This window comes from Ixodes scapularis, unplaced genomic scaffold (genome assembly GCF_016920785.2).
Source record: "Ixodes scapularis isolate PalLabHiFi unplaced genomic scaffold, ASM1692078v2 PGA_scaffold4__175_contigs__length_147842914, whole genome shotgun sequence".
NCBI classification, from domain to species: Eukaryota; Metazoa; Arthropoda; class Arachnida; order Ixodida; family Ixodidae; genus Ixodes; species Ixodes scapularis.
The window spans coordinates 133993292-134054860 of NW_024609879.1; the positions used below are offsets into that span (position 1 = coordinate 133993292).

At 44.7% G+C, this 61569-nt stretch overlaps 1 protein-coding gene across 1 annotated transcript; it reads right to left on the reverse strand.

Moving 5' to 3' along the window:
• Window positions 1-20487: 20487 nt before the first annotated feature.
• LOC120847013 (sodium-dependent glucose transporter 1A-like) lies at window positions 20488-21567 on the reverse strand. The gene has a single exon (XM_040218955.1). It carries the CDS (start codon window positions 21565-21567, stop codon window positions 20488-20490), a length of 1080 nt encoding a protein of 359 aa, XP_040074889.1.
• Between the last annotated feature and the right edge of the window lie 40002 nt (window positions 21568-61569).

Consider the following 61569-nt stretch of genomic DNA (forward strand, 5'->3'; position numbering starts at 1 on the left):
CGTGAAGATAGTCGAAATATTTTTCCTGTATTACTTCCTCCACCGTACATTAGAGCCAGCGGTATGTACGTTATGAGCTTCGACAACGGCAGTCTCTTCTTGACTAGCGAGTTCGAAACGAAACTAATCGAGCACCAAACTTTTACAGGGGGTCTGTTAGAACGGCCACGGACGCTGAATGGGAGCTTCATACACCTCATATGTATAGACACTTACGCCTGCCAGCATTCAAGCGTCAACGTTACATTAATGCTGTTGATGCACCGCAACGCTTCGGTTAGTGTTGGCCGTAATTTACGCCTTTTTATGCTGTACACCAGCAGTGTTATAGACAGTTTAGTTTACCGTGGAGATAGAAGCAGGGGCCGCATATCTGACATTATTTATTATTTCGGATCGGCCGGTATTTCATTTTATGTACGCAAGCCTGAACCGGTTCCCAAGGAGAGAATATTTATCTTGCCATTTTTATGGGAAGTATGGGTAGCACTTGTCGCGTCCTGCCTCTTACTCGTCTTGACGTATGCTTTAATTATTAAGGTTGTGCTGAAGGAGAATGAGAATATTTACCTTTTGGTGTTTTACATGGTGGCGGCATTCTTTCAGCAGAGCACTCAGCTCCACACAAGCCTGCTGAGCAGCTCTCCGTCCAGGTTGCTGTACGCCATAATGGCCTTAACATTTGTCGTAATATCGACAGCATTCAAAGGCCGTCTGACTTCACTTTTGAACGACCTTCCGCTCGACGGAGAAACCGCCCAGTTCGTGTCGTTTGCGCATCTTGTTGGAAGAGGATATCGGCTATGCATCCTTGAAGACCCGGGAATTCTTGATATATTTGAATATCTTGACATCCTTAAGAGTCAGGGTTCAATACGATTCGAAGATGAATGCTACCAAGCTTCCAACTCGACTGTAGACACACCTCGCTCGATTAAAATTTCCGCTGACGGAAGGGACACCTTTTTCACCTGCAACTCGCGAACAGGTCCCAGCGAGGCATTGAGGCGAGAGCTTCTCGGAAGAGGCTACGTCGAGGCCGAAGACAGCGTCCGGTCGTACCCCATAGGTCCAGAAATGACACCATCTTCGGTATACCGACAGGACTTCGGTGCAACATTGAGTCGAGCGATTGAGGCGGGCCTATACGAAAGGGATGTTGCTCTTGCAGAGTACAAAAACAGATTCTTTCGCGAGAACAGTTTGGAGCAGGCCAAGGAACTGGTTCTGAGCTTCGGCGATCTCAGACCGTTTTTTCTGGCTTGGTTCCTGGGTATGTCTTTCTCCGTTCTTGTGTTTATTGGTGAGGCGATTTTATTTTATGCGAGATGCCGAATTCGCTCAGATAACTCAAAGGTCATTCTTAAGGAACCAGCACAACACGGGATTTGAACCACGCGCCCTAAGAAAAAAAGATCAACTTCGTGTTCTAAAAATAACTAAAAGAAAATTTCTAAGTACGTTGAATGAGAGTGTATTTATATTTTTTGACAAATTAAAGAAGCTCCATGCTAGAAACATTTCAATATTAGTAGTAGATCTTTGTTAGCATTTATCCGTTAGATCTTTGCAGGGCTATAAAATTTAATTACGTATCGATGCTTCTAATACATTATCTATTGTTTATGGAGATCTATATCGTACTTCCAAACGATTCTATAATTTTTATGGCTTTAATGTATCCAAATAATGCGGAACATGCATTATCGCCGTATAAAAATTCTGAACGTCGATTCGCTCTGCACTATTTTCTGATCGTGTGAGGGTTGCTCCAGAATATTTGTACAACAAATTTGTTTTTCTTTTCAAAGCTTAGGTTGATTTAGGTTATATTGTCAAACTTCCTTTCTTTTTCATTCAAACCTGAGTTTCACTAAGAGTGTACTGTAAACCTCCCTTCTTTGCATTCAAAGCTGGTGTTCTATTAGGGTAAACTGCCAACCATCCTTCATTCCAGCCAAATATGGTGTTTAACTAGACTGTATTCTGAAGTTTATTTAATGTTTAAAGCTGATGATCTGTTAGAGCATACTCACAGGCTTTTTTCTTCATTCAAAGTTGATGTTCATTTTGAGTATTCTGGAAAATTTTTATTTTGGCCTTCAATGCTGATATTCAATTAGATGATAATGTCAACCTTCCCTTTTTTCATACAAAGCTGATGTTCAATTAGGGTATACTGTAAACCTTTTTTTCATTCAAAATGTATCTTAAATTAGAGTATACTGTGTTCTGAGCTGAATGCTTCGAAAAAAAAATTCGTAAAGAAAGCTATGATTAAGAAATAAATGTAGGGTATGTTCGACGATGTTTAAATACGCGTTTTTCCCTTCACGACAGGAAAAGTTGAAATCCCAATAAGACTAAGTTAAATGGGTCCATATGCCTTACTATAAAATATCGTCTACGTCATGTCTACGTATATACCAGTCATTAATTATTTTTTTTTTTTGGAAATCGTTTTCCCTTCCCATTGTAATTGAAGTGTACTACGCGATGATAACCTTTTCAGGATTGTAGAAGTGTAGTAAACATATGAGTGTTAAACACATGCGATGTGATGGACATATTGTTTTTCGCGTGATGTTTTTCTCCATAGAATTTTTTTCACTAAGAATTGAAATGTTTTTTTTTCTATTGTAGATTTAAGGCTGTGAAGGAATGAACAAGAAATTCAAATAAAACAAATCTTTTGACGATGTTTCCCTAGCGATTGTGTGACGTTCAGGTTTGTTTTGCAACATTAATCTTACTACTTGCACATCTCTACCATATTTATGAAAACTGTTTTGGAGCAATTTGTGCAACACGCGTGTTGACTATGGAGCTCATGAATCAAGGAATCTTTCCGACACGCTCTATTAGAGTCCACGGCGCGTTTGTTCGCGAAGTTTGCCGGTTTATACCACGTTTTAGAATAAGGTTTATTTATGGAATGCCTTGAAGTTTGATGTGTCCTTGCTCTGTTAAAACTGATCACGGAACTTGTGTAAATTCTATGATCGTATCTGTGAAATTTAAAAATGTTTGTATACAAGAATTTTGATATCAATAAATGTAGTGTTTTTTTGTTGAACATATTTATTATGTTTCTCTTTTTGTCATTATTCTCTTACGCCAGTTACTGATACTGTTCACTTTTGCTAGCTCTCCTTCTCTGCGATTTTAATAGGGATATTATTTACCAGCTTATGCCAAACATGCCTCTTGCGTACTATGTATAGGAAAAAGCATTTAATCACCCCAGTGTTCACGACAGTGTGTGTGAATAGAGGAGTGGAAAAATTATCCTGAATCCATCCCCGAGTAATTGTATCTATGAGCATTAACAGAATCTGTCTGGCAGGATTCCAACTTTACCGTGATCACATGATGACTAACGAGACAGAAACCCCATGCAAAATTCTACACGTAAATATTCGAATCTCAAATATAAACTCTCCGCACCCCTGTAGTTGGCAGGACAAATTCTACTTACTTCGGATCAACAGCAGCGTACCCTTGGGAACCAGATGACGTTTGCGAACATGAAAAAAGAAAAAAAAAACTGGTGGATTTAAAATAATTTGCAAATCTCACGATCTATAGGGGGCGCACTGGCGCCTTTCAAAATGGCTGTCACATGGATGATCGTCGTAGAACAGCAATACGTGACTGGGTCTGCAAACTAACTCCAGTTTCTACCGTCAAGCCACTGTTGTGGTGCTTGTGTCGGCAGTGCGCATGAGCAGACGCTTCACACATCCCGAGTTTGGTTTCTGCGCACGCCCAGTGCACACACATGATGTTGGCAAAGCGGGCGTGTTTGTAAGCTGTGTGTTGAAGTATATTTTACAAGTGTTAGAGCCTTACTTTCTTTCTCACGTCAGGAAGGTGTAAGCAACCGCCTTTATTTTCAAGGGGATCATGCAGGACCTTTGGAGCAAGATTCTAAAACTGCGATACCATCATCACTGAAAGTTGCGAGACCGTCAAAGAGGCCCTCCCCATCTCTATCTGAACGATTGTATTAGCTCCTTACCTGTGTGCTTAAAACGACACTGCAACCAACTTCTTGCGCCTATTACATTGCCTAAATGTCAACCAAGTTATGGCCACACCACGGAGACATCAATTGTTTGTTTGGAAATACAGCAAAACATTATTTAGAAGGAATAAACCGAATATCGTTCCATTACTCTGAAATTAAAAGCACCGCTGCGGTGCTTTTAAGCTTGCCCCTCCCCTCTCCCGTGGGGAGCAGGGAAAAGCAAGCCCAGTGGTTTGCTCCTCCCCTTGGCTCCCCGCCCCTGGCGTTGACGACGCCAAGGGGCGGAGCTCATATTGCAGCTCCCAAGCAGCTTTGCCCGTGCTGGGCCAGTTGACGTTACGTTTCCCGGGATGCATCGGGCTCTCCGATGACTGATCTTCGAGTGCTCGCCTGAATCGGCCCTTTAGAACAAAAAATATAGGTATCCATTCAAAATATAAGTGTGTGATCGTCATTAGCACTTCGACTTGATCATGTCTAACTTATTTCTTAACGTGAGTGGCTTATTTTCAGTTTCGCAAGTCACTGAAAACGCAACATCCAACAACCAGGTCAACTAATGACCAGAACAAGCAGTGAAATGTTCCTTTGCTGACTCGTGCAGCCGGTGTTCATCACAATCATATTCCTGGGTTGGCAATGCATACTTTGACAAAGACCGCTAGCTGAGTGCCAAGAAATTTTGCAACAATTTGCTTTCGGCCGACGGTTCTGCGCACATTACTGAATGAATATCCATACATACATAAATCCTCCAATCACGCAGTCCGGAAATTCAACCAGTTAAGTAGAAAATACTGACGTCAAATGCCGTCAGTAATTTCTACTCAACTGGATGATTTTTTACAGTTTACATTGTGTTCATGCAACTGTCTGAACAAGCTCTTGTGCGGAATGTAAAATTATTACGAAAACCAACAAGAGACAACATAATGAATCAGGCACTACTTCTCTTTACTACAGAACTTTGCTTTAGAACTGAAGGCATAAAACAGAAGCGGGAACGTTACAAGGCAATCACCCCATCGCACAAAGATAATGACAGTAACTTCCGTAATTATGAAGAAAAAATGTTCTGCACGTGGAACATCCTAAACTTGCAGTTGCCACTGTTAAATATTTCTTGGGAAGGTAGATACATGATCTATGTATGAGAGTAGGCTATTCATGGAAGCTGTAATATCAGATGAGATGTCTCTAAGCTCAAGCGGGCTTGCCGGTGCCTATATGGAACTATAGCCAATGCTTAGTCGTTTTCTTCCTTTTGTTCGGCATTATTGTGCGCGCTGCTGCTGCCACAGCTTCCCGATGATTCTGAACTTGCCCTCTCGGTTGCCATCTGCAAGACCAAAAAAAAAAAAAATACTAAAAACGCTCGATATATAGTAACACAATAAATTGCATTGGCAAGTAGAACTGCCATAGACGAATATAATAATGATTCGACTTCCAGAGATCTTTCGTGGAAATAACAAAGGGTTGCAGCTCACCTTTTCTTTCGGTGAAGACCGAAGGGAAAGGTGAGCTGCAAGGTGTCCCTTCGATCTTCACCTTCGGGACACCTTGCAGTTCACTGCGATAGGTGTTCGTGTTCTCCGGTTTTCACGGAGGTTAAGATTCTGGCTCGTCACCGCAACAATGTGACTAGAGAAATTGATGAGGCGCTTTTTTATTTCTACCTACGGAGCGGACACGTGTGTTAGTGCCTCGTCCGTGGCTTCGGCGGATGACGAAGTGTCTTTCATAAAGAAATTCGATAGATTTGTTTAAGTGCTCGGGCGTGCCTCAAGGGGGTAGATTATGTTTGATCTATCTTGCATCTTTTATGTTTTCCTTCCTGTTCCTTGCAGGAATGAACTTCAGTTGCCAGTCATGTTGTGTTCGTTCACTTCTCGTTCTTGTCCCTTGTTTTTTCGCGCTGTTTCCAAGTTTGCATTATGAACCAACTAGCCCAACTTCACGCGTTGTTGCATTTATTTCAGAACTTGCCAGCTCTTCCTCTATTAAAATTCTTCATGTATGCTTAGCTAAATTAGTGGTTCGTGCAAGAACCATCGGAAATATGACTGAGAATAAGGGTCGCACCCCTTCTTATCCCTTTATTTTAACAGTTATTGTTATCACATGCTACTGTGTTGCAGTTTAAAATGCAGTTAAGTTGCTCCATATGCCTCTTTTAGACATTCTCATGACAGTATAAGATAGAACTCAAACCCTAGATACATGAGAACTTTCATGACATGTTACCGAACGATACATTTTCCTAGTAGTTTCGTTCTCTAGTGGTACTTCCATTTAAGCGCGAAGGACAGGCTTAGGAAGCTGTCGGATCAGGACTTCTTTCGGAGAAATAAGTGCACTTGGCAAATGATTGGTCTAAGAACCACCATAAAATGGGGGATCGGTGGTAGTACACGTGACAATGTTAGTTTTGGCGACAAAGCTAGAGAAAGCTGCGAAATCCAGCAGGACATCCACGAGCACTGCGCTGTGTGTCTGACCCCGCAAACATGTCTTTCTGGGTCAATTGGCCAGAAAGACATCTCGCAGGGGTTATGAACGTCTTGATCCCGAAGAACACTTTCGTTTGAATTACAACCAAGGAACCCCATCATTGCTGCAGCAAAGCAGGGCAGAAGCATATAGGATTTATTAAAAGTAATGCACATATTAAATGGATTTGGTTTATGCAATGGAACATACTTAATACGTTCCCAGCTTTTACGTTTTCCCGGCTTTTATGTTCAAAAACGACACTCGCGCCGATTTCTCATAGTAACACTTGTATTAATTTTCTTTACGGTGCATTTGCTTTTGCCAGTTCTCTCAGCAGTGGTCATGGATGGCCACAATGAAATTGTGGGTAAGGACATTGCAAAGCTAAGAACAGGACAGGAACTCGAAAGGTCTGTGAGGAAATGGGAAGGATTACATGGCGTGGCGCGCGGGACAATGAGAAGGCGGTGGACTGGGACCAGGCGGGCACATCGAGTAAAGAAAAACACGTCAGAGCACGTTGGTGGCAGAAGCGGGACTGCTGAATTTTCAACAATCGGGCTTTGAGCGAGCGTGCCACAATAGGATAAACACAACACTACACTTTTAGAGTGATGTCCAAGTCCAAAAATTAACACATTTTCCCTCCTTCCCTCTTCGAAAAGGGAGGGGAAAGAAGAAAAATACAAATGGACCTGTTAAGTAAATAATGAAAACATGCATGCATCCTGGATGACATGTTCAGAAGAATGATGCATCACTGATATTGTTCACTGTCTAATCGCACTGGGGATACCAGTCGTGGACTCTTCCCACTCAGATTCTGGACATGGTCTCTTTGGATCGTGCTGGCAGACGAGTCTTTCGCCGTGGAGGGTGTCGCGTCTTCTGATGATGATGACATAAAAGTAGCAGGGTGCTGCTCAGGGCCTCCAAAACGTGGTAGTGCGTCGTCATGATCGGGGTCCGCCGGACCTTCTCTTTCAGGATAAAAAAGAGTAATTGGAGCAGGCGTGACCATGCCTGGCTGCTGTAGTGGCGAACAAGTCACTGGAGGCTCGTGCTGAGATGCGATCTCTGGCGCCAGGGAGTTCAGGAACTCTTCTGAGACTGTTGCCGTTGGCGAACTAGAAGATGGCAGCTAGCTGCAATAGCTGAGCCCGGAGTGGGAGTTGCTTGTAGCGGTGCGTATTGCGGAACTGCCTGGCTCTGCGAAATTAGACGCGGCAGGAACAGTAGGTGCTTGATCCACTGCGGCGAGGGGAGGCTGCATCGGGAAGCACTGAAGCAGGAACAGCATCGGGGATCACAGTGGCAGGAGTGGCACCGGGGACTGGAGTGTCAAAAACGGCGCTAGGGACCGCATCACTATGTGTTGTATCTCCCTGGCCTTCAGGTGACAGGCGTCTCAGACCTCTAGCTGGAGCTACGTTTGCTGCTATTGGGAATACTTCTTCGTCCATAAGCCACGACGGCTTACGTTGGGGGGTTTGAATTTTGTATGTGTCATTTTTGCTGCATTCCGTGCTGTTCCATCATATAACCTAAATTTGGCTGGTCCTATTTGTTGATGTATGCGTCTTGGTGGAGCATACTTGTTCCGAATTTTTCCTGTGATGCTTGGCTTCAAAATATTCACTAGTTGTCCTGGAGCAAACGCAGAGTGCTGAACTGCGCGCCTGGCGTCAGAATAAGCTTTTATTTTGGGCTGATGATATTCTTTGACCCCATTAGGGAGTTCCTTATGAATGACATGTAGAGGGACTGCAGACTCTGGTTTCCCTCGTCTTTGGAGATGCAGTCGCGTTCGGTGAATGCGACCATGCCGAAGAAATGCTGGCGTTTCTCTTGTCCATGCGTGGTGAGTACATCGGTAAACGAGATATTCAGTGATGGCTTCAGAAAGCAAGCTGACAATTTTGGACGAGAGCCGACTGGATGATGGATTTGAAAACTTTATTGAGTTGCTCAACCTTGCCATTAGCTTTGGAGTAATAAATGAATGAATTTGCATGCTTGATTTCATGCATCTACAAGAAATTTGTGAATTCCTTAGAAATAAATTTTCGACCTTTGTCTGTAGTGATCTTTTGAAGCAGACGCTCGGGGGCTAAGACATACTTCAAGAAGTTTGACCGTGGCAGTCGTGACGTTGTGGGCTGGTGCGACTTCAGGCCACTTGATGTATTAATCTAACAAAGTGATAAAACATTTGTTTCATGAGCAAAAGCTCCTTTGAAAGGACCATCGATGTCCACGCAAAGTTTTGTCCATTGACAAGTGGGAAAGTCAACTGATTTGAAAGGTGCAGGGTATGCCCTTGCAGGCTTGTCTGTGGACTGACATACTGTACAGTTGTCGACTTTGGTTCTGACATGTTGGCTTATATGAGGCAAACAATACAGTTCCTTGATGAAACTGGTGGTTCGCGAAAAAGCCTTGGTGTGTTTCATCTGCTACGTCAACCACCTGCTCACGAAGAGTGGAGGGTACGGCTATCTTTTCTCCCTGAAACAACAATCCATCCGTTACCGAGAGTTGGTCATGTACAACAAAGAACTGTCTAATGTCAGGAGGTACTTCGTTCTCCGATGGCCATGATGTAGAAGGATACGTCACGACGATGGGTGAAACTGGACATTTATCGTTGCCTCCTTGAAATCGTTCTGTGTGAGTTATGTACAAAAATGGATACGACTTTCTCTTCACAAGCCGTGCCATCTTCAGTATTTGGAGCCGGACGACGAGGTAGCGTCAGCGACTACATTGTCAATATCCTTGCGATACATTATGATGAAGTTGCAGTTAATAGTCCTAGGCGTCCAGCGACTGATGCGCCGTGGACGGACACCTGTCCCTTGAGTGGACATTAATGTTTCGATAGCTTGGTAATCAGTATGGATACTGAATTGCCGACCCCACAAATAGTTATGCCACCTCTCACAGGCACATAGGTTTTCGAGAGCTTTTTGCTAACCTGCGGAATACTTTCGCTCGGCTTCTGTACGCGAACGAGAAGCGAAAGTGACGGTTTTGGGGTGTTTTGTTTTGGCGTTGTAGGACAGCTCCTAACCCGTAGTTTGATGCATCGGTTGACACGACTACTTCGAGTGTGGGATCGAACATAGACAAAATGGATGACTGCTGAACGCATAAACTGACACGTTTGAAACTGGCCTGCACATTAGAAGTCCAAACAAAATTTTCTTTTTTGCTTATAAGACGACACAGGGGTTCTATGATAGTAGCGCAGTGGGGGACAAACTTACTCCAATATTCTACAAGGCCTAAATATGCCTTCAACTGGGAAGGTTTCGATGGAATAGGAAAATTCATGACCGCTTTTATCTTCAACGGAAAGTGTGCCAGGCTCTCCGCAGACAGGCGATGGCCAAGAAAAGAAAGTTCTTACACATTGAAAATAGCTTTCTTGTTAAGTTTCATGCCGGCCTTTATGATAACTCTGAGGACTTAATGCAGATTGTCATCGGGCTCTATCTGAACCGACCCATAGGAGATTGCATTATCTAGAAAGGACTGGACTCCTGGACAGTGTTATAGGATTTTGGACATGGCCTGTTAAAAGGGGACTGGCGCAGCCGTACCGAAGCAAAGTCGTTTAAACGGAAAAATAAATGAGTGATAAAGGCAGTGAGGTCCCGACTCTTAGGATCCAGACAAACTTGATGATACTCAGATGCGAGATCCAACTTGGGAAAATGAGATGCTCCACAGAGCGAGTTCAAAAGCTCGTCGATGTGAGGGAGCGCCAAGGAGTCGATGACGACTGCTTGATTCGGCGCCCGCAGATCAACACACCTACGGATTACACCGTCTTGTTTTTTTGCTACTACAATGGCCATTCCGATGCGTTTATGCGCTCGATAACGCCTTGGCGCTCGAGCTTCTGGATCTCTGCTGGGACCGCATCACGCAAAGTAATCAGCAACCGTCGAAGTTTAGCCTGAACTGGCAGAACTTGGAGCCGGACAGTGACAGGGTGCGTCTGCTTTTTAAATATCCCTTACTCATGTGTAAAAAATATTTTTAAATTCTTCAAAGCCCCAAGGAAGTTTAGAAACATCTAAAACCTAAAAGTACTCTGGATTTCATTGCCTTGCAGTCGGACAGCCTGAATACTGGCCGCCGAAAACGACTGGGTCGGGGAATTGACCCGATGATGATGGCTGGTTATCGTACACACCAGGTGGAGTTGATTTAGAACTGGTACCTGCTGTAGCAGACGACGGTGTATTCCAGCCGACTTCATATGTCCCAGGATGGCCGAAAAAGGGTAAACTGCACTGACATGAAAAAAACTTGAGTGGAGCACCCGACTGAATTGGACGAAGTTCATGCACGGCATCTGTCTCAAGCAGGGATCGGCCATTCTGAACAACGTAAAAGAGAATCTCTGCGGAGCGATCTTTGAAGCAGACTTCGGTCTGGGAACAACCCAAGACCAAAATAGATTCTTGGAGATGATGCACCAGGGTGAGCGTTTTAGAACACAGCTCTTAGGCGCCCGTTTCCGGCTCGAGCGGCGCCGCCGTCGGCGTAACCGCGCGGTGCATTATGGGTAAATTTCCCCGCTAAAGTTAGCGGAAAACTTTCCCCACTAAATCTAGCGAAAAAATTTCCCCGCAAAATCTAGAGGAAAAATTTCCCCACTAGATCAAGCGGAAAGATTTCCCTGCTAAATCTAGCGGAAAAATGTTCCCGCTAAATCGAGAGGAAAAATTTCCCCGCTAGATCTAGCGGAAAAATTTCCCGGCTAAATCGAGCGGAAAAATGTCCCAGCTAAATCTAGCGGAAAACTATTCCCGCTAAGTCTAGCCAAAAAAAAAAAAGAAACCGCTAAATCTAGTGGAAAAGGTTCCCCGCTCGATCTAGCAGAAAAATTTCCCCGCTCAATCTGTCGGGAAAATTACCCCCTAAATCTATCGGAAAAATTTTCCCGCTAAATCTAGAGGAAACATTTTCCCACTAAATCTAGAGGAAACATTTCCCCGCTAAATCTAGCGGCAAAGTTTCTCTACTAAATCTAGCGGATAATTTTCCCGCTAGATTTAGCGGAAAAATTTCCCCGCTAAATCTAGCGGAAAAATTTCCCCGGTAAATCTAGCGAAAAAATTTCTCTGGGGGGTCACGTGACCCCCCTTCCCTCCAGGTCACGTGACCCCACCAAGGTTACGTGACCTCCCTCCCCCCGAGAACACATGACCCTGAGTACCCTTCCCTCCTCCTCCTCAAGAGCTGCGCTCTAATTCGGCGTTACAGGGTGTTGTAAACGGCTTCAATTTTTTTTTGCTATTCGTATCTGATGATTGAGGTTGATCTTGTGAAACGCAATCTTAGAGAGAATCGAAACTTCAGAGCTAGTATCAATGAGTATGGACAATTGAAATCCGTCTACTTGGACGTCCGCTGTGAAGTTTCCGGGACGCCAATTGGCGCGCCCCTCCGGAAGGACAATGGGAGATCCGACGGTGGAGGCGTTAAGCGGCTGTTCCTTGCCGTCGTCACCAGAAAACGTTAAGATGCCATGGGTAGGTGTCGAGTTGCGGCCGGCTCCGGGTCGCAGGTACCGGCGACCCGGAGTACGACTACGTCCCGAGGGAAAGGATGGTTGACAGTGGCGTAGCCAGTGGGTTGAGCTTTAGGGACTTCGGCCTCCTAAAATATGAAGCCGACCCTATAATATAGACATACAGTTTGTTAATACATGCATAATATACGCATGCATCCGTTTGAGATATAGATGTGTGAGTTATGTCTTGGAGTTCGTAGTTACGAACTCCAAAACATAACTCACACATCTATATCTCAAACGGATGCATGCGTATATTATGCATGTAGGGTGATTCCACGTCAGTTCATGCAATGATGGTCCGGGTCATAATTTAGATATTTTTGTTAAAAATATATATGAAAGCCATGTTCTTGGGAGGAACATTCAGCTAGATATGAACGCCGTAACAATTTTTTTCGCTGAGAAATAAAATAGAGAAGCTTGACGCGTGGAAATTGAGAAGATTTCACATCGCTACTTTGCACAGTCGTCATTTCCTTATCGAACCTTTCACAGCACCATAACTTTTTTAATATGTTTTACAAAGGTTATACAACATATACATAAAAAATTAAAAATATCCATAAAATATTTCATTGCAAACAAAAATATCAAACATGGCACAAAAACGCGTTTTAGAGACATATTCACAATTTTTTTACAAATAAACCATCTTTCATAATACTTCACAAAACATATCAAAATGCGCGTATTTAAATATTCTTTACGAATTTATAAATATAATATGCCCACCCTTAAACATATTTTTGTTATCAACGCGGAAATTCGGCTGATTTCTCAAAATGTGGCAAGATTGGGCGTCGATATTTAAAAAAACTCCATCTTTTATTTTCTTTAAACTCCCCTTGGCACTTTGCAGTGACTTGAACTAACCTGTGATGGCAAAAGATTGAGTAACATATGACCTCCAAGCGGGAAAAGCTACGACAAACCTTCACTCGGAGCGAGCCGACGTCTTCGTCATAGCGGCTTTGCCGCACAGCACGAAACGTTTGGGTGTTAGTTATGGCATGTATTTTATATTATTAAAATTATTTTTTTATACGCGGTGAGTATTAGTGACGTGAAAAGGAGCTTTGAGCTGGAATGCCATTAATTAGCTTACAATTCACAGGAATAAAACGGCCCCACTCTGCAAATTCGCTACCTATGCATCATACATAAGCTTAAAACTCTCAGTTGCGCGAATGGCCATGTATACATCTGGCCTCTCGGCATATGATGACTTTCACAGATGAGTTTCCTGGATTCCTTTGACAGGTTTTACGGTGGTCCACTTTGCTTGCTTCACGGCACGAAACTCTCGAACTCGAAGACAGTTGTGAGCACTGCGCAGAGTGGTTTGACGCGTTTTGCGAAGTGCTGAAGGCATGTAGTTCCCACCAGGAACGCAAGCGATTGCACGTGCTTCTGCCACCAATCATCCTGAAGAAAACAATATTGTGTCTGGTGTCGGGTGCGACTGCCTACATGATTGATCAAACATGAAAACTGAAGCGCAAAGGTGGTGTTTGGGCAACCCCTGATCCCTACATGGGGAAAAAGGCGAATGCCAAAGACGTGGGGGTTGCAATTGAGTACTACACACGCGACGACCTCGCATGCTCTGTTCAAAGCCCCGACAAAAAGGACGTCGTCAAAGCCATGATCAACGACATGTTCAGAGGTTTATGACCCGCTCTATTAAGGAAGCTTACCAGCTGTTTAGGAAGGACCATCCCCAACCCGAACTAGGCCTCTCCAAATTTTATTCCCTACGACCAAGATGGGTAAAAAAAAAAAGTCCCGAGCACGAGGTGTGCGCATGCATATATTGCGTCAATTTTCAGTTGCTTTTAACGGCAATAACAAATGCCCCAAAGAAGACATTTACTGAAGACGACCTCAAGCGCATCTACCTCTTCTGCGCTCCACAGAACGATTGCTTTCTGCGCCGTTGCGAAAAATGCCCAAAAACGCAGAGCATCTCGCTGCAGTCGCTTCATCTCGACGAAGACCAAGAGATCTGTTTCGCGTTATGGGACGCTGGCGAACTCATCAAAAAGGTTATGGACACTTCTGCCTTCCTGCGGCAATAGGAGAGCGAAAAGTATATGAGGCATTCTTACATCCTTGACCTTGAACGAAGCCTGACACATGACACAAGAACCGCCTTACCACCCAAGGCAGTGATGTTCCACTTCGATTTTGCGGAAAAATGGACAGTACTCTTTCCAACCGAAGTGCAGAGTTTTCATTGAAAAAAAACTCAAGTGTCTCTCTCCACAAGTGTGGTTACGTCCACGCAAGGCACGCAAAGCTTTGCCGTTGTCACCGATGGTACACGAAACATGACACAGTTCACGCTCTTCTAGCCACATAGGCCATAAAAAAGTATGTTAATGTTCATTTCCCAGTCTTTTTTTAAATAATTTTTGTATCAGACGGAGCGGCGGCGCATTTCAAGAATCGCTTCCAATTCCACGAATTGTCTTGGAAGCCGCACTCTTCGGCAAGATGGATCTTTTCAGCCACTGGACACGGAGAAAGCGCTTGTGATGAAGTAGGTGGAAGAACCAACGCTCACCAAGTTGAGATCTTCGCTCAACTCAACGATTGCCACCGCTAAAGACTGTGGAAGTGCTACGTAAAAAAGTAACAAATGTCTGCATGTTCCACCTGTCTGTGGAACGGGTTCGAGAGTTTCGTGCGGTAAGGCAAGCAGAGTGGAGCACCATAAAACCTGTGAGAGGAATCCAGGCCTCTCATCTGTGGAAGTCATCATATGCCGAGAGGCCGGATGTATACATGGCCACTCGCATAACTGAGAGTTTTAAGCTTATCTATGCATAGTTAGCGAATTCGCACAGTGGGGCCGTTTTGTTCCTGTGAATTGTAAGCTAATTAATGGTATTCCAGCTCAAAGTCCATTTTCGCGTCACTAATACTCAGCCCTTATGAAAAAAAGAATTTTAATAATATAAAATACATGAAATAACTAACGCTCAAAACGTTTGGTGCTGTGCGGCAAAGCCGCTATGACGAAGACGTCGGCTCGCTCCGAGTGAAGGTTTGTCGTAGCTTTTCCCGCTTGGAGGTCATATGTTACTCAATCTTTTGCCATCACAGGTTAGTTCAAGTCACTGCAAAGTGCCAAGGGGAGTTTAAAGAAAATAAAAGAGGGAGTTTTTTTAAATATCGACGCCCAATCTTGCCACATTTTGAGAAATCAGCCGAATTTCCGCGTTGATAACAAAAATATGTTTAAGGGTGGGCATATTATATTTATATATTCGTAAAGAATATTTAAATACGCGCATTTTGATATGTTTTGTGAAGTATTATGAAAGATGGTTTATTTGCAAAAAAATTGTGAATATGTCTTTAAAACGCGTTTTTGTGCCATGTTTGATATTTTTGTTTGCATTGAAATATTTTATGGATATTTTTAATTTTTTATGTATGTGTTGTATAACCTTTGTAAAGCCTATTAAAAAAGTTATGGTGCCGTGAAAGGTTTGATAAGAAAATGACGACTGTACAAAGTAGCATCGTGAAATCTTCTCAATTTCCACGCCTTAAGCTTCTCTATTTTATATCTCAGCGAAAAAAATTGTTACGGCGTTCATATCTAGCTGAATGTTCCTCCCAAAGACATGGCTTTCATATATATTTTTAACAAAAATATCTAAAATATGACCCGGACCATCATTGCATGAATTGACGTGGAATCACCCACAGTGTCGTTTTCAACGCCTCTGCGGCCTTATTTTGCAAAATCCCTATTTCGGTTCAGCTAATGTGCTGTTTTGCTACCTTGAGCATATCTTTTATTTGCTTTGCAACATTAATTCACTACTGTACCACCAACTGTACATTCTCTTCAATTAACTTGAAATACGTGAGATATAGCATATTCCAACTAGAAAATTACAGGCAGCAATTTTTTGCGCTGCTGGATCCTTCTCTCCCTCTGCAAAGTCAAGGATTAAATTTTCCCCAGCACCTTCCTTTCCAGAGGAAGAGAATGCTACCACCAAAGCTGCTTTGTGTCCAACATTTTTTATGCCAATTTCTGATAATGTCACAGCACGGAGACTGAAAAGCATTCCTGACATCATCGCCAAGCTGTCCAAAGCAAGTGTCAATGTCAAAAGTGATACGGACAAGAAGGATAAAACTGATGGCAAAGTAACATCTCAAAAACAATTTTAGCATTGGACACTGCACAAACGTGTGTAGCCGTCAACAGCTACTCCAAAAGTGAAAAGAGGTTGCGGCTGAAAGCAAGATTAAATCTTAGCACCAAGCAACGATTCCTAACATTTGTTTTTGCCAGGTGAGAATACTTCAAGCCCATAACCACCTGCATGAAATAATATTTTTCTGTGCAGTAGGAAATACATCTATTAGCACTCCTAAGTCACTACCAATTACGATTTCCAGGATCAAGCTTATTTTACACGGCGTGCTGAAAAAAATATGTAATGTGGTTCTATAGCTGGATGCCACTAACTTGATGAGCAAGATTTTCTCCCAAACAAAATATTTCCATTGGCAACCCCATATGCCCAAAGCCTACCATAAAATAGTTTTCCGTTTCAGTAATTTTTTCTGCACTCCCTCTCGCAGTCTTCACTTATCCTCAATCAAATTCTGCAGGTCTGGGAAATAATCCTCATTGAAAGAGGGACGGGATTCCCCCTTCCTGATTTTAAACTGGGCTTTAGCACCACTTAAAACTGACAAACTGAATATATTTTGTCCAAAGTATCTCAAATACGTTTAGATAAAAAAACAACGACTACATACGACTGATACGCATACCATATAATAGACACATCCAACGTCGTGTTTGTTATAATTATGCATTTTTTCTTAATAGAGTTTCTCTCGCACCCTTGTCAAGCAGAAGGCTGGACCGTGACCTAGTTTTCTTGTACAACGTTGTGAAGGGGGGTTCGACACTGACTTGCTTTTGGGAAGTATTAATTTTCACGTTCCCTGCCGTTTTACTAGACATTTTACTATTTCTACGTTCATTCAATTTGTAGTGTGTTGCTAATGTCTCGTTTGCTGACTTCGTTCGAAAGAAGCGCGTTGTTTAGCCTTGACATATTCAGTGACATTTCCGTTTTCATAAAAAAGTTAAGACACTACACGGCAACCGTTTAGCGTGCGTACTTTCCGTGCATCTCTTCCACTGGTCAATTTTATGCTATCTTGTCTCTTGATCGGCCACGTTTGTTCGCTTGGTATTTACTTTTTTATTGTGTGTACCAAAGTGAAGACCACTGTGGTTGTTTTTGGACACATTAAATAAAGATTTATAATTATTATTATTATTAGCACCAATCGTTAACCTTAACGTTCCTTATCATATAAAGTGTGGTATTATTAATATTATTATTATTTATTAGTATTATTATTATCACTAATATTATAAACTTTCGAGCATGTACCATCCTTAAACTGAGTGCCCCTTTTCATGTTTGTGGAATTTGGCTTTTCCGAACACTACCATGCAAATGATTTCTTGCTACCTAATGCCTCTCGGAACTGTTGCTTTGATTTGGCTTCCCTGAAATAGTCATGGTAACAGGGTTTCCTTGTTTGACTTTATATTTCATGAAATATTTATCACTCCAAATCAGATGTTAACAACGTAGCTTAGTTGCAGGCTCTCTTGCTATGGCAGTATGTGAAAACCACCATTTTTAAAACAGTGGAACCTTTGTTGAATATTGCTACATCTACTGGCCGCCACTTTTGTGCCGAGTAGAAGTGGAGTAATTTATACATTTCGGTTGAGTAATTTCCAGATTTAGGAGGGAGATGGGGTACGTTAAATAATTCATGCAAGGTGCTTTTCATGTGCTTACATTGTAGTTAACCGAGATGGCTTACAACTTATATCTTTAAATAAATGTCACCACATTGTCAACGTCATCAAATAGACCAGATTGGCAGTCAACGTTTTGCTGAGAGCACTGTTGAAGAAGTGCTCTTGGGGGGCCCTGAAGAAGAGCACTTCTTCAGGACCCCCAAAAAAGCTCGCTTAGAAAAACTACTGACTGAAGCGTCTGTGAATACCAGGAGGTCCCGATATTAATAACGTTTTATTATTTAATGTTAGTGTATTAGCGTGATCTTCGGCACTTATTTAACTATAATGCAATTAAATGCAAAGGTGCAAGCGAGCTGGACAAGATTGACGGGTATCAAATGATACCCGCAGGTGACAGTGTTCTATCATTTATAACTTGGCGTTTTTCTTAAAAATAATCCTATGTGTGATATTGGGAGGAGGCTTGATACCTCGGGAGAGGAACGAGGCAGTGCACATGCGATGTTGTTTTTTTTAATGATAAGAACAGAATGTTCTTATCATTAAAAAAAAAACAAAAAAACATCGCATGTGCACTTACCAACTGGGGTATGGTAATATGCACTGACCTCTTAAGGTCTCGAAGGCTAATGTGCATCCTTCAGAGTCCTACTGGATTGACATACAACAAATATTAATCAAGTAGAAAGACAAGGCGAAAGAAGTCCTGTTTAATTGCAGAAATCAACATATTACAGTTAATCGAGAGGTTTCTTCCAGCGCAAAATGGCAAGGCCTAAAATTGTGACTATAATCAATGCCAAAATGTGGACGTCAGGGAGGTCTTTCAGTTGTCCCGCCCCCAGAGCGAGCTTCCTATATTTGTTAACAGTTTAGCGTCTCTTAAGTTTCGGGACCGCACGCGCAGTCAAAGCGCAGAGGATGGCAACGGTCCCCTGTTGGGGGCCGGTCATCCGAAAGTAACGCTCTGCCGTTCTCATCCTTTCAGTAACTATACATCGTTATAATATTCAGACATTCACAGCCCAGTGTGAAATCTTCACAGCCCAGCTTGCCTGTTTGTCGCTTCGGAAGGCCAGTAAAGCACGCGCGATACGTTGGAACGCTGAACGTGGTACCACCAAGAAGCCAGTTTTCAGAATATAGACCGTTCTACTAGGAAAAGCGGAGAGAGAAAAAATGCCCTCTCCCGCTCACCCCGCTTGTCGTTTGCTCCGCCGAGTTGGCTGAACCTAACATCCGACTGGTGCCTTAACTTGGCTTAAAATCGCATCATTTTGGAAATTTCAAGCACAGCGATGCGCGAATTTTGATATGCAAGTAATGATATAAGGCTATCCTCGATAAAAAGACTAACCGGCTCCGACTGCGCTGTTACCTGCGTGCAAATAAAGAAAAGAAACGAAAAAAAACTGTGTCCGAGTCGGTAGGTCTGTCCGGTGAAAAGTAAATCCGGTTGTTGTAGTTTTTTTTACTGTACAAAGTTCGTAATGGTGTAGGCCTTTAGCAGCAATGAGTGGAAGTCTGTAATCATAAATAAAAACGTCTTCTCCTGACGCAATAGACGCAGTGTTTGAGGGCAGTACTGCTGGCTGACTCCCTTATTGAAATAACGAAACAAAGATACGCTAGTTGATCATTTACTGAAATAATACAACAGGATGCAATAGGCTGATTTTGGAGTAGCCAAAAATATTCTAAGAACGCGAACCACTTCGCAACGGCAGCCACAAGCGAGAGTTTGATGCTCGGTATAGCCCGTCGGTATAACCCAAAGATGGAGAACGGTAACCTCCCGGTTTGTCATCTGCTAGCAAAATCGGGCGTGTGCCCTCACTCTCGTTTTACCCCACCGAACCTGTTGGACTTCCCGGATGGCTAGAGAGGGCACTGCGGTCGAGAAAAATTGCGCCGCCCTTAGAGCTCTAAATGGAATGGTCGCGGGGCATGAGCGCCCGGCTCATGCCCCGTGACCATTACCAGGCTCATGCCCCGCGCAGGAACACGAAAAGCCGAAAATACTCGCAACTTCAGCCCGTCGCTCGCCCTCTCGCGGATTACAAAGAACCAGAGGAGCGGGGACGGCGGCGGAGGCCGAGGCCGGGAATATTGGCCTTGTGTGTCGCCGTAGCCAGGTGGTTATGGTCGGCGTAATCGCGTTTCATGCAGCTTTAACCAAAATGAAAACGAGTGTGTTGATATTGAAATTGTTGCCTTGCGCTTCGAAATTTCCGAAATGGTTGTCCCTAGCCTCAATGTTGTTTTTTTTCTTCGCTATAATGCTCATTTTCTTAACGTACATCAACATCTTCGTCACCTGTGATATGCTCCTGCCCTGACGGTTTTATATTTATAGCCTAATACATTAATTTTTCCACACTCAAGAGCGTAAGCTAGCAGGGGCACGAGAAATCCTGGAGTGTCTATCCCCACCTATGGCGCCACTATAGGACTACCGCCTCGCCATCTATACAGCGTTAGAGTTGCGAATAAATGACTAACATAAAAACCTGACACTTAGTGTTCATCGCCATAGTAACCTTACATATCAACACTCTTTACGTCAGATGAAAAAGCATCATCGGCTTTCACGGCATTTACATTTCCAAGCTTGTCCTCGACACTTCTCAGCATGGATCGTTTCCTGACGAACATCAACATGACCAGAAACACAACAACCGCCATCACCACTGTCACGAAGCAGACGTACAGGAAGACCGGAGGATCGTGGTCCAAGAATGGCCCGACGAACAACGGTGGGGAAAGCGCTCCCAAACTGGACGCCACGATGACCAGTGCCATCATACCGTTGCTGATGTCCATGTAGTTTGCCGTCCAAGCGACAATGACACCGTAGATTGGTCCTTGCCCCAATCCCAGAAGCGCCGAACTCACCCAAAGTACCGTCTTGGACGAGTTGCCCCATAGGACAAAGACGGTCGCCGTACCGGCCAAGATGACGTGCGACCCTAGAAGCATCTGGAATGGCGTCACCTTGATGGCTAGCAGCGAAGAGCCCATCCGGCAGCCCGCGAAGGATAAGAAGTAAACAGCTGCTACTCGGGCCGCTGTTGACTTGGGCAGATGGAGGTCGCACTTGACCGCGTACGCTGTGATCATCTGCGCCACAGTGCACTCCTGCGCGACGTAGACGCAGAGGTACATGGACAACAAGGTCAAGAGGATCCTCTTGAAGCGGATGTCCTTCGCAGCTTCTTTCTGGTGCAACGCGTCTTTCAAAGAGCTCTGCTTTGGCGGCTTGGCATCGCTGCCGTCGATGCAGTATAGCACTATCATAGAAATTATGGGGAGGAGGTAGAAGCCACTGGCGATGCCGAAAGCGTATTGGATCGTCGATTCCATGCGACTCGAGCTCTGGGTGTCGTTAAGGATGGCGTGGTTGGCATGGCTTTGGAGGAAGGAGGTTTTGTTGAACGCGATGAGGGGTTCTGCAACAGCTTCGTAGTCCGTCGTCGGAAGCGTGGATAGAAAGGACGTTGCTATCAGGGGAGCCACCAGACAGCCGACGGCGAAGGCTAAGTGGAACGCCTGCAAGGCGGGGCTGCTGTTCTTGGTCCACATCCTGATGATCCAGACGTTGGCTCCTGCAAAACATGTCATGATATTTTTTTGCAAGAAACAATTTTAAATGATACAACTGTTGAAGAAAATGCCGTGAGAACATTAAAATATGGCAAAAGATACGTGCTGAAACATTTTGATTTTTTCATTCGGCGCTTGCGTATCACTGCTGATGTCACCTGCGGCGCGGAGACGTTGGTTGCGGAGCCGGTGCAAGAGAGCGGAATGGACGTCATTGGTGTTCTTTGCACGATTTGTTTCGGTTTGTAAGACCAGCTAGGAATCTTTTCACCCCTAATTCTCGTCATGGCTAGGCCATAAGGGAATCGAGCGAAAATATTCTGCCTACACTACGCCCCCAATGCAGAAATTGTGAAAATTAATTAATTAGTTTAGTAAATACTAGTTAATTGATTAACCAGCCTTATTCTTTCAAGTGCCTCCCCCTTCCATGGTCACCAACCCTAGGGCTAAATGAATCTTACCCCGAGGTCCCTTTTCAAAATATTCAGGATCCTCAAAAGAAAGTCCTCTATATACGAAAATATCAAGGAAATGCGACTTCACGAACATACTTCTTGTATTGCGCACGCGAAAACAATTTTTAGCTTGTCCCCAAGGGCGAAGCGAAGCGAAGACGAAAAAAATGAGATGTTTTCAAATCTCTGTAACGCGAAATTAGAGCACATCTCTTGAGGAGGAGGAAGGGAGGGTACGGAGGGGAGAGTATGCCCCTCCTCCTCCTTATCCTCCTCCTACTCCTTTCCTTCTCTCCCCTCTCCCCCCTCCTTCCATTCCCCTCCTGTCCCCGTCTCACCTACTTCTCCTCCCTCTTCTTCCTCCTCCTTTCCTCCTGCTCCTCCGCACCTTCCCCTTCTCCTCCTTTGTACCTACTCCTCCTCCTCCTCCTCCTCTATACCCTCCCCTCCTTTCACAGTTTCCCACCTAAATTCAGCTGAAAAATTGACGCCGTCACCTCAAGAGCAATTCAATTCCACGCTGTAGAGGTCACTGCTGTTCAATTGCTGTTGAGGTCACGTGATGTCAATTTTCCCGCTAAATCTAGCGGAAAAACTGAATGTGTTCATAGGATACGTGACACCAAGTCATGTGACGTCATTTTCCCTGCTAAATTTAGCGAAGACACTGAAGTATTGCTAAGGTCACGTGACATTATACATGATGGGGAAAACAGCTCAGAAAACACGGACTAAGAAGAGGAACACACACGACAGGACAATGCTGTAACACATTGTCCTGTCGTGTGTGTTCCTCTTCGTAGTCCGTGTTACAGCATTGTCCTGTCGTGTGTGTTCCTCTTCGTAGTCAGTGTTTTCTGAGCTGTTTTCCCCATCATGTATAACGTCAACCAACTGGCCCAGTTCTCTACCTTGTCACGTGACATCATTTTTACGCAAAATCTAGCAGAGAAACTGAATTTTTGTATAAGGGTTGTGACACCAAAGTTGTACGATGTCATTTTCCCCGCTAAATTTAGCTGCGAAACTGAATTGGTGTTGAGGTCACGCTACATCAGTTTTCCTGCTAAATTTAGCGCAATTACGCCGAAACCGACGGCGACGCCGACGCCGCGAAACTCGGAAACGGGCGCTTTACAGCTGCGGTCTAAAAGAAAAGCTATGTACAGTTATGTCTCGTAAATTTGTATACCGTTAATATGGACACCCGGCATTATGGACGGACTTTTTTGGGGACCGATCTTTAGCCATGCGATTCTTCCCCGCTAATATGAAAACCCGCAATCCGGACTATGAATAACTATTTTGGGAACGAATTGGGTAAATACAGGCATTTTTGTCTCGTTATTATGGACTTCAGTACATATAAGAGGTATGCACTAGCGAACATAGCTGAGAGCATGGCTGCTCATCGCGTGTTGATGGCGATCTTCCTCAAAAATGGTTGATATGTTACCACTCAGGCAAAAGCGCTTGTGTGTAAGATGAACGCACTCTAGCTAGACATGTCTCGCGAGTCTCCCATGGCTGTAATGCCTACATATCATTACAACGCACATGTTGCAGACACATCACACACGAAAACAAGAAGGACCCACAAGAATCACGTTTCTGAAGATGCTCTTGGCAATAGTTATTCGACGCTGTCTCTAAAGAACTTCTTCTAATGCGGTTACAGTATGTTACATATTTATTGTACAGCGCCCTCATTGTGCCTTGCCTTTGTTTTACTCACTTTCAACACCTGAGGGATTGCTTAAAGCAACTCCTCAGGTGCAACCCTTCAAAACCTCTTAAAGCAACCACTCAGGAAGAATGCTTACACCTCAAGGGGTTTGACATTCTTCATTTGAAATTGCATTTTTGGGGGAAGAACTCCGCTACATGATGTTTTTGCTGCTCCATCATTGGGGAGTTTTAGTAGATCGTTCGATAACAGTACGATGTATGCGCATAGGCGGCCACGGAGTATCGGGTATCGATATCGCAGTTATCGGAACGATCTGCTTAAATTCTCTATTAGCGCGTGCACCTGCTAGTACCGTCGATTGCCCGCGTATACGCTTGTTGCGAATGCATGCGTATAAAACAGAGGAAACCAAAATGCGTGGCAACAGCGCAACTCCCGACGTCGTCCTCTTTTAGAAAAAAGACAGAGCGGCAGCATTGTAGTCATCTAGTGCGTTCTGTGGCTAGCTATACACGCCAGGGATTCGGTTGGGAGTCTTTAAACGAATAGCAACATAATTCCACGACTTGTATAGTATTCAGGTCGCTGACAGAATGAGATGGACAGGACAGAGTTTTTCGAAAGTTCGGCCTTGAGCACGTGATCGTTGCCTTCCGCCATATTTTTGCAGCGCGTGCCCGCTCGAAGTTCACGAGATGCCGATGGCATCTCGCGACGCTATGCGGAGAACAAGTCGTGTGCTTCTTGAGCAGGAGTGGTGGTGACGTCAGAACGACACCGGGCTCTTATTGGCTAATTGAAAAAAGAACAACAATAGTGGGTAGACCTTAATGCTAGATGCCTTGAGGTCTAACCACTATTTTTTTTCAATCAGCCAATAGGTGACCGGCGTTTGAGCCGGAAGTTTCGTCATCCGAAGCGAGGCACCACGTGACTTCACGCTTCCGGTTCGTCTGGTACCGGTCGCGGTTCGTCCACCTGCATCAAGAGCCCTTCTAGGTGTGGTGGCCGTGCTGTATTCGCGGTGAAAATGGCTTACAGCTCCGCGGTACGTTGTTCTAACGCAAGCCATAGAGGGCGTAAGATGTTCCAGTTCCCGTGTAACAAAGCATGGAAGCAACGATGGGCCGTCGCTGTTAAGCGAGTGAAAGAGCGAGATGACCTGTGACAGACAAACGCCGGTGACCGTTTAAGCGCGGCCACTATTGTTACAGGCCAGTACAACGTGTTCTCTCTTTCTTCGGGTAGGGCCAGTGGGAAATAACTATCTCTAACAGTCTTTTGGCACCCACCAAAAGCGTCTCAATTATTCCACGAAGGGGTGACCACTGCTTGTCGTACAAGGCATCTGCGAGAACGCGGGATGCGATCTCGCAGGCAATCAGTTTATGGAACAACGTTTCATCAACATGCAGTGCCATTGCCAGGCCGTTTAATCGTTACATCGACAGTTCAGATTAACATTTTCTGTGATGAGCCGCCGCAGACTGTTCCCGGGAAGCAGCGTGGATGGCTGGCTTGCTATAATATAAATAAACAAAAGGACAGGTCAGCTTTTTGTAATATAAAGAAACACTTTAATGTTAGTGCTCATAACATTGCTTTACAGTTATGTTCTGAATGTTGTTATTACGTTTTGTACACAACAATATCGTTGTATTTTAATTTCAACATTACACTAACATTGAGAACATACCTAAAACGTTGTGTGTTTTATTTGAACGTTGCTGTAACATTTACACCTAACGCAAAACGTTCTTTCAACTTACACAACAATAAAATAGTGTTATTATAATATTTTGTGCTACCTGGGATCATCGGGTGGCACGTTTCTATACGCCTCGCAAGTGGGCTCATTTTCGTCTTCTGCGCATGAGAAAGGAAGTGGCGGTGACGTCAGAACGCCGAGCCCTGATTGGCTGATCGCGACCCCCTATTTGAGCGTCGTCTGCTCCTTTGCAACGTCGTCTGCTCGCAACGTCGTCTGCGTCTGTCTTACCTTTCCTGCGACTTTCCGAAGTCGAGCGAGCTCGACTTCGCCTTTCAGAGAGGGCAGACGAAATAACTCGAGCGGTACGTTGTTTTCGTCTTACAACTAGCAGACGCGCATCAAGGAGAGAAGTCAAAGGACTCACTAGCGAGGTGTCCCGAGGCGCCGAGGTTTGTTTGCTAAGAACCGAGAGTGAGCGTGTTAGTGTCCGCAAGTTCCCTTCCAAATACTTTTTCCCCTCCTTTTGTGTGCGGCGAGACTCCTCAGTCTTTAACGGCGTCGGCGGGTTGGCGCAGTTAACGTCGTCTCCTAGTCAAAACGATGGTTACTTTACCTTTCCTGCGTCTGTTGGAGATTCACTGCTTTTTCACCGGCGAGAGTCACCGTTGCCTCGGAAAACAAGGAGATGACAAGAGGAAGAGATTGACCTCTTAAGCTAAAATTGAGGTCAGCGATCAAAGTATAAGACGGGAAGGGTTCACAAGGGTCGCGCGGGCATATTCCATTCAGCACGCCAGCCGGTCGTGGTCAGACGGTCGCCAAGTCGGAGTGCCTGATAGGCCTGTCTGCCGAGTTCGCTTGGTCGTTGTCGGTGGAATCGTGGCCGTTGGAGCTTTTCCCGGGTGTTTGTGGAGCTACCGTTCTTGTTCGTCGTGGTCTGCTTCAAGTACTTTTTACTTTTTTCTTGCTGCTTGAAGTCGGGACGCGTGAGAAGCGCACTTAGAAAAATAAACGTCTGTTGGTCGTCGCGACCGCGACGCTGTCGGCCATGCTGATTTGATCGTAAGAAGTGCGTAAGACAGCTTCGGAGCTGTCGAAGGATTTCGTCGTAACCTGCGCAAAACTTACGAAAATTTCGTTTCGTGAATACGAATTCGTTCTTAAGTTTTGTCTTACGCACATTTTTGGCGTAAGATACTTTTGTGAATCTGGCCTCTACACTTCCGAAAGTCGCAGGAAAGGTAAGACAGACGCAGACGACGTTGCGAGCAGACGACGCTCAGATAGGAGGTCGCGATCAGCCAATCAGGGCTCGGCATTCTGACGTCACCGCTACCCCCTGCGCAAGAAGCAGACGAACTTGCCCTCCGCATAAAGAGTGTCCTCGTGCTCTGAGAGGAGCTTTCAAATAGCCATGACTTTAAGTTATTGCTTACACGACGCCTGCAGCAAGACCCACTTGACAACATTTTTGGAGCTATATGGCAAAGTCAGGGCTGCAATACAAACCCAACAAAGGTGTATCAGTTCACCACAGGATTGAAACAGATAGGGATAAAGGAACTGTTCAAACTGTCGAGAAATGGGAACGTAGAGGATGACAAGGCTGACCGGAACCAGAACTAGATTGTGTTTAATGCCGCCCGCTAGGAGCGCTAGCTCTCACTCGTCTATCTGGGCCGCTGGGGCCTATGGCAGTGTCCGCTCTTTACCTTGTGTAGTGTATATCACTCTATGCTTGTGCGTGATTTTTTGACGTATCAAAATCATTTGATATAGTTTTTCACTCCATTTTGCTCAACAAACTTTGAGCTATAGGTTTCCGTAGTCCTTTTTTTTTGTTACTATTAAAAAGATTCTTATCTGAGCGCTTACAATTAATTTTGGTGAACGGTGTGCATAACTCTAAAGCAAATTAAAAATCTGGTGTCCAACAGGGATCTGTCCTTTCACCAATATTGTTAAATACCTATTCCACTGATATGTTTACTGCAGTTTTCGACTGTATTCTTTACCAATACGCTGATGACACTGTTACTGACACGTCACCTCTCCTGCTTAACATCAATACAGATACTCCAATATAACGTCCTTCAAATCAACTAATGGTATGGATTAATCGTAATACAATTAATATCAATATCTCTAAAACCAAACTCGTCTGCTTTCACAATCTACTAAAAGTTGTTCCTTTAAATATTCGTTTTTCCTTACACAGATCAGAATGTATCATGTGCCACTGGCATGAAATTACTTATTCATATACGTTAAATTACCTTGGAATACTCTTCAATTCATACCTATAATGGAACTCTAATCTCACAAAAATATGTTAAAAACTAAGGAGTGTTTCCTGCTTACTCTATCGTACCAAAACATTTATGGCTCTTTGTGTTCGCAAGCGTATTGCTTATTTTTTAGCCCTCAGCAACTTACGCTATGGTATAACTATTTTTGGCCAATGCTCGAGCTTATGCGAAACAAAGGTGAACAGCGTCTTGTAGGGAATACCTAGAAATGTATGCTATAACGTAACGTCCTCTAATCTAATTTTTTTTCCAAATGCTCTTAATGCCCGATTTTCAATCTTTGCTCTTGGAGACAGTTGTACACAAGCACAACTTGAATGATGAATTTGAGTATCTTCGCTCTTCTCACGGCAGTTGCGCAAGGTAACACGATACCTCGTTCCGAGTTCCTACAATGGGTATGGTAAAAACATGCGTTCATTTTATGTTTCGCGTATATTTAATTCTTTACTGCCCCCCTTTTCAGACACATCATATCCAAAAAGAAGTTTAGAAAAGCACTACGTACGCCATGTCTATTGGTATGCCGAAGATACATCCACATTTGTTGACCTTGAAAAGGAGGGGTGGGAAAAGAGGGGAAGAGTTTTATTTTTAGTAAGTAAACCTTTTAAAACTTGGATTGAGCGCGTTGGTAATAAATTCAAAATTATACGAAAGAGTCAGACGAAGAGGACGGACAGGATAAACATCTTTCAAAACGAAAGATGTTTGTCCTGTCCGTCCTCTTCGTCTGACTCTTTCGTATATTTTAAACCTTTTTTTTTCCTCCGAGTCATTTTATTATTACTTTAGACGCTAATTCAAATGTCAGAGCTGTTATGCATCTTGGAGTTTTCTAATGTTATACAACATGCGTGCTTGACAAGAGCTTCAGGTTTGTGTGTGTGTGACATTCGTGTGACACTCGCGTGACATTCGTGACCATATTTGTTTTCGTCATTGTTTTTTTTTTATTGTGAGAACTAAAGTCGTTTTTCCTGAAGTCCTCCGGTGTATTTTTTTTTTCATTATTTTTCTGAGATCATTTTGTCACCAGTGCTACTTAGATACAGTCACGCAAGCTCTTGCTGGCTTTGACGAACCGGCCTTGCATCATCATTGCATTCATTTTGTATACATAAATGTATTATCATTATTACGATTATCGTTATTAAAAACCTAATTTCTTCTGAGGTACCGTCGCAATTTACAAATTAAGAACACCTTCTTTTTTATTCAAATTTTTTTTTTTTTAGCGGGGGCTATTTTGTGTTTACCCGGTGGTGAGCGTCGAAGTTGTTTCTGCTGTATACTACTCTGTTATGTACAATATATGTTTGTAATAAAATAGGAACTTTCGTGGTCCTAGTCGAACATGCCAAAGCAAACCGGACCTTCCGCGTATTGGCGCACCTCTGAGACATTCGCTCTGTTTATTAGGAAGCGATGTCGCCTAGGCTAGTACGGGGGAGCGAAGTTCGATCTCCAGAAATTGTACTCCGGGATCTTGTTGTCGTTGGGCGCAACGGATAAGCAGTCTCGGCCCTTAATGCTTGACTTATCCTCTCATGGGCGTCGGCAAGGAGATGCAAAGCGGGCACATGTTTACCCAAGGCAGATTGCATCCACCCCTGGGCGAGTAAACGGGGTTATCTCAGCTTTGCTTAAAAAAATAATGAACCGAATTGGATAAAACAATCAATGCATTTTCTTTTTAAATGCTTTACACAAAAAGGGGCTCGCCTTATAATTTTACATTATTAATAAAGAACAAACATAATAAAGGAATGGAAAGAAAGGTACAACCCCCCGCCTTTTTCTTTTAATCGTGTGAGCTTTTCTCCGCCTTCCGCAAGTAACGGGACACTTCGGTGGCGGTAACCACGTGACCTCGTGTTGCCGAGACGATGCACAACACAGCGAACTGAGGGCAGTGGTGAACGTCCCTCTTTGAGGAGGTTGGCGGGGGGAGGGGATTGGGAGTTGGAAGAACGGGAGTCTTCTTTTGGAGAATCCAGTTCCGCAAAACCACGTATGAACCAAGTCGTCAGCGCAAGTTACAAGTGTAGAATAACCGAGTTCTGTCTTGTTAGCATTTGCAGATATACGTTGAAAATTAACTCCCGAGCGTGTTTTATCAAGATCGGAGAAACCCCAAGTGGAAGATGTCCTTAACTGTCGAAAATTCATGCTTTTCGGAGAGAAATGTCTAACTTCAACATTACTTCTTGTTGATGGGTAACACAGGTCAGTCCGAACTGGCCTGGAGGCTGCTTGATTCCTCGGGCATTACGCTCTTTGTGCTTTTTTTTTTTTATCTTAATCAGTACAGAGACGATTCGCAAGTGTTCGGCTCACCCTTATCTTCCCTGGAGTTTGGAGAGTCCTACGCCTGTGTACCTTCAACATGAGCCCCCAATAATATCGGGCTATTGTTAAAATGTGGTCATCATTACAAGGGATCGTGTTTCTGCTTGTGGTCCTAAAGGAACAGGAGTTCACGGATAGTTTGATGTCAGGATACACCGGACGTGTTTTAAAGACAATCAAAGACATACCCAACGAGTTCATACTCGCTTTTGAGTCGGGAAAAGAGTTTATGGACGTTTTCGTACCCACAAATTGCCTCAAGGACAACACTGCGCTTTTCAAGGCTTTCCTGAACTACCGAGAAAAACCAATCACGTTATGGACTGACGGCAGGATGCACTCACGTTTTTGCATGAATGATATGTGCTACACAATCAGGAAGTCCTTTTTTAAGATAGTTTACTTTATATGCGGCAAATTCGATATTGATCACCTGCGACGTAGCCTGAAGATAAATTACTTTATGTCTGCTCTTATGGTAGCGGAATATGCAAAACATTTGTCGGAAGATAACGGTAATCTTTTTCCTGTGCCGCTTCGGCCACCGTACATTAGAGCCAGCGGTAGGTACGTAATGAGCTTCGACAACGGCAGTCTCTTCTTGACTAGCGAGTTCGAAAGGAAACTAATCGAGCAACAAACTCTTACGGGGGATCTGTTCTTAGAACGGCCACGAACGCTGAATGGGAGTTTTATACACCTCATATGTATGGACACTTACGCCTGCCAGCATTCAAGCTTCAACGTTACATTAATGCTGTTGAAGCACCGCAACGCTTCGGTTAGTGTTGATCGTAATATGCCACTTCCTGAGCTCTACTCCAGCAGAGTTATAAACAGTTTAATCTACCGTGCACATAAAGACAGGGACGCCATATTTGACGTTCTTTATCATTTCGGATCGGCCGGTTTGTCATTTTATGTTCTTAAACGTGATCCGGTTCCCAAGGAGAGAATATTTATCTTGCCATTTTCATGGGAGGTAGGGGTAGCACTTATCGCGTCCTGTGTGTTACTCGTCTTGACGTATGCCCTAATTATGAAGGTTATGCTGAAAAGGAATGGGAATATTTTCCTCTTGGTATTTTACATGGTGGCGGCATTCTTTCAGCAGAGCACTCAGCTCCACAAAAGCCTGTTGAGCAGCTCTCCGTCCCGGTTGCTGTACGCGATAATGGCCTTAACGTTTGTCATAATGTCGACAGCTTTCAAAGGCCGTCTGACTTCACTTCTGAACAACCTTCCGCTCGATGGAGAAGCCACCCAGTTCGTGTCGTTTGCGCATATTGTTGGAAAGGGATATCGGATATGCATCCTCGAAAACCCGGGACTTTTCGATACTCGTAAACCACTAACCGTCTTTGAGCAAAATGGCTCATTAGAGGTTCAAAGTAAATCCTGCCAAACTTCGAATTCGGCTCTACACACACCTCGGTGGATTGAAATCTCCGCTGACGGAAGGGACACCTTTTTCACCTACAACTCGCGAACAGGTCCCAGCGAGGCATTGAGGCGAGAGCTTCTCGGAAGAGGGTACGTCGAGACCGAAGACGGCATCTGGCCGTACCCCGTAGGTCCAGAAATGAGGCTATCCTCGGTATACCGACAAGACTTCGGTGAAACATTGAGTCGGGCGATTGAGGCGGGCCTATACGAAAGGTATGCTGCCCTTGCGGAGTACAAGAGCGGATTCTTTCGCGAGAATAGTTTGGAGCACGCCCAAGAACTGGTTCTGAACTTCGGCGATCTGAGACAGTTTTTTTTGGCTTGGTTTGTGGGCATGTCTTTTTCAGCTCTTGTATTAATTGTTGAGGTGATTTAATTTCATGTGAGATGTCGAAATCGCTCAGGTAACTTGAAGGTCATTCCTAAACAGCGTGCACAACATCGTATACGAACCACGCGCCTTAAAAAAAGGATCCACGTCACGATCGAAAAAAAAGAAAGACGACAGGAAAACATGTAAGTATGTTGAATCAGGTGGCGTTTATATTTGGGACAGATTATGGAAGTTCGATGCTAAAAACATATTAATTTGAGCAGTAGCTTTTTTGTATTTATTTTTTAAATATTTGCAAAGCTATGCAATTTATTTACGTATCGATACTGCTATTACCTTATCGATAGTGTATGTGTGTCTATTTCGTATTTCCAAATTATTTTATAATTTTTATAAATTTAATGTATACGCAATAACGCGCAACATGAAATATCGCCGTATAAAAATTTTGAACGGCGATTCTTTTGACAGAACTATTTACTGATCCGGTAAGGGCTGCGCTAAAGTGTTTTTACATTAAATGTTTTTTCAGACTTGTGTTGATTTAGGTTATATTGATAAGCTTCCTTTCTTTTTCATTCAAAGCTGATTTTCAATAAGAATATTCTGTAAATCTTACTTATTTGCATTCCAAACGTATGTTCTATTAGGGTACACTCTCAACCCTCCATTACTCCATCCAAAGATGATGTTTAATTAGAGTTTATTCAAAATTTTTATTTTCATGTTTAAAGCTCATGTTTTGTTGTAGCATGCTGTCAACCCTTTTTTTATTCCTTAAAAGTTTATGTTCAATTGGAGTATTCTGTCAAACTTCCATTTGTTTATTCAGTGCTGATGTTCACTTAGAGGATATTGTCAGTTTTCACTTTTGTCATTTAGAGCTGATGTTTAATTAGGGTATGCAGTCAACCTTTTTCAAATCTTATTTTGAATATTAGAGTGTACTTCCTACTGACGTGTATGCTGCGAAACTAATTTTATAGAAAAAAGTAAAATGAAGGAATAGGTGTAGGATACGTTCGACAAAGTTTAAATACCCCTCACGACACAAAATTTTAAATCTCAATAAAAGGTGAAGTTTATTAGGTTTATATTCTTTATTAAAAACAGTACCAGTCATAGTTTCTTTTTGTTTAGAAATTATTCTTACTCTGTACCCTAATTTATGTGGTCAAGCCCTTGTGGAAGTTGGTCTTGCAATGTTTCAAAATTAAATAAACTGTACTAAGCGATGATAACCTTTCCAGGATTGTAGAATTGTTATAAACGTATGAGTGTTAAATACATCTGAAGCGCTGGACATATTTTCTGCACTAGTTGTCTTTCTGTATAACATGTGTTTTTACTCAGAACAGGGATGTTCTTCTCAGTTGAAGATTTAATACAAGTACTAAGACCTTTCCCTAACTGTCCTATGACTCTCAGCTTTTTTTTTGTTGGCAACATTGATCTTACTATTTGCACATATCTACCATATATACGGAAACTGTGTTGGAGCAATTTATGCAACACGCGTGATGACCATGTACTTCATGAATGAAGGAAACTTTCCGACACCCTCTCTTTTTGTGTGCACTGGGTATTTGCTCGTGCAGTTTGCTGGTTTATGGCACGTTTGAGAGTAAAGGCCCGTTCACACGATGCATTTTTCTCGCGCATCTAGTGTCGCGAAATGTAGTGTCGCCAAATGTAGTTTCGCGAAATGGTTGCGCTGTCTGAACGAGTCCGAAAAGGACGCGCGCATCTAAAAAAAGTTGCGCGCACACCTCGCTTCTGGAGCGAGCTTTTGCTGAAACTTTGCCGAGTCCTGTCAATCACTCTGAGGGCGCCGCCAATGGCCGCTCAGAAACGCTCTCACGTGGCCTTTGAGGGGGGAGCGAGCTGTTTGAGAAGACCACTTCACTGCCGGTGTTGTAGCGGAGCCAAATCCGAACAAAACCGAAACCACGAACGATGGATACTGCCGGCACTTCCGCAAGCACGTCAAGCACGACTGAAGGAAAGTGAGTAGCATATCGGAAAAAATCCAGCGATGGACGAAGACAATTAGCGGGAGTTGGCGAGATTAGAATAGTGCTCACAGCGTTGTTGTCGCGACGATACCGCTGGATAAGAGACCATCGAGTAAACTGAAACCAAGTTTGCTTTGTTTACAAGCGAACGTGAAACCATGTGCGCTCTCTGAAACAGTTGGCGCAGTAAACTCGGGGCAGACATGGGCGCCGAGAAGTAACCAGATTGGGCACGTAGCGTTTCTATGAATACCATGTGCATTGATAGGAGATTTGGCAATGAATTGGCTGTGTACGGGCTCGGCGCCGGCACATGTCCTGCACGTACAGGTTGCCGCCTCAATCGGCTTAGCGCACACGCGAGATCGCTCCAAGTAGTGCAGTATGTGAGAAAAAAAAATTAAAGTGAATTGACTGCATAAAATGCGCAAAGCAGGTCCCCAGATAAATAGCGATCTGATTCGGAGCTCACTCAAAACGGTGCGTCGGTGTGTGTTGTTGTTGCACGCGAAGCGGTACGTGTGAACGAGCACATTTCGCGAAACGTGAGTGTCGCGAAACTGTTGCGCGCCTAAAAGATGCATCGTGTAAACAGACCTTAAGGCTCACTTATGAAACGCCTTGAAGTTTGATGTGTCTTTGCTCTGTTAAAAGTCGACACGGAACTTGTGTAAATTCAATGATTGTATCTGTGGAATATCAAAATCTCTGTATACAAAAATGTATGTCAATAAATGAAGTGTTTCTGTGTTGAACATATTTATTATGTTTCTGTCTTTCGCCGTTATTCACTCGCATCAGTTACTGATACTGATGACTTTTTCTACCTCTCGTTCTGCGATTTTAACAGTAATATTATTTACTAGCTTATTCCACGCATGCCTCCTTTTTCATATGTGTCAAGAAAAGTTTAATCACCGTAGTGTCCACGACTGTGATGTTGATGAACGAGTTCAAAAGTGATCCCGATTCACCCCCAAGTAACTCTGTTCATAAATATTAACATGATATCTCTCTGGGAGTATGCTAACTTTACCATTATCATGTAAGGGCTGACTTGGCTCAAATCTCATACACAATTTTACAAGTTCACAATAGAATCTCTACAGTAATATATCCGCACTCCTGTAGTGGGATGGACATAAGCTAGTTAATTTGGATCAATAGGAACAACAGCTTGGAGACCGATCACGTTACCAAACATAAGATGAAAAAAACAAAACAAAAAAAAACTGGCCGATCCGCAATAATCAAGATCGTCAAAAAGGCTCTTTCTATTTCTAGCTTCACGATTATATAAACTACTTGCATGTAATTAAATACATCTTAACAAAAAAAGAAAAAAAATACGAGCCGTAACATAGAATGTTAACGGAGTTGCAGAGCGTTAACAGCTTTAATGTAATGTTGAAGCTCGGGTATTGGCAGGCGTAAGTACTTGCACATGCGAGGTGTATAAAGCTCCGATCCAGCGTCCGTTGCCGTTGTAACAATATACACCTCCGTCAAGGTTTCATGTTCAATTAGCTTCCTTTCGAACTCGCTATTCTTTCACCCCTCACTTATCGTAATTGTTACCGTTCGCGGACTTTGTGAAACCACATCGTCTGTCACTTGCATGCGTCACTCGCCAGTGAACTGTGAGCATATCACTTCTTTACATGCCCACAATTCACGGTCGCGTGGCATGCCACTTTCTCGCCGACCGAGTGTTCAGGCCAGAAGACCGCTGCTTCCCGGCGGAGCAAAGCCCCGCCTGGTGCCCTTCATCTGGTTGCTCGGCGGCGACGAGCCTACAAACTGCAAGATCAACCCACAAGCAGCCGCGGCCAGGACAAACAAAATACATAGCATCGCCACCCCCAAGATTACTCCCTTACAGCGGTGACGTTGCCGGCTTGTTTCTCGCGGCTTCTGAATTTCAACTTCCGCTGTCTCGGCCGTTTTATTGGCGGATTGGAATATTTATTGCCTAGTGTTTGTGGGTAACAAACACTAGGCTGCGAAGTAACATGCACAAATGTTAATTCACAGTCAAGACACTGGAGTTGGATCTGAGAATATTCATTATAGTATGTTGCAAAATCTCTGCTCTTTCCCCAAACGCAACCTACTTCTTTTTTTTTTTTTTTTTTTTTATAATCGCACTTGTGAGAAAAGGCATTTTCCAACTGATTGGAAAACATGCACAGTTATTCATACTTTGAAGCCGGGAAAAAACCTAAATGACCCAGGCAGCTATCGCGCAATCGCCCTGAGGAGATGAGTATAAAACGCTTGAAAAATGATTAATATAGGCTTAATAGATCGATCTCACTAAGCTTTCGGCGCATGCGTGACGCCGCCATAACTTTCGTTCACAGGATGCAGACGGCCGTGCATGCAAGGAGGGCTTGCTTGTGCCATCTCGTGCTCCACACGCGCAGAGCTCCAGCGTAGTTGCCGCACGTGCAGGAAAACTAATGTTCCCTCGATGCATTGCGGCAGCGGTGGCGTAGTAAAGCTGGCTGGTGAGATCGGTCTATTCGGCTCATTAAAACAAGAAATTTGATATCTATGTCAGTTCTTCGGGATTCGGACCCGAGGTGGAGAGCCGCGGCTGCTGCCAGTCGCTGGTGGATTTCACGACAGCTTGGATGTTGTGGGGCGCTGCATCAAGGAGCTTGTCAGCTAGTTAGGCAAGATCGTCGATGCAAATATTGCCAGAAGTGGTTAAAATCATGCGCACATTAGAGAGCAACCGCTGCAGAAAAAGTTGACGTAAGATCGAAGTGTCCATGGCCGAGGCCTGGCTTCCCAGAAGTTGTTTCATACGACGAAGGAGTTGAGAAGGTTTTCTGTCGCCGAGTTCCTCAATGGTGAGTAGCTGCTGCAGCCGACGCTGCTCTGAAGCGATTGTTCGACGGATCAACTCATTCTTTAGGTGGTCATAGGGATCTTGGGTGGGGGAGAAATTACTATGTCACGCACCTCCGAGGCCTCGGTTGAAGACTGTGACGTGACAACTTCTCAAAATTTCGTCGTCTGAGAAGTGATGTTCTGGCGAGCGCACTCTTGTTCGATCTGAGCAAACCAAAGTTCCGGGTCCGCCGGCCGGGAGCCGTCGGGTGAGTGAAGCGAGTTGTTGAGTTAAGCGACGGGTTAACTCGTCCTGGTGTTGGTCTTCGTCAGCTTCAGCCATGTCGTACGGTGTGGTCTCCAAGACCTCAGACGCCCACGGAGTTTTGAGACATGATAAGTGGAGGTCAGGATACTGGAGCGGGGCGGTCTGACGGTGCTGCAGGCGTAGTAGATCACGTCCGGGTCACCATATGAGGGGTAAGCCTTTACCCCTCATTTTATTTACATATATACATCTACCAAAGGCTGCCGAGGGTCCACGGTGAATCGATCGAAAAGGCTCTCCCACGAGCTGTGTTTCGTCAAGCTTCTGCTTCTTCTTTCTCGGTGTCCGATGTTCCTACAGCTCCATCGCGTGTGGTTTCTGACTGAAAGATTTCACGCTGGATCACATTGTCAGCCTGGAGACCGAAATTAGGAATGCGTTGGTGAATTATGGAACATGTTACAATTTTAATGCGAAAGCATTATCTTTCCCATGGAGCGAACCTACGTCATTAGCTTTGAAGCCGCGCCAGAAGGCTCCTTCCCCTGTCTCCATGTCGTCTGTGACCGAAATCTGAGGCATAGGCTCCCATAGGCTGGCACGCGTCTTCAAGGAACGAGGCTCCCATTGGCTCTCGTGCAGCGGTGCGGCTGTGCGGGCGGGTGTAGCCCGAAACAACCCATTCCCGTCTGAACCTGTCCCATCTCGACCCATTCCTGAATCGACCTTTCCGTTTGAGCCCATCCCGTTTCCACCAATTCTCGAAACGACCTTCCCAGTCGAACCCGTCCCTTTTCGTCCAATTCCCGAAACACCCTTCTCATTTGAACCCGTCCGGTTTCAACCGATAGTCGAAAGACCCTTTGCGTTTGAACCCGTCCCTTTTCAACTCATTTGTATAAGACCCTGCGCATCACAACCTCCTCGCGAAAAGTCTAATCGTTCTAACACTGGTCTGCGCACCTTTTCTGCTTAAGAATCTATGTTCTGAAACATTATTTCATGTTGTTGTTTTCTAAATATATGCACCTCTTTGAAGCAAGCTTCGAGGTAATGTATTATTCTTACTTTAACCCCCTAAAGCGTATTTGCTTTTTTTTTTTATTTCAAGATGATCCCCATAACGCGCACCCCCGAAACGGTCCACGTACACTCTGCGACACCGTTACTGCAAAGGCGACCTTGTCGCTTTTTTAAATTTTACTTCGAAATGGTATTAGCAAGCATCAAACTTTTTGGTTTAGAGTACTGGCTCAGATGAGCACTTCTAAAGACAGTAATAGTTTGTATGGCAGCCTTTTAATTCTATGAGATAAACAGCTAGATTGCGGATCGCTTGTTTGCGCTACGTTCAATAATGAAGTCTTGCGTACACAAGTACATTGGGTAAGCTAAAAATAGCGTCGCCATCGTGCCGCTATTTAAAGTAGCCGAAGTGCTTGCGTACGTTATTCTAAAGCGTCATATTAGTGAGTTCGATATCTTAGCAAGCGATATGTCAGACAGGGTGACAGGCATATATTATTCCGACTTTATTTTTTTTTTTACGATTTCAAACATTGAACACTCGCGCACACAGGAAAATATCATAGATCAGAAAATGCCTTCGCCTTGTTGAGAAAGTTGAACAGGTAAATCGTGCCATCGGAAAGGCGACATTCCAGTTCTGATAGTTTATGGTCCTTGCTGCCCCACTTGAGCCCCCTGGTCCGCACGGCACCACTCTTTGCAAACTGCTGCAAAGATACCTTTGCCAAAGCATCATCCCGTTTGATCAAATGAATGAAGCTGTAAATGTTCGGGTGAGCCCTCCCTGACGCCGTGTTTGTTTTACGGTGCCAGGTCTCCAAAGTTGTTTCAGGAGAGGGAGAAGGGAGGTCACCAAGGAAAACAGACATTGGACACTTGAACCTAATCAACTGTTAACGAACAATACAAACAAACCGACCTAACTGATAACAAACGATGGCCGAAACGGGAAGGTTGTTTCGGGATAGGGCGACATGGGAAAGGATGAAACGAGAAGGTCGTTTTGAGCCGGGTCGAAACGGGAAGGTACAAACGAAAAGGTTGAAATGGGAATGGGTCGAAACGGGAGCCACCCGTGCGGGCCGGGGCGAGGCTAGTAGTGTGTCGAACGGCCGCCAGGGGGCTACGACATCCCGAGAGGCTTTCCCCTCCTCCTGCTGGGTGCGCCCGCTCCGCCAGCGGACGGTGGCGTCCCGGAGAATCCGGGCATACCCCCCCCCCCCCCCTCTTCTCTCACCTCACCCCAGCCCCCCAGCCCCCCCCCCCCCCCCCCCCCACACACACACACACTATGAAAAGGCAGGCGACGGCGCGCGATGAAGAAGAGTGGAAGAACGACATTCATGCTTTCGCATCCACAACTCGTAAGAAGTAGCTTAATCGTATGTGGTGGAACATCCGTATGTTTATCAAGAGCTTCCTAGCAGAACGCACATTAAGGGTTAAGCTGCGATCGGGCTATTCACAAAGCCATATTCAAGAAATAGGCGTACACCAATGTAGCAACCTAAGTGTCACACCGTTTTTGATCATATGTAACTCGATTACCATACAGCTGCTCCAACCGGTCATAAGCAGCCTTTATGTTGACGACCTCCAAGTATCATCTGCAAGCAGCAAGCTTTGCTCAGTTGAAAGACTTCTTCAGATTTTTCTGAATAGGCTCTCCATGGGGTGAAAAGAAAATGGTTTCAGGGTTTTTACAGCTAAGACTGCTGTTATACATTTTACTCGACGCAAGGATCTTTTACACAACTCAGAAGGTTCCAAGGCATAACCTTTGAGCGAAATCTAACTCTGGGACGCCACATTATAGACCTGCGCACCCCAAGAAAAGTAACATTGGGAAATCCCTAGCAGGCAAACTACGGGGGGCTGATGAAACCTCCATGCTTCGTATCTATCCTTCTACCATATGGTCCACGCTCGACTATGGGTATATATATATATATATATTGTACTCTTCCGCGAGAATCAGTACACTCAAAATTCTGGACACAGTGCACCGTGCGTACCTTAGGTCATGCACAGGGGCTTTCCGAACTTCAGCGGTAGAAAGCCTTTATATTATTACAAATGAGCCAATCCTGTAAATTCGAACAGAACGACTGCCCCTCACTACTTTCTTTGGCAAGGATCTCCATTAGGTCACATGTTTTATGACACTGTATTCGACCGACGATTTACAACAACTGTTGCACACAAGCAATCAGTAGTACCAACTTCTGGAATAGGATTGGCTTCACTGCTAAAAGAAACCAGCACAAATATTTCTGGGGTTGCTAGTATAACACAGCCTCTCCATCCTTGGCAAGTACTGAAGGTTTGTTGTGGCTCCCTATTGACCAAATATAGTCACACAATAACTCCTAACGTTGTCCTTCATGCCACCTTCAATGAACTACTTAAAAACTAAATTTTTATGAGGTGCTCACCCATTACTCTAAATCTTAGGCAGCTGCTCGATCTGCTTTTATTTCCAACCCAATGGTCAAAAACTTCCACCTGCCAGAGATGTGTTCGGTGTTTACAGCTGGGCTGTATGCACTATTCATAGCCTTAATCTTCATTAAGCAGAAATCTTTCAATAAAACGGTGCTCTTCACTGACTCTTCAGTTCTTTATGGGCCATGGCTACTACAACCCGTAGAAGTCACCATATTATAATTGAGATATTCTGTATCCTGTCATCTCTTCACCGCTTTGTCACACTTAAGTTCTGTTGGATCCCAAGCCATGTCGGTATCACTGCAAATGAAAAGCAGACAGTGCAACAAAGGCCACGCACAACAAAGATATATATTTAATCTGAATCCCCTCTTCAGATTTCAGACCAACACTCGTTTTGTACATCATGAGTAAATGTCATCTCAATTTAAAACAGTTTCCCAATACCAAACTATTATGACTCTTGCCCACTATTCACGTCTGGAAAGATCCAAAGATTTCTAGAACAGAAACCGTCGTCCTAAACAGGCTTCATAGCGGCCACACCCGCCTGATCCACTGCTACGTTCTTCTGGGTCAGGACCTGCCTGAATGTTATATCTGCCACGCCGTTTTAACAGTTCTTCATCTATTCACATGTGAAAAATACAAAGAGCTCAAAAACAAACTTTTAAGAAGCTCAGATATTGTAGAATCCCATTCCACCTATGTTATTTCTGGGAAATGAACCCCTAGTTCTTTTGTCAGCACTCCGATCATTCCTGCAACAAACGAATTTATTTTCTAAACTGTAAAACGTCACGGCAGTCACTTAGCACTTCATTGTAAGCACCTCAACTTTAGTATAGACGCTGTGCACACGCGCCAGATTACAGCCACCATTGCTGACCTTCTCTTGTCTTACCGAGATGCCAAGCCACTAAAGCGGGCTTTGACGAGCCTTTACGAGGGCTAATGGGGACGAAAAGGACGCAGTAGGATATAAAATGGCAATAACCTGTCCTGTTGTGGTAATGGTGGAGCGAAGTAGTCAAAGTGCGAGGAAACAAAAACTGAAGGTCGGTTATGGCGGCGTTTATGCACAGCTGCTGCTTAGCGTCTATAACCTAATATCTCCTTTTACCATACTTTGTTTTTCCAGTAATAGGTAATATTCTTAGCGCCCTATGGCCTCTGCAGCCTATGCGCCATTGAAACCTAAGAAATTGATCAATTCGGCCTGTTCACACAGGGAGTGGACACGTGCGTGTTTGATCGAAGCGGTGGAACCGCGCTGCTGGACCGTGTCTTGGTATGGAATATGGGAGCGATCTTTTCCGGTTGCAACTGAATCCTGACGTTGCACTCGGCAGGAAGGTTAGACCGGCATCGCGTAGCTCTCACGAACTGCTCTAGCTCGAAAGTGTTGACGTACCGTCGTGTTGGAATAAAAATGACATACGTGCTAGTAACAAAGAATACGAACCATATGTTGCGAAGGTAATCCATGCTGCGTTTATTTGAGCTTTATATAAAACTCAAAAAGGTGATAGAATCGACAAGTGTCCCTTTTCGACGAGGGCGTTCACCACGGCTGCCTCTGAAAACCAGGCAATAACAAGGATAATAAACTGACCTCTTAACTAAAATTGAGGTCAGGATTCAAAATATTTATGCGGGAGGGGCCCACCAAGGTCGCCTGGGCCCATTCCATTCAGCAATCTGTTGGTTGTCGCGACGAAGTAACTGAACGACGCAGTAGGCCTTGCACATTTGATCGTAATGAACTGCGTAAAACACCTATCGAGCTGTCGTACGATTCCATCGTAACTTACGCAACACTCACGATAACTTCGCTTCGCGAATACGTACTCGTGCTTAGGCTTGGTCGTACGCAGTTCCTCGTCGCAAGGTCTCGTGAACCTGGCCTTAGGTGTTTTCGATAATTACTTTGGTTCTACGAAATCCCACTTGGGCAGTACCCAGTTGCTACGCCTAAGGTTGGAGGGTTTCAGAAACTCCCACCGCATTTGCTTTCACTATAACATCTCTCCTTCTCGAGCCCAACCCAAAACGTAAAATATATTCAGCTAAAACTCGCGCGTCTTGCACCCAACTTCCCCGCAGAGCTTTACCTCGTTGCTCTGCACGCGTCCTCCTCTCAGCTCATCTCTGAACGTCAACATTACCGGCTCGATGCGCCGCACCACAGCACCGGGAAAACCTCCGCCTTCACTCTCAGAAAAAGGGGGTGTAGAGAAGAACATCCCTTATCCCGTATATACAACACCCGAAAGCTACGTTTCGACGTTCAGCCCACTGGCATCGAGCTGGTGAGATCAACTTTTACGAGGGGCTTGATAGCTGTTGCATATAACGTACTAAATAGCTAATGCGCGCATCAAAGAACAAAAAAGAACACTGAACTTTTGCAGCAGGGCCAACAAAAAATCTTGATTTTCTTATTGTAGCCTTTAATGCGTCCATTAGCTATTTTAGTAAGTTGTATCGGTCGACTATCAAGTCGCTCGTCAAATTTGGTATCGTCTGATCGACATATGTGCATTGAACGTCGAATTGTTGTTTTGGGATGTTACGTATGGGAAAAGGGGTGTACCCTCCTACACCCCCTATTTCTGAGAGTTTTCGCTTGAGTCGGAGCAGGATTTCCCGTCAATGTGCAAAGTAAAAGGGATGGGTGTAGCATGCGGGCAATATGCTGTCGTCACGTCGCGCCCTCAGACACGTATCAACACCATTTTGCCCTCAATACGAAAACATTTCTACAGCGATCGCTTTCCCTCTTCGCGCATTGTAGACAAAAGTCACCCTTTTCATTTTCCAGCATTCAATTTTTCCTCTTCTTTTTTGTTTTTTACGTTTTACCGTTTTAGTGTTTTGCAAGGATTTTACTTCCTTTAAAGACACGGGCAGGAATAGGATTTTTTTTCTGTCGCTTACAACGTAAGAAACGATGGGAGTTGCGAGTACCCGGCATCCAATTATCGCTTTGGATTTAATGAGATTGTGTTTTTAGCAAAAAGGAACACCGTAAAGCAAATCAGGAAGCAAAAAGCGCGAAGATGATTGACCATTCCCGGAGTTTTCTTAAAGTGCAACTCCTATCAGTATTTGCAGATTTGAGATGACGAGTATTTTAAGCTGAGTCATTGTCCCCGTATTAGAGGATGCATCTTTCTTTTCTCGATAGTTTGTGTAGTTTTGTATATATCATAGTGTAACTGTCTACTAGAGAGGATTGGCCAGAGTGATCCTGTACGGCGCCCTCGACGTCCCGTTGGTGATGCGGTACGCGGTACGACATGAAAGTGACGTAGCCAAGCTGTCAGACAGAAGAAGGAAGGTAAGTTGCGCCCCTTTTAGTCTTTGTGTCGTACATATACTGCGATTGTATGAATGATCAGTGCGTAATAATAAAAGAAAAACGCGGCTAAAAGTGAATTCCACGCTTTGTAATTAAAGAGCACGCGCGGTGACGGCCAACGGGCGACGGTACAACCTGCGTGCGGTGTTGCTGAAACTCTCGATTCCCGTGTCTTAATCGCGGAAATGAAAATAGACTAGTAGCATATCGTACGAGAGAGCGACGTGAATTTCACAGACTGTACGGCTATTTGCATGCGGATTCTCCTGGACTGTACTATGCACAAGAGTTTGTGCGGTACGCGAATTAGTTTATCTATGGTCTATAGTTAAACGAGGAGAACCTACGGTGGATATTCTTACATCTCGTGTGGTGACGAGCGTTCATCTTTCGCTTAGGAGGCGCTACTTTCTGTGGCCATTCATGACGCCAGCATTTGGCGCTTTCATGCGGCGTCGCAATGAGGATAAGCACAGCTTGAATACGCAATTCACGCACATGAGTGCTAATATGCAAAAAGTATACACTGGAGGCGGAAGAAAACAGTTAAAACTAAGCAAAAAGGAGGCATATGCGGGGAGCAGCTCAAATCAATACTTTATACAAGAAAAGAAAGGCATAGGGATAAGAGCAAAAGCACCAAGGTGATCTAGAAGCCCAGTGTTTGCTAACAGCTAAAGCGCCGGCCTCCTGCTAAAGAGCAGCTGATTCGCATGTTTAATATCGTCTCTGAACATATCTTGTGCCACTAAAGCCATTCCAGGAATTTAAATTGCTTTGTATTTGGCCCGGAGTTGCCCTTTAATTTTTGAGTGTCTACAATAACCGCAACATTTCTGGCAGTCCTTGAGACCCGAGGCCACTATTATCTTTGGTCGCTCTTAATAAAGTCATGGGATTGTTTCTACATAGCCTTGGCAACCAACTCTTTATATAGATGATATTTGGGTTGAAATAACGCTCCATTACGTGAAACCGTGGCTGTCGTGCAACCAGCTCTATTCGGCTGACCAAGTTTACAGATGCGCTTTATATACTCCCTTCAAATATAAGTTGAGACTAAAAGCTCCGCCTTCAGTGCTAGCTTTCTGCATTTACTAACACAAGTGCGAGCGCGCAGGTAGTACGCGCAACCAAAGCACTGCGGAAGCCAGACGGCTCGCGCCGGAGGAGCTTCTCGTCTCAGCTTAAACGGAGTACAGTAACGGAAAAAAAAATGCAAGCCGCTTACAACTCCCTGTAACGCCGAATTAGAGCGCAGCTCTTGAGGAGGAGGAGGGAAGGGCACTGGGGGGGGGGGGGGGTTAAACTAACCAGGGGGGGGTCACGTTACCTTGGCGGTCACGTGACCCCCAATGCCGATGATGTCATCACTGACGTCACTGATGACGTCATCAGTGAGGATGACGATGCGGGTACCGATGACGTCATTAGTGACGTCACTGATGACTTCACCAGTGATGATGACGATGACGATGCGAATGTCGGTGACGTCATCAGTGACGTCGCTGATGACGTCATCAGTGATGATGACGATGACGATGCGGATGCCGGTGACGACATCAGTGACGTCACTGCTGACGTCATCAGTGATGATGACGATGACAATGCGGATGTCGGTGACGTCATCAGTGATGATGACGATGACGATGTGGATGCCGGTGACGTCATCAGTGATGATGACGATGACAATGTGGATGCCGGTGACGTCATCAGTGATGATGACGATGACGATGTGGATGCCGGTGACGTCATCAGTGATGACGATGACGATGCGGATGCCGGTGACGTCATCAGTGATGATGACGATGACGATGTGGATGCCGGTGACGTCATCAGTGATGATGACGATGACGATGTGGATGCCGGTGACGTCATCAGTGATGATGACGATGACGATGCGGATGCCGGTGACGTCATCAGTGATGACGATGACGATGTGGATGCCGGTGACGTCATCAGTGATGATGACGATGACGATGTGGATGCCGGTGACGTCATCAGTGATGATGACGATGACGATGTGGATGCCGGTGACGTCATCAGTGACGATGACGTCATCGGGGGGTCACGCGACATCGGCGGGGGTCACGTGACCTCGAGGAGGGGGCCACGTGACCTCAGGGGAGTCACGTGACTTCGGGGGGTCACGTGACCCCCCACGAGGTCACGTGACCTTGGTGGGGGGCTCGCGCGGTGCATTATGGGACATTTCCCATGGTGCACCGCGCGGTTACGCCGACGCCGACGGCGACGCCGCTCAAGCCGGAAACGGGCCCCTAAGAGCTGCGCTCTAAAAGTGAAAGCCGTTTACAACTCCCTGTAACGCCGAATTAGAGCGCAGCTCCTGAGGAGGAGGGAAGGGTACTGGGGGGGGGGTCAAGTGACCTTGGGTGGGGGTCACGTGACGATGACGATGCCGATGACGTCATCAGTGATGATGACAATGACGATGCGGATGCCGGTGACGTCATCAGTGATGATGACGATGACGATGCGGATGCCGGTGACGCCATCAGTGATGTCACTGAGACGTCATCAGCGATGATGACGATGACGATGCGGATGCCGGTGACGTCATCAGTGATGATGACGATGACGATGCGGATGCCGGTGACGTCATCAGTGATGTCACTGATAACGTCATCAGTGATGATGACGATGACGATGCAGATGCCGGTGACGTCATCAGTGATGATGACGATGCGGATGCCGGTGACGTCATCAGTTACGTCACCGATGACGTCATCAGCGATGATGACGATGCGGATGCCAATGACGTCATCAGTGATGATGACGATGACGATGCGGATGCCGGTGACGTCATCAGTGAGGATGACGATGTCGATGCGGATGCCGGTGACGTCATCAGTGATGATGACGATGACGATGCGGATGCCGGTGACGTCATCAGTGACGTCACTGATGACGTCATCAGCGATGATGACGATGACGATGCCGGTGACGTCATTAGTGATGATGACTTAGACGATGCGGATGCCGGTGACGTCATCAGTGACGTCACTGATGACGTCATCAGCGATGATGACGATGACGATGCGGATGCCGGTGACGTCATCAGTGACGTCACTGATGACGTCATCAGCGATGACGACGATGACGATGCAGATGCCGGTGACGTCATCAGTGATGATGACGATGACGACGCGGATGCCGGTGACGTTATCAGTGACGTCACTGATGACGTCATCGGGGGTCACGTGACTTGGGGTGTCACGTGACCTTGGGGGTCACGTGACCCTGGGGAAGGGGTCACGTGACCTTGGGGGTCACGTGACCCCCGATGACCCTTGGGGAGGGGTCACGTGACCTTGGGGTGACCTTGGGGTCACGTGACCTTGGGATGACCTTGGGGGTCAAGTGACCTTGGGATGACCTTGGTTACACCGACGGCGACGGCGACGCCACTCAATCCGGGAACGGGCCCCTAAGAGCTGCGCTCTAAAATGAGAACGGCATGGCTTGTCCTAAAGTCCCTCGGCCTCCAGCATGCGCCCATTCCATTCTCCGTGCTTTGGCTGTACCATAGCCTCCTATATACTGGCAAAGCCTGGCAGATCCCAACAAGAAGCGGCCGCTGAAATGTAAAAGGTGGAGCGGCAGACAACGGATGACAGGAGAGCAACGTGACTGGCGTTCCGCTGCGGCACGCCGAAACACACTTCTCCCAAGCGGACAAGTGTGTTTCAGGTTCGCGCCGCTGCAAAAGTTGTGCGCTGACGTCCAGGTTCCCCGAGAAATGGCTCTTTGATGCTCTGTGCTACCCAGACTGGTGTCTATCTCAATTATTCTACTCAAGATACTGTATCTTAAATACTTTTTGTTGTATCTTGCAAATACCTTGGATCGAGAGTATTTGATACAATATTTTAATTAGAATTTCGAGTATCTTGTACTCATTATCTCAAATACATCTTTGGCATTCCGCCATTTTCCGAGTTCTTCGGTATGAAGGCGCGCGGACGTGGCACGAGCAAATGTGAACATTCTTTCGAGCAACCAAATCCTGTTGCTAGCTCCGATAAGCTACGGTGACTTTGAGCTCGTAAAAACATCGCTTTTTTGCCGATTGTGGCTCATATTTCAGTCCAAAGTTCGTACAATCAAGGTTCTCCCCTCTCCTTCCGAAAGACGCCTTTTGTTTCTATAGAATTTCCCCCCAAAAGATCCTCAAACGAAATGGGTGGTTTTACGGAAGTAAAGATGCCACCCTGAGGCGCAGCGCAGACCGGGAAACGACCAACGACAACAATGCAGACCTGAGTGTCAAGAAAATAGCAAATAGACGAAAACAAGAAGTGGACATACACAGAAAAAGTAGGCATTTTTGTTTTGCTTTTTGTATATTTGACCCCGTTAGGGCAAAACATCGAGGTTCTTTTTTTGTGTTGTCAGTCCGACACTTAGTGCTCTCGCGAAGAACACTGTCTGTAGGGGAACATTGATAAGCGGATAACAGTACAGAAAACACACCATGAGCTGTATGACCTCTCAAAATGCCAACAAAGTGTCCCCCAACGTCGAGTGCTCTTCTGAACGCAACCTACTTGAAGAAGGTGCGACCACTGCCGTGGCTATTATGTGGGTTCTCTTTGTTATCCATTCACTCATATCCGTGTCTCAAGTTCGTTTATAGTGATCTCCCCATATAGGGAATATGGATTGCAGTTAAACGATGCGTCTAAGGTGCGCCGCAGGATGTGTACGTATTCAGCGATGTCACTATTGGCGAAGCGCTCTGACCCGTTTGTCACCCCCACACCTCGGTGCTTACCTAACACACGGCCTGTACACATTCGCACAGGCCTTGTGGGCATGTTCATGTCATCTTTCTAATAGAGCGCGTGGCACAGTGTAATGAAAAAAATACCAACAATTAGTGAAGTGACGTTAAGTGCCGGATCTCCTCCGAAAGCAGTCGTCAGAGGATGCGAGCTTGACCGACTTGGGCTTTTGTACTGAGCTGGGCAGGGTGCATGCTGCACTGTTCATGCAGGCTGGAGTGGTAACAAAAGAGCCCCTCCTCCCCCTCACCGGAGAACACGAACTCCAGCCGAACGCTGACGCCGTGTTCGGTGAAGTCAGCCGAGCGCTGAGCCGTTGTATTTGCTGTCCCCATCCATCTCGATCTAAACTTAACCGCTTGGGGCGCCACAGTCTGATCTCCTTCCCAATAGGTAAAGAGACCTCTTTCTTGATGTCCCAAAAATGTTTTGTAATATCTATCAGTGATATTTCCACGCGCGTTGCCCAGTGATCGCGTGGCCGAATGGCTCCCGCGCTTGGCTCTCGCGCGGAGGCTCCGGGTTCGATTCCAGGGAGCGGACCTCTCTTTTATTTATTCTTTCAACTTGACATTCTCGTAAGTGCAAAAACCTTGTCGTCTGATCGAGATACGAATGTTCTATGCGCCGAACTTTCTACTGCGAATGTTCCAGAAACACACGCGGGTACGAAAGGTGCTCCGAGTGGCGGTCCGGAGTCGGTGTGGTCCCAGCGGTCGATCCTGCTGTTTCGCCGACATTGACTCCTGCGACGCTAGCCTTTGTCTATTCTGTTTTGGGCACAAGTTCGCCCCATTAAACTTCTAGTTTGTTCAGTTATCCGCCGCCTCATCATTTGTCATTCGTGACAATATTTTGCTCATGGTCAGACTGCATAAAATAGCCCCACGATCCTTTTTTTCTGTTTTGTGTTGTTGCATGCTAATACACCATTCTGGTAACCCAGATTTGCGCAGCTGTATAATTGTCGTTGTCACTGACGTCGATACAAGTTACGCAATGTGAAAGTATCTTCAAAAGTAATTGAATTACATTTCTAAGTATTTGTACTCTACTCAAGATACTTTACAGTGAAAGTAACTTGAGTAGTATCTTAAATACTTCATGAAGCAGGTTTTAAGTAACTTAACTTAAATAGTTTTATCGAGTATTTTGTCCAACACTGGCACTGCTACCAGATCCTCGCTCTCCAAATTTGTGACCGGGCACTCTACGGCTTCGTCGCCGAACTGCCAGGCTTTGGGAGTATAAAGGAGGCTCTATCCGTGCTTTGGCTACTCGAGCACGCTCGGGGCTCACGAGACGACGAAGCACCATCGAACGTAGAATGTGCTCAAGCTGGAGGCGAGACCACCAAGAACCTCCCTGCCGTTGTCATCTTGTATGTGGTTATAGGTTCCACGAAATCTGTCTGTCTGTGACAGTACCAATGTATGCAGCGTCTATCTGACCCTTTCCGGTTAAGGTTTTAGTATAAAAGGAAAAATTTGCCGCGACTCTGAAAACACCCAGTTTTTAGGAATTGTGGCGGACCGGGTATTCTAATGTGGACGGCGAAACATGCACGCTGGACAAGGCTAGATAACATTTTTTTTAAACACTAAGCTACCAGAGAGATAAAATATGATTTTGACGCATACAGGAATCAATAAATCAATCCAATTTCTTTGGCGGTGCCGTCGCAGTTTACAAAGGAGGACAACTTTTTTAATGAAAATTTTTTTTACTTGTTTACCCGGTGAACGTCGAAGTTCTTTTCTATTTTGTAGTGTTTCGTGTGGTATATGGTTTCATTAAAATATAGGCTTTGCTGCCCAAAGTGGAACATGCAAAAACAAAACGGACCTTCCGTGTATTGGGGAACCTGCAAAATATTCGCTCTATTTATTAGGAAGCGATATCGCCGAGGCTGCTACGGGGGAGCTAAGTTCGATCTCTAGAAATTATTACGCCGGTTCCGTCGCTGGGCGGAACGGATAAAGCCTCAGATAAGGAACTTCCCTCTGTTCCTTCTAATGAGTGACTTGTTATCTCATGGGCGTCGGCACGGGGATGCAAAAGGGGCATTTGCTTACCCAAAGCAGATTGCAGCTACACCTCGGCGAGCAAGCGGGATGAATGCAACTTTGCTAACAAAAAACAAAAGAACGACTACACTAAAAAAAGTAGTTCATTTCCTTTGTAAACATTCAACCAACCAAAAGATCTCGCCCCAATATTGTACATTAATTAGTAAATAACAACAAATAAAACACAAAATAAAGAAATTGGAAGAAAAGTCCAAACAAGCCCCGCCTCTGCCTTCTCGCCGGTGGGGTTTTCTGGGCCGTCCCATGGGTATGGGTATCTCCGGTCTCGGTGACCACGTGACCTCGTGTTGCCGAGACGATGCACAACACAAGCAGCCGTGAGCAGTGGTGAGCGTCCTCCTCTGAGGAGGTTGGCGGGGGGAGGAGATTGGAGTTGGGAAAACGGGAGTGGGCTTTTGGACAATCCAGTTACTCAACACCACGTCTGCCCCAAGTCGTCAGCGCAAGTAACAAGTGTCCAATAACCGAGTTCTATCTTTTTAGCATTTGCAGATATACACTGCAAACTAGCTCCCGAGCGTGTTTTATCAAGATTGGAGAAAGCCGAAAACCCACGAATTGAAGATGCCCTTGACTGTGGAAAATTCAGGCTTCTCGGAGGGAAATGCCTAACTTGAACACTTCTTTGCATTGACCAGGACCAGAGCTGAGACCGAACTGACCTGGAGGCTACTTGATTGCTCGGGCACTACACCCTTTGTGTTGTTATCTTAATCAGTACAGAGACGATCTACAAATGTTCGGGTAACGCGTATCTTCCCTACGCCTTTGTACCTTCAACATGAACCCCAATAATATCGGGCCTATTGTTGAAATGTGGTCATCATTACACGGGATCGTGTTCCTGCTGATGGTGTTCGAGGAACCGGCGTTCACGGGCAGTTTCCGAGCAGAAGTCACAGAAAGTGTTCTTAAGACCATCGAAGACATACCCAACGAGTTCATCCTCTCGTTTGAGTCTGGGAAAGAATTTATGGACGTCTTCGTGCCCAAAAATTGCCTCAAGGACAACACTGCGCTTTTCAAGGTTTTCCTGAACTCACTAGAGAAACCAGTCACGTTATGGACTGACGGCAAAATGCACTCAGATCTCTGCAAGCAGAAAGCGTGCTACACATTCAGAAAGTCGTTTTTTAAAATTGTTTACTTCATATGCGGCAAATTCGATATTGATAACCTGCGACGTAGCCTCAAAGCACATTACTTTATGTCCGCTTTTATGGTAGCAGAATATAAAAAAAATCTGCGTGAAGATAGTCGAAATATTTTTCCTGTATTACTTCCTCCACCGTACATTAGAGCCAGCGGTAGGTACGTAATGAGCTTCGACAACGGCAGTCTCTTCTTGACTAGTGAGTTCGAAACGAAACTAATCGAGCAACGAACTCTTACGGGGGATCTGTTCTTAGAACGGCCACGAACGCTGAATGGAAGCTTCATACACCTCATATGTATAGACACTTACGCCTGCCAGCATTCAAGCGTCAACGTTACATTAATGCTGTTGATGCACCGCAACGCTTCGGTTAGTGTTGGCCGTAATTTACGCCTTTTTATGCTGTACACCAGCAGTGTTATAGACAGTTTAGTTTACCGTGGAGATAGAAGCAGGGGCCGCATATCTGACATTATTTATTATTTCGGATCGGCCGGTATTTCATTTTATGTACGCAAGCCTGAAAAGGTTCCCAAGGAGAGAATATTTATCTTGCCATTTTTATGGGAAGTATGGGTAGCACTTGTCGCGTCCTGCCTCTTACTCGTCTTGACGTATGCTTTAATTATTAAGGTTGTGCTGAAGGAGAATGAGAATATTTACCTTTTGGTGTTTTACATGGTGGCGGCATTCTTTCAGCAGAGCACTCAGCTCCACACAAGCCTGCTGAGCAGCTCTCCGTCCAGGTTGCTGTACGCCATAATGGCCTTAACATTTGTCGTAATATCGACAGCATTCAAAGGCCGTCTGACTTCACTTTTGAACGACCTTCCGCTCGACGGAGAAACCGCCCAGTTCGTGTCGTTTGCGCATCTTGTTGGAAGAGGATATCGGCTATGCATCCTCGAAGACCCGGGAATTCTTGATATATTTGAATATCTTGACGTCCTTAAGAGTCAGGGTTCAGTACGATTCGAAGATGAATGCTACCAAGCTTCCAACTCGACTGTAGACACACCTCGCTCGATTAAAATTTCCGCTGACGGAAGGGACACCTTTTTCACCTGCAACTCGCGAACAGGTCCCAGCGAGGCATTGAGGCGAGAGCTTCTCGGAAGAGGCTACGTCGAGGCCGAAGACAGCGTCCGGTCGTACCCCATAGGTCCAGAAATGACACCATCTTCGGTATACCGACAGGACTTCGGTGCAACATTGAGTCGAGCGATTGAGGCGGGCCTATACGAAAGGGATGTTGCTCTTGCAGAGTACAAGAACCGATTCTTTCGCGAGAACAGTTTGGAGCACGCCAAGGAACTGGTTCTGAGCTTCGGCGATCTAAGACCGTTTTTTCTGGCTTGGTTCCTGGGTATGTCTTTCTCCGTTCTTGTGTTTATTGGTGAGGCGATTTTATTTTATGCGAGATGCCGAATTCGCTCAGATAACTCAAAGGTCATTCTTGAGGAACCAGCACAACACGGGATTCGAACCACGCGCCTTAAGAAAAAAAGATCAACTTCGCGTTCTAAAAATAACTAAAAGAAAATTTCTAAGTACGTTGAATGAGAGTGTATTTATATTTTTTGACAAATTAAAGAAGCTCCATGCTAGAAACATTTCAATATTAGTAGTAGATCTTTGTTAGCATTTATCCGTTAGATCTTTGCAGGGCTATAAAATTTAATTACGTATCGAAGCTTCTAATACATTATCTATAGTTTATGGAGATCTATATCGTACTTCCAAACGATTCCATAATTTTTATGGCTTTAATGTATCCAAATAATGCGGAACATGCATTATCGCCGTATAAAAATTCTGAACGTCGATTCGCTCTGCACTATTTTCTGATCGTGTGAGTGTTGCTCTAGAATATTTGTACAACAAATTTGTTTTTCTTTTCAAAGCTTAGGTTGATTTAGGTTATATTGTCAAACTTCCTTTCTTTTTCATTCAAACCTGATTTTCAATAAGAGTGTACTGTTAACCTCCCTTCTTTGCATTCAAAGCTGGTGTTCTATTAGGGTAAACTGCCAACCCTCCTTTATTCCAGCCAAATATGGTGTTTAACTAGACTGTATTCTGAAGTTTTTTTAATGTTTAAAGCTGATGATCTGTTAGAGCATACTCACAGGCTTTTTTTTTCATTCAAAGTTGAAGTTCAGTTTGAGTATTCTGGAAAATTTTTATTTTGGCCTTCAATGCTGATATTCAATTAGATGATAATGTCAACCTTCCCTTTTTTCATACAAAGCTGATGTTCAATTAGGGTATACTGTAAACCTTTTTTTCATTCAAAATGTATCTTAAATTAGAGTATACTGTGTTCTGAGCTGTATGCTTCGAAAAAAAAATTCGTAAAGAAAGCTATGATTAAGAAATAAATGTAGGGTATGTTTCGACGATGTTTAAATACGCGTTTTTCCCTTCACGACAGGAAAAGTTGAAATCCCAATTAGACTAAGTTAAATGGGTCCATATGCCTTACTATAAAATATCGTCTACGTCATGTCTACGTATATACCAGTCATTAATTATTTTTTTTTTGAAATCGTTTTCCCTTCCCATTGTAATTGAAGTGTATTACGCGATGATAACCTTTTCAGGATTGTAGAAGTGTAGTAAACATATGAGTGTTAAACACATGCGATGTGATGGACATATTGTTTTTCGCGTGATGTTTTTCTCCATATAATTTTTTTCACTAAGAATTGAAATGTTTTTTTTTTTCTATTGTAGATTTAAGGCTGTGAAGGAATGAACAAGAAATTCAAATAAAACAAATCTTTTGACGGTGTGTCCCTAGCCATTGTGTGACGCTCAGGTTTGTTTTGCAACATTAATCTTACTACTTGCACATCTGTACCATATTTATGAAAACTGTTTTGGAGCAATTTGTGCAACACGCGTGTTGACTATGGAGCTCATGAATCAAGGAATCTTTCCGACACGCTCTATTAGAGTCCACGGCGCGTTTGTTCGCGAAGTTTGCCGGTTTATACCACGTTTTAGAATAAGGTTTATTTATGGAATGCCTTGAAGTTTGATGTGTCCTTGCTCTGTTAAAACTGATCACGGAACTTGTGTAAATTCTATGATCGTATCTGTGAAATTTAAAAATGTTTGTATACAAGAATTTTGATGTCAATAAATGTAGTGTTTTTTTGTTGAACATATTTATTATGTTTCTCTTTTTGTCATTATTCTCTTACGCCAGTTACTGATACTGTTCACTTTTGCTAGCTCTCCTTCTCTGCGATTTTAACAGGGATATTATTTACCAGCTTATGCCAAACATGCCTCTTGCGTACTATGTATAGGAAAAGCATTTAATCACCCCAGTGTTCACGACAGTGTGTGTGAATAGAGGAGTGGAAAAATTATCCTGAATCCATCCCCGAGTAATTGTATCTATGAGCCTTAACAGAATCTGTCTGGCAGGATTCCAACTTTACCGTGATCACATGATGACTGACGAGACAGAAACCCCATGCAAAATTCTACACGTAAATATTCGAATCTCAAATATAAACTCTCCGCACCCCTGTAGTTGGCAGGACAAATTCTACTTACTTCGGATCAACAGCAGCGTACCCTTGGGAACCAGATGACGTTTGCGAACATGAAAAAAGAAAAAAAAAACTGGTGGATTTAAAATAATTTGCAAATCTCACGATCTATAGGGGGCGCACTGGCGCCTTTCAAAATGGCTGTCACATGGATGATCGTCGTAGAACAGCAATACGTGACTGGGTCTGCAAACTAACTCCAGTTTCTACCGTCAAGCCACTGTTGTGGTGCTTGTGTCGGCAGTGCGCATGAGCAGACGCTTCACACATCCCGAGTTTGGTTTCTGCGCACGTCCAGTGCACACACATGATGTTGGCAAAGCGGGCGTGTTTGTAAGCTGTGTGTTGAAGTATATTTTACAAGTGTTAGAGCCTTACTTTCTTTCTCACGTCAGGAAGGTGTAAGCAACCGCCTTTATTTTCAAGGGGATCATGCAGGACCTTTGGAGCAAGATTCTCAAACTGCGATACCATCATCACTGAAAGTTGCGAGACTGTCAAAGAGGCCCTCCCCATCTCTATCTGAGCGATTGTATTAGCTACTTACCTGTGTGCTTAAAACGACACTGCGACCAACTTCTTGCGCCTATTACATTGCCTAAATGTCAACCAAGTTATGGCCACACCACGGAGACATCAATTGTTGGTTTGGAAATACAGCAAAACATTATTTAGAAGGAATAAACCGAATATCGTTCCATTACTCTGAAATTAATAGCACCGCTGCGGTGCTTTTAAGCTTGCCCCTCCCCTCTCCCGTGGGGAGCAGGGAAAAGCAAGCCCAGTGGTTTGCTCCTCCCCTTGGCTCCCCGCCCCTGGCGTTGGCGACGCCAAGGGGCGGAGCTCATATTGCAGTTCCCAAGCAGCTTTGCCCGTGCTGGGCCAGTTGACGTTACGTTTCCCGGGATGCATCGGGCTCTCCGATGACTGATCTTCGAGTGCTCGCCTGAATCGGCCCTTTAGAACAAGAAATATAGGTATCCATTCAAAATACAAGTGTGTGATCGTCATTAGCACTTCGACTTGATCATGTCTAACTTATTTCTTAACGTGAGTGGCTTATTTTCAGTTTCGCAAGTCACTGAAAACGCAACATCCAACAACCAGGTCAACTCATGACCAGAACAAGCAGTGAAATGTTCCTTTGCTGACTTGTGCAGCCGGTGTTCATCACAATCATATTCCTGGGTTGGCAGTGCATACTTTGACAAAGACCGCTAGCTGAGTGCCAAGAGATTTTGCAACGATTTGCTTTCGGCCGACGGTTCTGCGTACATTACTGAATGAATATTCATACATACATAAATTCTCTAATCACGCAGTCCCGAAATTCAACCAGTTAAGTAGAAAATACTGACGACAAATGCCGTCAGTAATTTCTACTCAACTGGATGATTTTTTACATTTTACATTGTGTTCATGCAACTGTCTAAACAAGCTCTTGTGCAGAATGTAAAATTATTACGAAAACCAACAAGAGACAATATAATGAAACAGGCACTACTTCTCTTTACTTCAGAACTTTGCTTTAGAACTGAAGGCATAAAACAGAAGCGGGAACGTTACAAGGCAATCACCCCATCGCACAAAGATAATGACAGTAACTTCCGTAGTTATGAAGAAAAAATGTTCTGCATGTGGAACATCCTAAACTTGCAGTTGCCACTGCTAAATATTTCTTGGGAAGGTAGATACATGATCTATGTATGAGAGTAGGCTATCCATGGAAGCTGTAATATCAGATGAGATGTCTCTAAGCTCAAGCGGGCTTGCCGGTGCCTATATGGAACTATAGCCAATGCTTAGTTGTTTTCTTCCTTCTGTTCGGCATTATTGTGCGCGCTGCTACTGCCACAGCTTCCCGATGATTCTGAATTTGCCCTCTCGGTTGCCGTCTGCAAGACCAAAAAAAAAATACTACAAACGCTCGATATATAGTAACACAATAAATTGCATTGGCAACTAGAACTGCCATAGACGAATATAATAATGATTCGACTTCCAGAGATCTTTGTGGAAATAACAAAGGGTTGCAGCTCACCTTTTCTTTCGGTGAAGACCGAAGGGAAAGGTGAGCTGCAAGGTGTCCCTTCGATCTTCACCGTCGGAACACCTTGCAGTTCACTGCGATAGGTGTTCGTGTTCTCCGGTTTTCACGGAGGTTAAGATTCTGGCTCGTCACCGCAACAAAGTGGCTAGAGATATTGATGAGGCGTTTTTTATTTCTACCTACGGAGCGGACACGTGTGTTAGTGCCTCGTCCGTGGCTTCGGCGGATGACGAAGTGTCTTTCATAAAGAAATTCGATAGATTTGTTTAAGTGCTCGGGCGTGCCTCAAGGGGGTAGATTATGTTTGATCTATCTTGCATCTTTTATGTTTTCCTTCCTGTTCCTTGCAGGAATGAACTTCAGTTGCCAGTCATGTTGTGTTCGTTCACTTCTCGTTCTTGTCCCTTGTTTTTTCGCGCTGTTTCCAAGTTTGCATTATGAACCAACTAGCCCAACTTCACGCTTTGTTGCATTTATTTCAGAACTTGCCAGCTCTTCCTCTATTAAAATTCTTCATGTATGCTTAGCTAAATTAGTGGTTCGTGCAAGAACCATCGGAAATATGACTCATAATAAGGGTCGCACCCCTTCTTATCCCTTTATTTTAACAGTTATTGTTATCACATGCTACTGTGTTGCAGTTTAAAATGCAGTTAAGTTGCTGCACATGCCTCCTTTAGACATTCTCATGACAGTATGAGATAGAACTGAAACCCTAGATACATGAGAACTTTCATGACATGTTACCAAACGAAACATTTTCCTAGTAGTTTCGTTCTCTAGTGATACTTCCATTTAAGCGCCGAAGGACAGGCTTAGGAAGCTGTCGGATCAGGACTTCTTTCGGAGAAATAAGTGCACTTGGCAAATGATTGGTCTAAGAACCACCATAAAATTGGGGAATCGGTGGTAGTACACGTGACAATGTTCGTTTTGGCGACAAAGCTAGAGAAAGCTGCGAAATCCAGCAGGACATCCACGAGCACTGCGCTGTGTGTCTGACCCCGCAAACATGTCTTTCTGCGTCAATTAGCCAGAAGGACATCTCGCAGTGGTTATGAACGTCTTGATCCCGAAGAACACTTTCGTTTGAATTACAACCAAGGAACCCCAGCATTGCTGCAGCAAAGCAGGGCAGAAGCATATAGGATTTATTAAAAGTAATGCACACACTAAAGGGATTTGGTTTATGCAATGGAACATACTTAATACGTTCCCAGCTTTTACGTTTTCCCGGCTTTTATGTTCAAAAACGACAGTCGCGCCGATTTCTCATAGTAACACTTGTATTAATTTTCTTTATGGTGCATTTGCTTTTGCCAGTTCTCACAGTAGTGGTCATGGATGGCCACAATGAAATTGTGGGTAAGGACATTGCAAAGCTAAGAACAGGACAGAAATTCGAAAGGTCTGTGAGGAAATGGGAAGGATTACATGGCGTGGCGCGCGGGACAATGAGAAGGCGGTGGACTGGGACCAAGAGGGCACATCGAGTAAAGAAAAACACGTCAGACCACGTTGGTGGCAGAAGCGGGACTGCTGAATTTTCAACAATGGGGCTTTGTGTGCGAGCCCGCCGCACGCAAGCGTGGCACGCCAGCGAGCGTGCCACAATAGGATAAACACAACACTACACTTTTTAGAGTGATGTCCAAGTCCAAAAATTAACACATTTTCCTTCCTTCCCTCTTCGAAAAGGGAGGGGAAGGAAGAAAAATACAAATGGACCTGTTAAGTAAAATATGAAAACATGCATGCATCCTGGATGACATGTTCAGAAGAATGATGCATCACTGATATTGTTCACTGTCTAATCGCACTGGGGATACCAGTCGTGGACTCTTCCCACTCAGATTCTGGACATGGTCTCTTTGGATCGTGCTGGCAGACGAGTCTTTCGCCGTGGACGGTGTCGCGTCTTCTGATGATGATGACATAAAAGTAGCAGGGTGCTGCTCAGAGCCTCCAAAACGTGGTAGTGCATCGTCATGATCGGGGTCCGCCGGACCTTCTCTTTCAGGATAAGGAAGAGTAATTGGAGCAGGCGTGACCATGCCTGGCTGCTGTAGTGGCGAACGAGTCACTGGAGGCTCGTGCTGAGATGCGATCTCTGGCGCCAGGGAGTTCAGGAACTCTTCTGAGACTGTTGCCGTTGGCGAACTAGAAGATGGCAGCTAGCTGCAATAGCTGAGCCCGGAGTGGGAGTTGCTTGTAGCGGTGCGTATTGCGGAACTGCCTGGCTCTGCGAAATCAGACGCGGCAGGAACAGTAGGTGCTTGATCCACTGCGGCGAGGGGAGGCTTCATCGGGAAGCACCGAAGCAGGAACAGCACCGGGGATCACAGTGGCAGGAGTGGCACTGGGGACTGGAGTGTCAAAAACGGCACTAGGGACCGCATCACTATGGGTTGTATCTCCCTGGCCTTTAGGTGACAGGCGTCTCAGACCTCTAGCTGGAGCTACGTTTGCTGCTATTGGGAATATTCTTCGTCCATAAGCCACGACGGCTTGCGTTGGGGGGTTTGAATTCTGTATGTGTCACTTTTGCTGCATTCCGTGCTGTTCCATCATATAACCTAAATTTGGCTGGTCCTATTTGTTGATGTATGCGTCTTGGTGGAGCATACTTGTTCCGAATTTTTCCTGTGATGCTTGGCTTCAAAATATTCACTAGTTGTCCTGGAGCAAAAGCAGAGTGCTGAACTGCGCGCCTGGCGTTAGAATAAGCTTTTATTTTGGGCTGATGATATTCTTTGACCCCATTAGGGAGTTCCTAAGGAATGACATGTAGAGGGACTGCAGACTCTGGTTTCCCTCGTCTTTGGAGATGCAGTCGCGTTCGGTGAATGCGACCATGCCGAAGAAATGCTGGCGTTTCTCTTGTCCATGCGTGGTGAGTACATCGGTAAACGAGATATTCAGTGATGGCTTTAGAAAGCAAGCTGACAATTTTGGACGAGAGCCGACTGGATGATGGATTTGAAAACTCTATTGAGTTGCTCAACCTTGCCATCAGCTTTGGAGTAATAAATGAATGAATTTGCATGCTTGATTTCATGCATCTACAAGAAATTTGTGAATTCCTTAGGAATAAATTTTCGACCCTTGTCTGTAGTGATCTTTTGAAGCAGACGCTCGGGGGCTAAGACATACTTCAAGAAGTTTGACCGTGGCAGTCGTGACGTTGTGGGCTGGTGCTACTTCAGGCCACTTGATGTATTAATCTAACAAAGTGATAAAACATTTGTTTCTTGAGCAAAAGCTCCTTTGAAAGGACCATCGATGTCCACACAAAGTTTTGTCCATTGACAAGTGGGAAAGTCAACTGATTTGAAAGGTGCAGGGTATGCCCTTGCAGGCTTGTCTGTGGACTGACATACTGTACAGTTGTCGACTTTGGTTCTGACATGTTGGCTTATATGAGGCAACCAATACAGTTCCTTGATGAAACTGGTGGTTTGCGAAAAAGCCTTGGTGTGTTTCATCTGCTACGTCAACCACCTGCTCACGAAGAGTGGAGGGTACGGCTATCTTTTCTCCCTGAAACAACAATCCATCCGTTACTGAGAGTTGGTCATGTACAACAAAGAACGGTCTAATGTCAGGAGGTACTTTATTCTCCGATGGCCATGATGTAGAAAGATACGTCACGACGATGGGTGAAACTGGAAATTTATCGTTGCCTCCTTGAAATCGTTCTGTGTGAGTTATGTACAAAAATGGATACGACTTTCTCTTCACAAGCCGTACCACCTTCAGTATTTGGAGCCGGACGACGAGGTAGCGTCAGCGACTACATTGTCAATATCCTTGCGATACATTATGATGAAGTTGCATTTAATAGTTCTAGGCATCCAGCGACTGGTGCGTCGTGGACGGACACCTGTCCCTTGAGTGGACATTAATGTTTCGATAGCTTGGTAATCAGTATGGATACTGAATTGCCGACCCCACAAATAGTTATGCCACCTCTCACAGGCACATGAGTTTTCGAGAGCTTTTTGCTCACCTGCGGAATACTTTCGCTCGGCTTCTGTAAGCGAACGAGAAGCGAAAGTAACGTTTTTGGGGTGTTTTGTTTTGGTGTTGTA

Coding starts and splice junctions, on each gene's coding strand:
- LOC120847013 (XM_040218955.1), bottom strand. CDS start 21,567: ATGACATGTTTTGCAGGAGCCAACGTCTGGATCATCAGGATGTGGACC.